Source organism: Tasmannia lanceolata, unplaced genomic scaffold (genome assembly GCF_043159265.1).
Source record: "Tasmannia lanceolata isolate RefF3 unplaced genomic scaffold, GAP_Taslan_0.1 ptg000113l, whole genome shotgun sequence".
Classification (NCBI taxonomy): domain Eukaryota; kingdom Viridiplantae; phylum Streptophyta; class Magnoliopsida; order Canellales; family Winteraceae; genus Tasmannia; species Tasmannia lanceolata.
In genome coordinates this window covers 110514-163552 of record NW_027518790.1, presented here as the reverse complement: position 1 = coordinate 163552, position 53039 = coordinate 110514, and the positions used below count along the sequence as shown (strand labels likewise).

Genomic DNA, 53039 nt, shown 5'->3' with positions numbered 1-53039 from the left:
TAAGCAATTTGCCAGGGAGATTCGGAGAAAGGAACTTCTTCACAGCCGGCAGCCGGCTGTTGCATGAGAGAGCAGTCACCTTTCATGAATTAAATGAATAAGACAAATTCTACTAATTGTGGCTGTTGTCTCGTGCAACAGCAGCTGCAAAAGTCGCTAGCAAATCCCTTTTTTTATTTAATGCTTTTACCTTAGACCAACTCCAACCCAATTCATTCTAACCGGACTCGATTGGCAAAATTGAGTTGGATTAGGATTGAGAGATTTAAAGGCTTCTTGGGTTAGGGCTGTGACCCTCCTTGACCAGAAGATTGGGTCGGGTGGGGTTGGTCCCTGGGTTGGACTAGGGTCCCAGTCCTAGTTACACCCTTAAATGATATCTGCACTCTCTTATTCTGATATTGGCATTCATCTAAGAAATCATTTTTGGGGCACAACCATTTTACTATGACAAAAATACCCCTACATTTATAAAAAAAATTATATAGCACACGGCTTTGGGCCATTTCTTTGCTTTGAGGTCCCTGTAAATTGCTTTCAAGCTGGATTCTCATGACCGTAGCTGAAAAGCTTTGAGAGATTTGAAGTCCAAATAGAAGATAATATAGTATTAAGAGATAATTTTTTTTAAAGATTCTAAACAGAATTAAATTACTAGATGACCGTCGTACTTTTCTTTTTCGTCCGTTGAGAGGCGGCTTTGTTTAGACTTTAAAAGAAGGAATAGAATATTTTGTTGGAGTATGTAGCTCTCAAATGTTTTTTAAATAGTATTTATATAGGGGCAATGATAAATTTGCACCCCAGTAGGATAATTCAAACGTCCGGTAGGATAATTCGCACCCCTTGATGTTTAAAAAGCGTTAAAGCCTTCCACATACCCTCCTATAAAGGGGTGCGAATTTATCATCGTCCTTTATTTATTCTTCTTTCCAGTTCCATAAATCCTTGTTTCAATAATGGCACTCTACTCTTTAACTGACCTTTTTTAATTCAAATATGATTTGAGGGCGGCCAGAAGAGCGTGCCGTGGCTGCGACTCCCTATGCTGCTAGCATCTAGAATTAAATGACGTCCCAACGACATAGCTACGAGGGTACGACATAGGTCTTAGGTGCCGCCCTGATATTTGATCCAAACGACATCCTCTTCTAGCGACCCTTTTTTAATTTGCTTATAACAGACTTTGGATCTAAGGAATTTTCATAGGAACTCATTTTGATATCTCAACATCAATTTTTTGTTTGTTTTTCATATGGAAAACTGCAAACCTATTGGACCAGAGCATTCATTTGATATTCATTTGATAGGACCTCACACACACACGTGAACACGAACGGTTAGATAGATTTTTCTCATAAACTCCACAAATCTATCCATTTTAACATCCACAAATCGAACGGTTAGGATGATCCTATGGAGCTGATTTTTTTAGCACACCGTATCTATGTCTGGCCTATCAAATGAATGCTTTGGATCATCCAAACAATATGGGCCCGCTGTGAGCTTGAGCTCATATAAGCTTATATGAACTAGAGTGCTCAAACACATGGGTCCCACATTTTTTGTGGTGATCCGAACCATTCATTTGTAAGGCCCCATCATAGATAAGGTGTCTATAAAAAATCAGGTCCATTGGATCATCGTAACCCCTCCAAACACAGTGGGCCCACATTGTTTGGGATGATCATATGGAGCTGATTTTTTGGGCACACCCTATCTATATGATGGCGTATCAAATGAATGCTTTGGATCATCCAAACAATGTGAGCCCACCGTGTTTTTGGCCGATGGAGTTGATAAGTTATCTACATGATTGTGTAGATAAAACCATCCTCATCTTTCTTTTCTATTTGAGAATCTCGTTTTCAATGGTCACCAATTTCACTAACGAGGATAGCTATGCTGGCGTTCTTAAGTGCGACGACGCACATATTCCCTTCTAGAAACTTATCCCCTTAGTGTTGTATTTGCAAAGGTGGATTATAGATAAGTCCTAAGCGTTTTGAATTTAGAGGAAAACTCAAGAGTTAGTAGTATCGTGGGATTCAAAAATGTTTTCCCAATCTCTATAACTGTGTGGAGTCTTGATGGGAGGCAGCACATTTTGATTCAGTTTCCATCAAAAGAGGGTCCCTAATATTAGAAGAAAATTGTGCTTGTGATTCCATCAATCGAGCCCAAAAGTCTTCTTCAGGTCAAAAGAACACTCTTTCTTGTTCGTGAACGTGCAAGGTTTGTAGTTTTGCCGGATGGTTCGAGGGAATTCACAATCTCAAATTCTAATCGCCATGGCCGAAGATAAGTTCTACTTTAATTATGTAGTAATTTACAGTTAACAATCAGTATAAGAGCCACCTTCGATTTGTGGCTATTGATCAAGAACAATCAACAGATTTTCGGTTTCAAATTCTAATTGATTACTTATCTATTTAATTTCTCCACACAATCAGAATACAGTTGATTAAATTTTGGAAAAGTAGATGATAATAAATTGATTAGAATGTTCCATGTCATAATCCTAGTACAAATCCATGAGTTTTGGCTTATGATTGATGAAAAACGCTATTAAATTTTATGAAAACTGATTTTCGGCAACTTTTGATGGCAGACCCATTTTCCGGCCTCCGCCAGGGTGTGGCCGTCTGATCGGTGACCGGCCGGTATGGTTGGATAGCCGGTCACCCTACGGACCCAACGCCACAGCTGGTGGTCTAAAATCCATCCAAAAGGTAGGCTTTTTGGAAAAACAAGTTGCAGAAATATTAATTGAAAAGGGAAGGAGACAAGTGCGTCACGGTTATGCCGCGTGAGTCTCGGTGATGCCGCTCCATGACGCGAAATTCGTTTTTGATAAAAAAAAAATTTTAGATGCGTCACGGTGACGCTGCGCACGATCAGTAGGGACACACAGTGTGCGTCTTCTTCTCATTTGGGGCGTTCCGGATTCAATGGCAATGGTTTCAGAACCATCAGAGACACATATTTTACTGTTCTTTGTATTCCAACTTTAAAAGGGCATTGGAAGTTGGGTTTTGGGTTTGAGTTTCACTCCCAAACTTCTATGGCACGTGTCCAGCAACTTAAGCTACAGTTTTGCACCAGTTGTGGACACATTGGATCTTCAGAGACACATATATATGCCTTCTGACAGTCATCTTGAGGGCAACGCTCTAGTAGGAGCTACTTGCCCAACTGCGATCGTAATTGGACTACAGATCTTGGTTGTAGTGGTACTCTCCGAGTTTTGTATGATTGGCCATCGGATCCCTACTACGATATCACTCATAACTCGCTTGACCATGAGAATTTTTAAAAAATTCGGGTTCCAAATTTATAGTGCATGGACATGAATATTTAATTTTGTGTAAAAGTATACACACTAGTATTGGTGCATGCACTCAAGTACATATACCGGAGTAGTGGTGTATGTGAGAGATTAATTAATTAATTAATGACTTAATCAATTTTGGATTAAGAAAGAGGGTTCGAATTCTAATTGGCAGAAGATAAGAGAAATTTTAGGAGCTAAGAGAAAATTGATGAGATTTATGAGAGTTATACGGAGGAGAGAATTTTAGTGAGAGAGAAATATTCTTTATGGACTCCATGATGCAAAAATCTGAAACAATTGTGTCCCACTGGTTTTGGCGTCAGGACACTTCTCTACCTTATATTACTGCAAAACAAAGTGGAAAAGGACAATTTATGAAAAATGCAATCTCTCCATGTTGTCTCATCTCTTCTGAGTCATTAGTTCTCCATCCCTTTCCAATCTTGGTGCTTACTTCGGCTTGGAGCCTAGAGAAGGAGAAGCATCGTAGATCCTCCACTGTAAAGCAGAAATATAGTTCTTTCAATCTTAATGTATAACTAAGATCTTGGGTGGGAAAAAGGAGAAGATTTAAGATATGATTTTTCACAAATTAGTTTATTTTTCGGTTGTGTTTGTGATCCCTCGTTTGAGTTTAGATTATTTCTAAAACTCTTGGTTATTCTTAAAAGTATTCTTGTTTTCAATTGGATCACAGATATTTTTTGATACGGTGATATGGATGATTCAATATTTTGTTTGGACATCACATTATCTATCTATTGGATTGTGCTATATGTAGAACATAGGGGGAGATTGTTGGGTATATGATATAACCCATGTATGTTATAATATAAGCCCAATAAGATAATGGACCGGTGTAGTGGGCCTACATGAGCTAGAGTCCATTAACCAATAATTAACCCTAGTGTATCTCTATATATAGGGGCTGGAGGCAACAAACTTGGTATTCCAACTAGATACCTTGGGTGTAATGCTTCAAGCACTCTTTGCTTGACCTAATTACCTCTAACAATCTACACCTCTGTAGATAGCTTATCAAGCAAGTCTCCAACGAGTAAGTCTACAACAAAGAAAGGTGTGCCTATCATGAGAATGTTTGCTGATATTTCTCTTAGCCTTGATTTTCAGCTCCATGTTGCAAAAAGATGCAACTGCATCATAACAAATTACCGATTCCATTGGGAGTTTTACCAATTTAATCGGGACAGTGTAATGCATCAGACAACTAGGATTCACAAAGTTTAATTTGCTTCGTCGCGACGTAGGTGAAACAGCCTCCAAAATTAAACATAATTTTGAGTCCAATAATTGGTTTTGGACTCACAACTGTTGTCATCATCTTAAAAGCTCATATTGGTCTACAAGATCAATGGTTTTAATTACACATGTCCTCGTGTGGAACCCTAAAAATGATTTGAAAGATCAATTGCCAGTACTTACTCTCAATGTCCTCGCTGAAGCACACTTGCCACCACAAACTTCAGATCGGCAATGCAAGGAGGTAGGGAGTCTTTTTACTAGTGTATTCTGCAATGAATGTGCTTTTATGGCGATCTTGGCTGCCCTAATCTGCAGAGGGATAGTTAAACAAAACACTAGCATGTTACAGACAAGCAAAACTCCACTTATTCAACAGTTCCAGTCGGTGATCGTATTTCTCCCAAGACAAAAGAAAAGATGAGTAATCTGTCTTTCCGGAGTTGCTGCCACACTAAAAGAAATAATCCTGTGATAGTTCGTGTTCCTGGTCAGAAATGTAATGAAAAAGTATTTCCCATTCTTTCTCCCTGCCAGCATCCCAATCACAGTGAGGTGAGCTATTCAATCACGGCATACATGCAACATGTATGGTTGCCGGGGTAATAAAGTACAAGTGAACCCCTTTTATCATCATTACTCCATCGCCGAGTTGTCAGGCTGGAGAAAAAAATTGGAGGGTGGTCTAGGGGCACCATCCCACGTTTCGGAACTCTAAGTCGCAATGACGAGTTGTATGGAAGGAGAGAGAATGGGAGGCTACTACCATTACCGAATTGTAAAAGCAGGAGAAAGAATGGTGAGCCGTTTCAATCAACAATCCATCGTCGAGTTGTAAGACAGGAGGGTGTCCCTAAACACAATGGAGTGGTAATAGTAGCCTTGGCAAGAGAAATCAGGGTAATAAAGCACGTCTCGACCTATGAAACAAAGGCAATCCACCCAAAAAAGAGGACTATTTAACAACGACAGCATGCAATTACATTACAAGAGCAAGATCCCAGAAGAAATTTAAAACACAAGAAGAAAAAGCAAAGTGATCTCTCTACAACCAGATGCTTGTCCCATGCCGCACAAAGAATCGGAGAATCAGCACCCTACTTATTACTTCAATCAAGAAAAAATAGTAAAAATATCCATTGCAATGCACCTAGCTGAATTGAGAAAGATATAGCTCAGAGAGATTTAAAGGTGGTAAGGGAAGGCATACCTGGCACCACAACTATATCTGGATGCTGCGCTGCCGGACTCTAGCCTTCTCTGCATCAATGATTGACTCTAATAGCTGAACTGCATCCTCGAGCTTCCCTTCAGCATTCACAACCACATAATCAAATTCTTTCATGTGCTTCACCTCCTCACGAGCTGTCGCAATCCTCACAAGAAGCATATCTGTAGTTTCTGTCTTACGGTCAACGAGTCTTTTCACAAGTGCTGCTTCACTCTCTGCAACCAGAAAGATAAAGATGGCAGAATCCCCGAGTATGGATCTTAGAGTGGCTGCCCCTTGTATGTCCACTCTCAGAACAATGTCGAACCCTTTAGACATGAAGTCACGGATCTGGAGATTCAAATAAAACCTAACCCATCAAGTTAATAAAATTGAAGTGAAACTGTCCTAATAATGATGCAAGGCTGTGTGTTCTGGTGAATGTATTTGCTTGAAAGGAAGGATGTAAGACTACCCCACCACATCGGACAACCCAAAAACCAATGCCCAATCCAATATGTACGAATAAGTTTGCCTCAGAGTATGTATGTGTATATTGTGTGATACAATGTAAAATCAAGTGATACACATTTTATATTTTACCACCCGACAGAAAAGTCGATATGTATCAGGCAATGCATTATTATTGTTTTATTTTATTTTGATAAAGTATCAGGCAGTACATATTGGTATCCGATTTTTTTCCCTTTTGCTGACCAAGTAATCGAAGAATTGTATTCCATATCAAGAGCATACAAAGCTATTACAAAAATTGCCCTTCAAGTAAGCTGTCCCCAACAGCCCTATCATATTGGTATCTGATGATACTAAATCCTTGCGAGAAAAGGGATGTCCATATAAGCATGCATGAACTTATATATTTTATGAAGTAACATGAACAGAACAGCAGAGACTTCACTCTACTCAAACCAATTTTGCATAAATTGAATTCCAGATTACCTACTCTAAGCCGGACATAACCAAGTTGAGTCGGAAGAGTCAATCTACAAGTTTTCAATCATCAAATTTTATTTCAAGAACATACTGACAAAAGATGATTCATAAACCATGGCCTACAACTAAGGCCCTGTTCGTTTCAGATTGTGACAAGCAATTGCGAGCCCCTGATATGATTATTGAGTATTGACTCAAAACCAAACAAACAGGGCCTAAGTGGGCTCACAATTGGCTGCCACGATCTGAAACGAACAGGGCCTAAGTGTCTGTATGTTATCTATTTATTATTTTGAATGAGAACAAGTGATTACATCAGAAAAGGAAGAGACAACAACATCCCCCAGAAATGGGCACTACGAAAGGTGCACTCTGTGATCAATGCTAAGCTCAGCACATTCGATTGCAAGTGAATCCACCATGTCATTAGTGCTTTTCAAGGTATGCCTAAGAAACAGCATCCCTATATACGTCCAACACTTCCAAGATGATCTTTTCTTAAGCATCACAGGCCCGAGCTAAATTTCAAATCCCAAGGAATTATGTTTTAGGAATCACCATCTTCCCACAACCTCCATGATAACTCCACCTTAAATATGTGAAGCTCAGTGAGAGAATTAATTCCACCTCATTTGAGCACCTTACTAGTGACTAGCCTGAACAACAATCTCTGACCAGATGCATTCCCTAAGTCATTATAGATGCCAATGAGCCCCAAATTGCTAGAACTCTTGCCAATGTTAAGGTTAAGGGTGGCATGAGGCGGTGGTATCCATCAAGTCAAAATCATATCCAAACTTCTAAGAGTTGAAGAGATGCTTCTCCAATTCCTAAAAAATATTCCCCACCAATAGGCCCAAAGATTCTTTTCCAGCAGGGGTCAAAAGTATAGTATTTAATCTACCTCAACTTGCCTAGACAAGACTACACTACCCTTGGAGATTCTTTTGTTTCTTTCATTCTATATATCTTTATATACCCCAGAGAACTGCAAAAAGGAGATCTCCAAAAGATCATTCAATTCTAGGCAATTGGTCCTTCCAACCACTTGAAAAAACCTAAGCCATCAGGCAAGAATGCTGAAGATACTCCAAAGAACTTTAAATTGGCCAAGCAAATCAAAGCCACAATCTAGAGTGAATAAAAGGGTGGTCCATCATCTCCTCTATTTTTGTTTATTTTTTATTTTTTGAAAAAGATAACTTTCATTGATTCCATAAAATTACAGAATCCATAATAGTGCAGGAGACGAGAAGTCTCCATCGCCAAATCTCCATTACATCAATGAGACACCTTAACAGGTACCGGGAATATTAATGATTACTTCCATCCCATCCTTCGCTACTCCTTCTTTAGCGAGCTTATCTGCCTCTCCATTAGACGTCTCCTCTATTTCTATACATGAGACACCAATTAGAAAGTACATGCTCCTAACTTTCAGCGTATCACAATGTTCCAACTCTACTAGTATCACCGTCCAAAGCAGGGCTTGAAGCATGGAGCTGACCAGGTAGCCTAGGGGGTGCATGCTGGTAAGTAAAGATAGACTTCACCAAGAAGCAACCTTGGGGCCTCTAGTCCAAAATCTCTTACCTTTCTCTCAAATGGGGAGACTTGACCCTCGTCCAAAGGATAAAAAAAGGTTTCAAAACTATCATTTAAACTTGGGAATGAAACATCTCTATGACTGCACAATTGCCCTACTTGACCCTCTCAAACTCAACAGACTTGACCCTCCGAAATGGAAGTTCTGAATGTGCTGAAGATTTGTGCCAGACCCTCTGAAGAGTCTCAAACTCATCATTTTTCAAAGCCTGACCCTCTGAAATGGAAGTTCTGAATGTGCTAACAATTCTCCATGGCCCAGCACTTAAAGGCCTAAAACCCAAAACCCATGGCCCAGCACTTGAACAGCCTGCCCTAGACCCACATTTCTATTTCTGTTCCCCCTCTATTAATTCTATCCTGAACCCGCACCGCATTTGGTCTGCTCGTCGCACACTACTAGCCACGAGTCAATCAATCCATCTATATATGATTGATGGTACGAAGCCTTTTTTCAAAGCCCGAAGGCGGATAAAGAGAGGTCTCCATCCACTTCAGGCGAATATTACCTTCTCACTTTTGATTTTATAGTTTTGTTACCCGGGGGCTAAGTGCCACTTCCGGACTCTGCTCTTTTATTCCCACATGCTCACGGCGATCCCTCGAGGCATGAAAACGAAAAAAAAAAATCCATTCCAATGGATCCAACCGGATCGGTATTTTCGAATCTCGAATACCCAAATCAATTCTTGAAACCCTGCAAGTAGATAATTGAAGAAGTTGGCCCCCATGATCATATGGTGAAAGGATAACACTCTCCCTCAGGTGGATAGCTAAATCGCGGACCTTCCTTTCCACTCTCGGTTCACCTCCACATTAATCCATATTTTAGGAATCAAGGAATTGAACCTAGTGATCTAAATCCTTATTGATTATCTCATCACAGTGAAAATTTTATTTTTTTCTTCTTCTTTTTTTCTATTTTATTTTAGTCTTTCGCGCGGCCAACCAAGGCCCCTTAACGTAGCGACGGGATCGGCATTCAAGGAAGTTGATTGGGAAAGCCAGAGCAGGGAAGTGAAATAGCTAAATTAGAAGTGAAGCCCTTGATTAGCAAAGAGCTCCCCCAACGATATATAAACCGTTCCGAAATCTAAGAAAAAGACAAGGCAAGCTCAACTATTACAAATCCATTCAATCTTCGCCTGCTAGTTCCTCTCCGCTTCCATAGCATGTAGCCATTGATCCCCTTTAGCCCAACCGGATCATGGTGATACTCCGAGGAAAGCTAAAGAAGAACAAGAGAGATGTCGGTATTTGAACAAAGGGCTTTTGCGCACATCTCATTCTTGTCTGTCATCATCTCTCTTCGGTCTCTGATTTTCGAATTCTCCCGATCTTCCAAATCATTCCCGCCGGTAGGCGGCAGAGGGCAGATGAATCAAACCTATCTCTTTCCGGGAGCTAGGCTTAGGTGCAAAACTCAAACAACCGGCTTTGCTATAGAAGCACGCACTTCTTCGTCCCTCCGCTAAAATAGGTTGGAATGTTTGTATGCCTAATCTATGCAGGGTGGATGCTCTATTCAGCAATACGGGATGCCCCTGAATAACTTCTTGAAGTATTTCCCATACAATTAGTTATTTTTCTCGAATTTTACTAAGATTGCAAAGGAAATTAAGTGAAGCACTCCAGATACAAAGTATGGAAAGGTGTCTATAACTTCCCCACCCGAACCTACCCACCAACCTAGAGTAGCTAGATGGGGAAGTAAAATCAATCCTTGAGATTGTTCCTTTTAATTGTAACCAAAGAGTGTTAAAAGGAGGGTGCTGGAAAAGGGGACTATTCGTTGGGAACTACTCCATCCAGGAAAGGAAGGAGGCAAGGAATCCAGAGCGAAGGACAAGGGTCAAGATAATTCTATACTCTTTCTTTCTTCAAGCCACGGCAAAAAAGAATGACTAATAGGTGGGCTCTATGAATGAAATTTCCCGGCCCCTCTCTACGCAATTCCAATTCCATTTTGTTTTTCCAAATCTCTCTATGTTGACGAAGGGACCGTTTGAGATTGAGAGGAAGATGAATTGGGTTTAGATAGAACGTCAATCCAGTTATTCTATATCCATCCTTAATTCCCAATTCTTTCTCAAAGGAGCGGGCTCAGGCTAAATCAATGGACATTAATGAACCATCATTGATGAACGTTGCACATGACACAGTAGACACCCCCATTGTGCTCCGCTTTAGTTAACAAATAAATTAAATTTTTTTTTCACTTATTTTAAGTATTTTCCAGTCCCATTCCTAATTTTCAGAGTTTTCTATGGATTTCATTTTCTATCAAAAATTGGGAGGAATGAATTTGACCGAGGTGCAGGGCCTGTTGTTACTGATTTCAAACATACAAGTGGGTCCGTCTAATTTCCAAGTAAAATTTCATTATGAGTCTCTACCCGAACCAGTGGGGCCTTTTAATGCTTTAAGGCTTGTTTGATAATAAAATAGAGTGCTATTCCAAAGGTTAAATCGAATTCTAGGAGTATCTACCTAACATGTCAACACTCTGATTTTTTTTTATGGGTCTACACCATGCGCCCAAAATGCCAGCACTCTATTCAGTGGACAAAGATTAAATTGAATTGAATTATTGTTTTCTTATAAGAAATACAAAGCAAGAAGGGGGGCTTAAGTTACTAACTACATCCGATCATCATGAGTGGACCCACTCAAGTTTTGAAAAGTTTACTTCCATGTAATCCGCTGCCAACAAGTAGGACCCGCTCTGATTTGCAAAGAAAGGAAAACAAATTTTATTCGAAGAGCACTCTGGCCGAGGAGTATGCTTATCAATTTTGTAGTAAAAATTCTAACACGAATAGGACCCACTTAGGGCGACAAAGGCCCACTTAATTGCAACAGATTATGACGAAAATGGGATATTGGAATGACCATATTATGTGCTTAAATGTGCTGATGTGGACGGAATGAGTGAATCCGAAAGAAAGGAGCTGAGGTGGCTGTTCGGACGGACATAAGGAGTCCGTATTTTCTCTTTTGGAAATGTAATCCGGTGGCTGATATGTTACTTGTTTCAGAGAGTTTAATTCTAGTTTTGGAGAGCCACCATACGTTCAACATGCCGTTGCTATTCTTTCATTGATTTGGGACATGCAGCACATAATTAAAGAATTGAAGCATATACACGTGGACAAATCCTATTCCAATCAGCTTTATGGTGGCATATTGCCATTCTATACAGCTCCTGGTTTAGAAACAAGGAAAAAAACAATTCAGATTTGAAGCAATGTATAATATGGCATAGATAGCGTATTTCCATTTTTAATGCTATTGTTTCTTTCTTTTTTAGAAAAGTTAGTAGGTGGTGTCATGAGAAAAGAAAGTCAGCCATTGAGTGAAAAAAGAAAGGAAAGAGTATTACCTCTCCCTATATAGATTTACATGCGATGGAAGAGAATGGTTGGCTCGGAGAGGGATAACCATATGGCAACTCTCCCAATTTTGCAATCTCGAGAATAGCTTTAATGAAAAAGTGGAAACATGGTTTCTTTAGTAACGAGGAAAATCACGGGTTTCATGTGGACCCACTCTTGTGCTTGCCATATGATTCGATTGCTAAAAATGCATATGTTATTTTAGAATTCCTCCACAAGACTTTCTAAGGTTCAAAATTACTCATTTTCATTTCTTTACACATTTTGGGATTGTTTCCATTCTCAAAAGTTTGTTGCTGAAGAGTGATTGATGCTAATTTCTCCATCTTACGTACTTTTTAGTAATAAGTATCCATTGAAATATTGCTCAAAATATAATATCAATCTTGGCCCTTGTATTGGAAGATCCTAAACTTAGCAACTCAAGCTAACCATCATCTATATAAACCCCACCAAGATCACTCGGTCAGGCATCATCCCTATACCCCATCAGCCCATGTCCCCACACCATATACCCATCACATATACACATCAGACCACTCTCCTTCAAGAAGAACTCTCTCTCTCTCTCTCTCTCTCTCTCTCTCCGCGAGGCTTTGAGAGAGCTCTTGGAACCGACATCATCTCTCTCTATTTGAGATTGAAATTATTTCTTTTCTTCAACTCTGCAAAACAGCAGCCTCTCTTAAGAAAAAAATCGTTGGTGCTTTCTCGCTTTCTCTAAATTCAAGTGGTTGCATCTTTCTCTTCTCGCTCAAGTGATTAAGTTCTTCCACTTCAAGTAGGTATTTTATTCAGTTCCTTGTTGCATGTTCAGGGCTTTTCGTTTCTATGGCGTAGTTTTCATTTTTTCTATTAGTCTAAATTGCATGCTCATGTCTCTGTTTCTAAATTTTTTAATTTTATTCCATGTTCTTGTTATGATGATCTAAATCAGTCCTGTAATAAAAGTTTAGATGAAAATTTGATTAATATGGTTTAAATTATGGGAACTTAGAATTCACTGTCTTAGGGGGGCTTCAAATTCTTTTTCAAATAACAATGATAAAAAAATTTAATCAACTTAAACATTAAGGGCCCGTTTGGATGCCGAGAAGATTTTGATTTGGAATTCTCACATTTGCAGCCCGTTTTGCATTGACATTTGGATCCCGATCAAATCCTTGAATTTCTAATTCAGCGACTGACAGTGAAAAAAATCTGATTTCCAAATAAGCTGTGGAAATAAGAAATTGGAAATCCACGGAACTGACAGTTTCCTTCATCCTCTTGGCTCCTCAACCTCTCCCATGCAGCAGGAATTACGCCCTTCCCTCTTTGTCTCCCTCAACATGAGCTGGCAGATCTATTCATTTTGTACTGAAAACTCAATTCCAAATCCAAATTCAAAATCTGAGGTATCCAAACGGGCCCTAACTTCCGAAAGACCACTTAAATTTGCAAAACCAATATACATCAGACCTTGGAATTTTTCCTCGTAACTCATTTTAATTCATTTTAGATTTTCACATACAAGAATCAATTCACACAAATACAACACCAACACTCCAATTTTGCAACCTACTTCGAATGATAATAACAGCCCTCTTCCAATTAAAATCTAAGACCCATCTTTTCCCATTGATAACCACAGCCCCACTTCAATTGATATTTGCAGCACCCACTTCCTAATTATATTCACAGCCCATGTTTAGCACAGCCCACTTCAATTGATATTTGCAGCCCCCACTTCCTGTTTGATAACCACATCCCACCTTCCTAATTGAAAATCATAGACCCACCATCCTATTTGGTAACAACAACCCTTCTTCAATTGGTAACCAACAAAGGGAAATGACTTGTTCACCCTTACTTTTTCCTCGGACCACCCTATTAGTGTCATTATGAATTTATGATTACTCTTTTCACACTATAAGGAGGGTAGCTCGGGAACAAAAGGGGCCGGTTATGTCACTTCTAAATAGAAGAAAATATAAAACAAGAATACATAAAGGGAAGTGATATCAGCACTCCCACCGTTTTTAATTGAACAAAATCAACTTGTCTTTACTTTTTTTAAATTGGCCTATGAGAACTTTTTGGAAAATGTAATGATTTTTGAATGCTAAAAGACAAGATGGGGGAGTGTACATAACAAAACAATGGGGGTGTAGGTATCAATTCCAACTAACCATGCTTCAAAAGACAAAAATGAAAAACTACGGCATAATAAGACAAACTTATAAGCTCCTTACACCCAACTTGATAGCTCCACTAGCCTAGTTTGATAATCACGGTTCACTAATATAACTCCTATATACTCTGTTCATTAATATAACTCGTACACACAATAATTCATATACACATAATTCACATGCACAGAGTCCACTTATATAAATCATACACACAGTTCACTTAAAAATCCTCTCAACACAACTTAAAATCCATAAACAAAAAGACAACAACTTGAAAACCAAATTAAGAAAAATCATTAAAAAAAGAAAAATTAATTAAAACGCTAATTAAAAGCCATTCATTTAAAAATACACTACAAGCCTCAAGTGAATCAAAACTTTCCAACTAATTAAACTTAAAATCTACCACACACATTAAATTTTCCAGATAATTAAAAACTTCAAGAAAATCAATAAAAGATTCAACAAACCCTAAAGAATTTGAAATTCCTAAGAGCTTTGGATTCGAACTCCTTTAGGAACCTTTATTCATTAGGCTAGTCAAACTTTTAGCTATAGGTCGCTAGCAAACCCTCAATCCCTCAGGTCAAGCCTAGTTGCACATAGAAGGCTAGGTCCCTTGCATTAGTTGCATCTAGAGATCCTAGATGGAACCCTTAAGCAAACAAAGTCAATCACCAATTCCAGTCCCAGACCCATAAGTTAGGCATTTAAGCATGTAGTTTAGGCACCTTAGGATGTTGAACTACGAGCGACTTGATCCCTTGCGGTTGGGGTACGTAGGCAGCTTGGGTGGCCTCCAAGTTCAGACGCACTCTATTCTTTTCTTTTTTTTTGTCCCCTCTTGTTCTATCTCATTGCTTGCTCTTTTGTATATACTGTCGATTGTTTTCTTTTGTGTAAATAAAATCAACAAAATAAAATACTAAGACTCACATCTAATTAGATCATTTAGGCTACATGTCCCTTAGATCACACATCTCAAATAATTTATCAATCCTTTTGGTTAAATGTAAATAAAGAAGACTCTTGGAAGTAAATACCGGTTTTACCGGGAAAAGGGTCCCTAACACCTTCCCTTCTCGTAATCAGGTAACGGACCTAACTCTCTGGTAACGTAGATTAGTTTACACTGTCATTTATGGGTCCTAGGTCCCTTACCTAGGTGGCGACTCTGGTCATTGTTCTTTTGCGTGAAATTTGGATTATTCCGTAGTCCCAAGTTCACGGAAAAGAAGGTTTACTCACAGAAATATCAAATCCAACACCACTTGTCCTGAGCTCGTGGGGATACCCTCCTGACACGGTACCACATACACGATCAATTCGACTCAAGGTCCGGCGCTAATAGAAGTTGCTTACATGTTTCTAGCAATTCACAGGGCATCATGAAATGATACAAGTCTTGGATAAGAATCTACAACGCACTAGAACACCCTTGTTGACGATCCTTTACTCCGGCAGCATCTAGGGTTCCTTGAACAATGTGATATCTCACACTGAGTAAATCTTAACCCTTCCTCCTCTTACTAAGACTACAGAATAGCAGAAACGTTTGAATAAGTTTGATTCTTTATCGGATCTTAAAAACCCACTTTACGAAGATCTCTTCCTTCTCTTTGGGATCGAACATCAATCACAATGATTCGATAGATGGCTCATTGGGATAGATATTAAGGATCCTTTTCGAAACTCTTTTGCTTTGAGCTTTTGACTTGTAAAAAAGATCCGGCCCCTCTTTTTATATCTTTCGAAATTTCTGCTCACTCTGCCTCGAAGAAAATAGTTTATTGCTAAGGAGAACCCCAAAGATTTGAGACCAAAAGCGGTTAGCAGTGACCATCGAATACGTCCAGAAAGGCATTTCAAGAATCGATATGATTCTATCTCTGTTCGTTCCGTTTGAAGAAAGGAAGGGCATAATGTGGAAATTAGGTGATCCAGATTCATCGCGACTATAAAAAAGCAAAAGAATTTCAATCTTTGAATCGAGGGTTCAAAATGTAAGACTTATCTGATCTTATCAATTGTTATGTTAGAGTCGAATTTATTTTATCGAATAAATCATGAATATGAATGTTTCTAGGACAGTATTAAAGATCTCATCGAAAACTTACAGCATAGGCTTTTATTGTCCCCCCTTTTTCATCCGTCCGTAAGACCTAGCTCCCATTCTTTATCACCAGATCGGCCCGTTCCGCCATAAGTACCTCCATATTCTGTTGAGTAGGATTTGACAATAGGTTTGAGTCAGTGATTCGAAGACTTCCTTTCCTTGATCTTGATTCACGAATAAATTCAAGAATTAGGATACCGGTTGATGAGCATGAACTATCCATGTGGCTGAGAGCCCTCACATCCCAGGCACAACGACGCAATTATCAGGGGCGCGCTCTAAATATCTCTCTCAATTCAAAGATCCAGGATTTGAAAAAAAGGATAAGATTGTGCAGTTATGAGAATGAACAAGAATGCTTGCCTAAAGTGTATGATCCTTTTTTAAAAGGACCATATCGTGGAATAATAAAAAAAGGTTGTCGTTAATTTCTTCATGCTCGTTCCAAGTTCGAATTACCATTTGTACAAATAAGAATCCCCTTCCTTACATGATTTCTTCTTCATATAGATAGATATAGGATCTATGGGGCAATTACTTGCGAGAGTGGAAAGAGATAAAGACAAGGGAAGGAAGCTAGCGATAGACTTTCCAATCGAACATGCTTCGGGCGGGCGAGATGGCTGGTGGTGTTGAATCCTTGCTTCTTCCTCGAGCCCTGTTATGATCGCGCACTCGACGATTACGTGTAGGGCATTGCTTGGTTCGGTAGCCCGTGGAGCGCATAAGGTTTTGATCCTTTTGTTCTGGGATGAATAGCCTCTCATCATATTACAGCGGGGACATTAGGGATATTGGCGGGACTATTCCATCTTAGTGTCCGCCCGCCCCAACCTTTATTGGTTTTTTTCTCGTTGTTGATACCAGCAAGACCTAGCCAGATGATGTCTGTTGGTTGGTAGTGAGAGGACTCTTAGTACCCGCACACCCAAAAGGGGGCGGTGACTCGTCTATGCTTTCCGAGGCGCTGCCTGTGACTCAGCATGGGTCATAAGACAATTCAGGGTTCATATTATTATTAAGAATAGGAAGGAATAATCGAATCAAGCTCATGGATTTACCTAGGTCGGATTGTGGCCCAATAGAAAGGAAGGATTTGTATCTTCGAAACCCATTGGAACGGGCAATGGACAAGGGAGGAATCGTCCAAAAAGTGGGTGGGGCACCCATTTGTTCTTTTTTTCAATAAATGGTTCAAATCATTTTATTGATATGAGTGTTCTACATTAGATAAACTGCCAACAATTCTATTCATTTTTAAACCATATCCATACTAACATAACTCCGTCCCTATATAAACACATACCCCCCTAGTTTTTTAAGGAAAAGAGCATCCCTCTCCGATCCTTTTCTTTATCTCATCTGCCCTCTCTCTCTCTCTCTCTCTCTCTCTCTCTCTCTCTCTCTCTCTCATCTGCCCCCCCCCCTCTCTCTTGCTCTTGGCTGGGCCCCCCTCTCTCCCTTCACTCCCTTTCTAACGGCCATAACCCGCTACCCCTCCCTCCCCTCTCTCCTTTTGACTTCCACTTATTGGATGACCACGACACGAGGCCCTAGCTATGCCGCTCCCAGATACTCTTCCCTCTTTTCTCCTACTCTCCTTAATTCACTTTCTCCCTCGATCCCCTTTTCTTTTCATCTCTTCCCTTCTCTTTCTCAACGCTTTCCCCTCTCCTCCAGAACCTTTTCCCCAATCAGCCCCTAATCACCCTTGTTACCCATCACCTTTGTATCCCGGTCCTAACACCTAATTGCCTTCTTTGTTGCCACCATTAGGGGTTCTGATTTGAGCCTTTATGTTTGACTTATTTTGGATCTATTATTTATGCCACATATACTTGTGATCTAGTTTCTTTTCTTAGTTAATTTATTATGGATCTGATGTATGGAACACTGCTTGTATTGATTATGCTTTCTATTGATGAATGAACTCAATAGCTTTGAACTTTTTATAAAAATTACTATGTTATATTTAATTTGTTTAGGAATGCATGTTTTGGCCTACTAGAATTAGAAACTTTAATATTGCTGCAAAGTTCAAGTTCCCAGAACTGACTTGTGAACCCTAGTTTTGCATCAATAATGAACCTTATCTTTCTCATCCATGGGTTGTTGCATGGCTTCGAATTAGTCAAATAAACCTTTGAGTTTATTAAAAAAATGCTAGAATAAAGACTTCCCTTACAACATATTTGAAGCTCCATCGAGTTTGATGATGCGAGACCATGGTTTTAAATTTCGGCCGAAACGTTTCGTTTCGGCCGAAATATTTCGGTTTCGGTGGAAAACGAAACGAAATTCACATTGAGTCTGAAAAGTACTAAACTTTGCCGAAACGTTTCGAAAATTTCGGTCGAAACGAAATTCGGTGAAATTTCGATCGAAACGAAATTCGGTGAAACGTTTCTGAAATTTCGGTGAAATTTTTACAAAATTTCGTCATAAATTTCGTACAGAAACCGAAACCGAAACCAAGATTTAAAACCTTGTGCGAGACTTACTGCTAGAAATAAGGGCCATGGAGGGCTTTCCAGAGTTATCTAGAAGAGGAGATATCTAGAACAAAAGCGAGGACTTCCGGGGTAAGAGTAGAGTTGATCTAGGCTATGATAAGTTATCATTTGTTAGCCATGCGTCGTATTCAAGATTCTTTTCCCATAAAATAGCTTTCTCTTCTCCTATGGTACAACTACCTCCTCCCTTTTGAACATATTCAGCAGGAGTAATAGTTATTCCATTTAGGAGAGATAGTATTCCCTGAGCACAGACAATAGGTGTAAGATCTGGATCTTCCATAGAAGAAAAGTATCATGGGAGAATTAGATTGTAACTAGGCGAGCAAGTGCTGGGCAAGGAGAAATGAGGAGAAGAGAGATCTAGATGCCATGAGAAAAGTGAAGGGGAGATGTGGAATAGGCTGAAAGATAGAAGAAGTATTATAATTTGTTCGAAAGTGACGATTGATGTGAGAAGGACAAGAATACTCGAAAGGTTGGACAGATGATGGCTGAAGGAAATTCTAGGGGCCCTGCCTTCCTATCTATTCATGAAAGTAATAGCCCATATAATCTCATGGGTGAAAACCCTTCCATCCTTTAGATTTGTATCCGCTTATGACCTTTGGGAAGGATGAAAAGAAGTCTACATGGATGTGGATAAGAAACAAAAGGTATTACAAGTATGGGAACCACCACCGATAGATTGTCTTAAGCTGAATTTTGATGGATCTAGCTGGGACAATCTGGGTCCTGCTGGAATTAGCGGGGTATTAAGAAAAGACAAAGGGGAAATAGTTTGGGCCTATGCGGGGCCTATTGGGGTGGCGGATGCAACGGAAGCCGAGGTTAGAGCGGCTCATCAAGGCATTCAGTTATTGGCCTCTAATGGTGTGTAGTGAATGAGTTGGTGGAAGGAGATTCATTAAATGTCATCAAAAGGTTGAAAGGAACCCAAAAACATCCTTGGAGATTTGACGGATTCTTTGATGAGATACTGGATTGTACAAGATCTATGTCAGTTTCCTTTAAACATGTGCGGCGTTCGGCAAATGAGGTGGCTGATAGCTTAGCAAGATTAGGGCTGTCGAGAGAGTCTTTAGCACTATTTGACTCCCTCCCACCGTGACTTTTTAGTTTTTTGTATTTTGTATTTGCATTGCTCCTTCATCCTTCTGTAATTTGACCATCTCGGTCTTCTTTAATCAATTTGGCTATCATCCAAAAAAAAATGAAGGCTGAAGGAGAGGATCGAGCAAGATGGTCGAATGGGAGGGATTTTGGTTTTTCTAAGAGGGGTAATGGGTACAAGGGGTTCTCTAAACTTGGATCTTTGTTTTTAATGGAGATGGATATGGAGAAGAGAGAATAAGGTTTGCAAAGTTTGGATAATGAAAGTTGAGTTCTGTGAAGATAAGGGATGGGTGGATAGGGTTTTTGAAGATATGTTTCGGGTTTTGGTAGAACAGAGAGTATTAGGAAATAAGATTAGAAATGAGGATAAGAGAAGTGGGGAGTTTAGGGTTTCAAAGTAGAGAAGGTTTTGTAGAGATTATGAAGAAAAAAGAAAATGGAAAGTTAGGGTTTCGAAGTGAAGATGTTGTAAATTTATTGGAATGAGAAAATATGCTCTTGAATCTTGATCGAAAGTAGGTCTAATACCATGTAAAAGCGACCTCAAACATAGAAACATTCAAAAGAGACGAGATGAGACGAGATGATAGTCATGGGATGTGATTGTATTCTCACTATCATGTAAGTGAATGTAAGGAGAAGAGATGACACACACACACACACACACACACACACACACACACACATACATATATTTGGTAGGAAAGCTGGGAATGAACCTTACGACCTCAAGGTTGAGAACCAAAGCCTCAACCAATTGAGCCACCGGCCCAACCCGGCATATCTATATGCCGGGTTATCTGAGCAGCTGCTGCTCAGATAAGCATTGGCGGGTGGCTCATGTCATGGGATGTGATTGTATTCTTACTATCATGTAAGTGAATGTAAGGAGAAGAGATGACACACACACACACACACACATACATATATTTGGTAGGAAAGCTGGGAATGAACCTTACGACCTCAAGGTTGAGAACCAAAGCCTCAACCAATTGAGCCACCGGCCCAACCCGGCATATCTATATGCCGGGTTATCTGAGCAGCTGCTGCTCAGATAAGCATTGGTGGGGGGGGGCACATTTTTTGAGGGATCCAAAGCATTCATTTGGAAGGCCCTTCCATGGATAGGGTGTGTACTAAAAATCAGATCAATAGGATCATCCTAAGCCAATCAAAGGTGGAGGGGAAAATGGACAGACACTGTGTGTCCATGTTTCTGCCCATTTTTTCCCTCCACAAATGCAGGGTTAGGATGATCCTATAGGGCTGATTTTTGGTACACACCCTATCCATGGAAGGGCCTTCCAAATGAATGCTTTGGACCCCCCCAAAAATGTGGGGTCACATGTGTTTGTGAGCTCCTGCTCAGATAAGCTTATCTGAGCAGGAGCTTACCCCTGCTCAGATAAGTTTTTTTTTGGAAAAGGTTTACCCCCTACAAAATCGAGCTTGCCGTTTATAATTCGAGTTTGCCGCCCGTTTAGAAATTTGATTTGCATCATTAATTAATTTGATTCTAAGGTTTGACTTTGCCGGCCCTACAAAATGCTTTTGCCGCCCACTAATTCCATTTCCCAATTTCCCTGCAAGCTAAATTAGTTTTAACAGTAAATTCGATGTAAGAGGCAAGAACACATCAAGCTACTGACATAGAGATACAAACTGGCTATAGTGAACCTCGAGCGACAGATCACCATGGCGTAATCGCATCCAGTCAGAATATGTGTTACAAATACGAGTGAGATGATGTGCTCCAGTTTGGTAGTAGTTGGTCCCATCAAGTTTGGCAGTAGTCAATTGTGGGTAAGAGTTGTCTACAAGTGCCAAGGTAGAAGACGAAGACGAAGGAGGGGCCGAGGGTGTGGTAGAAGCACGGATCTCAGTAGTCATGCCAATAGAGGGATCAACAATAACAGGAAGATCCATCAGGACAACAAATGTCAACAATAGAGAGACCAACACCAACGGCTACAACTAGTAGAACTGGAGACGACGAAGGATAAAACCAACTAATCAACAGAGGGACTCATAGGACGATCGCACGAGTGAAGAAGAGGTGCAAAGATGAGCCCATAGAGAAGCTGGAAGATGCGGGAGATGAAAACAAAGAAGACAAATTTAACACATGAAACTAAAGGAGAAAAATTGGGTTGTGTTTAGGGTTGTATTCTTCTCGTCTCGTCCCGTCTTCAGGAGACAAATTTAAAACATGAAACTCAGTTCGTCTCGTCTTCAGGAGACAAATTTAACACATGAAACTCAGTTCGTCTCGTCTTCAGGGTTGTGTTTTTGAAGTTCTAGGTTTTGGGTTTCTTCAAAGATGGGTGGTGGTGGAGGGTGGGTTTTGAAGGATTAGGGTTATAGTTAGGGTTAGGGTTAGGGTTAGGGTTAGGTGGGAGAGATGATAAGAGTGGTTTTCGGAGAGGAGGAGAAGATGGAGGCTACGGGGTTTCCCTAGGGATCAGATCCCTAAGGCTCTGATACCATGTTGTGAGAGAGAATAGAGAGAAAGAGAAAAGTGAGTTAGGGCTAGCTCCCCCTCACTATAGTATTTATATATTAAGAGATAGAAATAGATACAATGACTATAATGCCCCTACTGGGCTTATTCTAACACTCATAATTCATTAAAGGGAAAAATACATATACACCCCCTCACCTTTATGACATTGCCAACTACAACCTTGACTTTTAAAAGTCACCAACTACACCCCCTTAGGTTTCAATTTGTTCATCCACAGATCAAAGTGTTAGGATGATTCTGTGGAGTTGATTTTTCATTTTTTTTGGCACACCCTATCTATGTCAGGGCCCAATGGCCCATCAAATGAACGCTTTGGATCATCCAAACAATGTGGGCCCACTGTGTTTTTGGTAGTGTATGGATTCAGGTATGGGGTTTGGAGGGGGTATGGGGTCTTCATTAGCATTGATAGTGTTTCAAAAGAGGGGGTTTACCTTACACAAATAGAAACCTCAGGGGGTGCAGTTGGTGACTTTCAAAAGTCAGTGTTAGAGTTGAAAATGTCAGAAAGTTGAAGGGTTGTAACAGTATTTTTCCCTTCATCAAAACATCTTCAAAGGAGTTCCCATTTTTATATGATATGAAGCACTTTCTTCTAGGCACAAATACTGAAAACCTTTACTACGCACTTTCTACCAGTAAAACGCTTTTAAAACAGTCGTAACTCGTAAACAAACCAAAATCCTTTAATAACAAAAATAGTAACTGTCCAAAGGAACTAAAGCAAATCTCGCCAAAAATATAACTTTCTATCCTAAAGTTTATAACTATAAACAAATCATAATTCATCAAAAGTCTAACTCATATCAGAGGGAAATGGCATCAAGAACCATGTTGAGGATTTGCAATTGCCAGTATCAGAATTTCAATTGGCGGAAGACCTATAGAATTTGCAATCGCCCTGGGATGCATCTGGCTGCGTTGGGGAAAGGGGGTGCTCGTACACGAAAGAAAGAAAGGGGGAACTGGCATTGTACCCCTTGCCGGTACCTTAATTTTGAGTGGCAAAAGAATTGTCATTGGTGTCGCCGAAGTAGAACTCCTTCCAAGTGGGTTCCTCGCCCCTTATCCCGCCCCCCAGCCAGCCCGGTTTTGACCCAGTTGGACGATGACCCATGGCCCGATACGAGCACTATTACTCACCGGATTGGAGGATCCCCGAGATTGTGCATCACTGGTAAGGAAGTGGAGGTTCGGATGGAATCCCTAAAGTCCTGTTTGATTGGGAAAAGGAAGAACCCTATCGGAGCTTTAGAAGACCTTTGGCTCTGGGCAAAAACTTCTTAGAACATTCCATCGTAGCAATGCCCATGTATTCTGTCGGAAGACGAAGTTCTGTTTATGTTCGACTCTAAAATGCAGGCTCTCAAGGTTCTTTCTTCTAGTTCTGAATCTTTAGCACCCTATCTGAATTCGCTTTCACTATGGAAAAAGGAATTCGCTCAAGGGGACGAACCTATGTGGGTCAATCTCTACGGTATCCCGTTACATGCTTGGGCAATATCAACGGTGGAGGCTATAAGTGGTTTGCTTGGCAGAGTTCTAGAAACTAAGATGGAAGGTAATCATCAACACTGTATGAGCTTTCTTTCGGTCAAAGTCCTTGCTTTCCGAAGGCCCCTTTGTTGTCATCAGAATTTTAAACCATACCTATAGGATTGGTATCAAATTCCCTGAGCATCCTGGGTCTTTTGTTCCTTTGGCCCGGCGGGTGCCCTCCGGCAGTTTTAGGCCTTGATTATGGGGCTAGGTAGGAGGCCCGTAATTTTTCCCGCCCCTCTCTGATTTCAAATTTCAAATTCTTGATGGCGTGAGCCTGCATGGGCTTTGATTCTCTTGGGCCTCTTGGATTGATCCTTCATACCTTTTAGGGCTTTTGGGTGTGATTATTAGTTTCCGAGGGTAGTATCGTCTTTTACTTTGGTAGGCATGTCCTTTCCTTTTTGGTTCGATTTCCCGAGGAGGGGTTAATTGGTCTTCTTGATGTTTATTGGGTAAAGTTGTGTAGTTGCCTCTAGGTTTTCTTTGCCTTCATTCTTTCTTTGCTTCTCGCTGGAGTATTTCGTGGTTGCTTCTTTTCTGTCTTCTGGTCTTGTATCGTATTTGGATTATGTTCTTTTAGCTTATCTCTAGGAATGGATAGTCATGACCCCTCTTCTAGTTTCCCGATGGTTTATGAAGGTAGAAGAGCACGTCTGTCTTCAGAGGTGAGAATTTTGGAAGATATTTTAAGGAGGATGGAGGAGGCGAATTATGATGAAGAAAAGGCTGCCTTAATGGATCCTTGGCCCAAGGAGGTAGCTGATGACCTACTCCGAAAGCAATGGGATATTTTCAGACAGGAAGCCCAGGAATGCCCATTCACCCTAAACCGGCTCACAGGGTCAACAGAGATTAGGGAAACCCGATCGCCTCTCTTTGCACATCCGTTTTTCAAATTTCTTCTGGCAGAAGAAAAAGATATGAGGCTTAACTAGGAAGCCAATAAAATTATTGACATTCCCCAGTCGTCTGGAGCAAGTTCCAGAGGAACTTCTTGTAGAAATGCCGGATTTTATGATTCAGCACGTCTTGGACAATCTTGAGAAGTGTGCGACTTAAGGTTTCAGGGGGGAAGACTGGTTCCGACGAATCACAATTTTTTGGTATATGTAGAAGGTCAGCCGAACGGTTTCTTGTAATACAATAGGTAGCTAAAAGAAAGCAGGGGCAATTAAATTGGTGGTTACTTCTAAAGAGATTTGGGTGTGTTTCTTTTTGCAGATTGGACGTTTTTGGAAGGCATAGTTGAAGGTTGCAGGAAAACTTGATAAGCAAGAAAGTTCAGATGTTGGAGTTTTGTCAGATGTTGGAGTTTGTATACAATCTTTTATGTTTTTGCTTTGGGTTCCAGACATAGGCTCCTGGATTATCATACTATGTAATTTCTAGTCGGACTGCTGGTCCCCATGTATATTTCATGGTATGAATATAATATTCACTTTTCAAAAAAAATAAACAAATCATAATTCAACACTCTTATTCAACTTAAACCTCCTCAATTTAAAAATAAAAAGTATAGAAGGTTCAAACAATCCCAATTTTTCACAACATATGCAAATTCTAAAACCCAACGAAATATCCCAAAAATTCAAATAAAGATCAATAAAATCATGAAAGTTTCATTCTTCAAAGGTCACCGTTCTCCAATTTATTGGTTTGAAGAACTTGTGGATTTGTGTGTGTGTGTGTGTGTCTATATATATATATATATATATATATATAGAGAGAGAGAGAGAGAGAGAGAGAGAGAGAGAAAACTGTTGGTGAGCTTAAGCGCACCAAACCTATGGTGCGCTTAAAGCTCCCCAATCACATGGGGGCCCACTTTGTTAGGTGATCCAAAGCATTCATTTTAAAGGCCTTATGATAGATAGGGGGTGTACCAAAAATCAGCTCCATAGGATCATCCTAACCCCTTCATTTGTGGAGGACAAAAATGGGCAGATTTGTGTCTGTCCATTGTTGTCCTCCACAAATGGAGGGGTTAGGATGATCCTATGGAGCTGATTTTTGGTACACCCCCTATCCATGTAAGGGACTTTAAAATGAATGCTTTGGATCACCTAACAAAGTGGGCCCCCATGTGATTGGGGCGCTTAAGCTCACCAAAAGTTTGGTGAGCTTAAGCGCACCAACAGTTTCCTCATATATATATAATTTCTACATATTGTTCTTTTGTAAGGACGGTTTTCTAGGATATGAATGACTGAAATCCACGTGTCTTTATGCTGCATAGGTTTCGATATGAGCATGTTGGAATTTGTTAATCCACCATCTTGATAATGGCATCTCTATGTGTCGCTTTGCAAGTAATCAAAAGTCAAAACATTGGCAAAACAAAGAAAAGACAACAAAGAAAAGAGCTATTGTGGACTATTCAAGAAATTTCATGTCTCAAATCCATATCTCTGTTTCAAACCTCCATCAAAATTTCAATGCATTATAAGATTTCTCAAAACTCAAATTTATATGCACAAAATCTTTCTTGTAAGATTACTGTGAGATAGTTGGTTTACAGGAAAAACAATATTGTGTGCGTAGGTGAAATCGAGGGTGCCTAACAGACCTCTCAGTGAAGAAAAATGATAACATTGCATGTTGAGACTGAAATGTTAAAAACATGAGTAACATGCATCAGAAGACATAAAAAACCGATTGACTGATGTAGGCTTTTCTATTGTTGATGGCCTTTTAACTTACTTCTATAATAGAGATGGATACTACGTATCAGTAATACTGGTACCGTTCTAATCTATGATCTTAATAGAGCATTTGTTATTTATGAAAAAACAATAAAAAGGACAAGTGTTGCAAGAACCCAATACTGTTACTCATGCTTTTGCAAAGTAACAAGATCATGCTTTTAGAACTTCCTGTCTTAAAACATCATAGAGGCCAACGATAGACAATAACTCCCCCCCGAACACAGCTTACAACTTTCATCGTACTGTTCTCTCCAAAGAGAAACCCTTCTCAAAATCTCAAAAGGTGCTGAGTTGGAATCCCATTCTAAGGATTCTTGTGGTTCCGGAGGATCCAGCTACAGGAGAACAAGGAACGGAGAGCTCTCCCCCTTTTTCCGCCCGAGTCTTTGGTCTTAAGAATGCTGGTTTTAAGAATGAGTGATTGCCCTTCCCTTACTTATCACGCCCTCAAAAGGCCATGGGAAGCTTCGTCTAAAACTTCAGATAGGGAATTGGCATCGGAAGTATCTTTCTACATTATAGACGCCGATGAGATACTACATTATAGACGCCGATACATCGAGTCTTTGGGTTTCCGAAATAGTATAATGTAAAAAGAACTGCTTCAAAAAGGAAGATTTATCCTTCTTCACATAGAGTGAGTTGTCTCTCAGCACTTGGAAGACGGTTCATAAGTGGTCTACATGTTCTTCCAATGTGTTGCTATAGACCACTATGTCATCAAGATAGACCACCACAAAGACGAAATAATCTCAATTTGACGACAAATCCGGTCACTTCCTTCGTTGGTTCTCCGTTCGGTTTGGCGGGGAGACTAGTGCGAGCTCGAGACTACAATAATAGAAGAACTAGCTCGTGTCCCCTGGTTGAGGGGACATTCTCCCTTGGCCCTCACTTCGTTCGTTCAGTAAACGAAGTTCAAAATTCTATCGTTTCCCTCTTTGACTGGATTTGGGTATATTTTTTTGGGTGTGGGATATGGGATTTTTTTTTTTTTTGGGAAAGATCATATGGGATATGTTAAGAACAGAAGTTAAAGAGCAAACTCATTTCAAATATACTGAGAATTGAATACCTGCTGCTTCGGAATCCCCTTGTAATCTCCATACACAAGAGCATATTCAAGAAGTTCATTCCTCTCAACCATTGAGAGAAACTGCTCTTTTGTAACGAAATAGTAATCCTTTCCATCCACTTCACCTGGTCTTTTTGCACGGCTTGTCGCTGTGACAACAAAGTGAATTCCACTCCGAACTTCTATTAGTCTCTGCAAAACCAACGATGACTGAGAATTAACGATCTTCAGCAACCTTCGTCATACTCAATGCCTTCAACCTAAAGAGAGCGTCTAAAATTCCTCTGGCAGAGGAGACTCTGAGATGTAATAAATAGAAATCAGGAGATGATTACTTTGGCAACCACACTATACTGGCACAACAAACCATCAAAAATCATTTCAATCAAATTTCTGATGAGGTTAAGAAAGGTTTTATGGGCATAATGCAGAGCTTGAGGAAACACTTTACAGTAAGGAATTTTTAAATTAAAATGATATAGTCATCTATTACTTTAGTCATTTAGATCAAATACTTGTAATTGAGCCAGAATCGGCTTTTGAATTATTCAGTTTCACTCGACCAACACTCATTTATTCCTACAAAACCGGTCATGCCAATTTTTTTAAAATCTGGGTTTGGGATCGTTACTTTAAGGCAGAATTTCAATTGCAACAATTAAAAGGGTGGCCCACTGCACAAGGCTCCCGCCATTGCGGGGTTTGGGGAGGGCTAGATGTACGAAGCCTTACCCCTGCTTTGCAGAAAGGCTGTCTCCGTCACTCGAACCCGTGACCACCAGGTCACAATGGAGCAACCTTAGCACATATGGTAGAACTTTAACACTGAAAAATAAAATTTAGGGTCGTTGCAAAACAAACATATTGAGCAAATATAAATGTAAACTATCACTACATGAAACCATTAAAAAACTCAGCAAGTTGGTTAGCATTGAGGAATACCATAAATACCAATCTTGATGCATGTGAGATGCATAAATAGGTAGCTTGCAGTTAAGTACAGTCTACATGCAAAACGAACCACAGAGAAAACAAAGTTTCAAGTCCAAAAGGATTTTTAAATTTCAACCACCAAAAAGATAAATGCCCAAACATTCAAGAACAATAACGGCTGAAAAAACAAAATGCATAGAGAAGTAATACCTTGATGACAGCATCTTTGCCCACACCGCTAGGTCCACTGATGACAATGATTTGAGGGTTTGGAGGAGGTGAGAAGGGCTCTGGACTAAATGATGACCCTAATGCTGCCTCAAGCCCTCTTAACAGTTCAGCCTACCAGGAGAGCCCATGTGAGTTCAATTCATGAATTGAGGATCCAAAAAGTTCTGAAGTGTACAAAGTGAATAACAAGAACCATTCAAAAAAAAGTGAATAACAAAATAGTATAAAATTGTCAACTTGTTTGACAAATTCAAAAAATCTGTGGAACATTGTAGAATTTTTCTGAAAAACTCACCTGCATGTTCGGTAGAGTTTGTCATTGTGCTTAAGTCTCACTTTGTAAGTTATACAAAACTAAAACTCTGTAGAAAGGAAATAGTACATAATTTTTTTATTAAGATGTTGAACTTGTACAACTCAACTCAACTCAACTAAGCCTTTGTCCCAAACTAGTTGGAGTCGGCTAAGATGTTGAACTTGTACTGAATAATAAATTTTGAAATTTGTACCAGATTCTGCGAATCTTTATTTTTCGATGTTTTTATGAATTCTTTATTTGTAATGAATATTTGCTTGGAGTGAAATTTTTCCGTAGCCTTTCTATATTATTACTATTATTTTTAATTGCAATCAAAATATTTTAAATTGATTTTCTGTTATTTTGCTACTTGACATTTTATAACTTGAGAACAGATAATATTCTTGCTACCTTAATTTTTTGCTGAATATAAAATATCTGCGAATTTGATGTTTCTTTGTAGTCAAGAATCAATTCAAATACGATTGGTAATCTTTACAGTGGGAACCTTAGTTATTAATTCCGTTCCGTTCCGTTCCGGCCAAAACGGACCGGAATTCCGGTTCCCGACCAGATTCCGGAACGAAATGGTATATTTTCCGTTTCAGTCCAGATTCCGGTCGGTTCCAGTCGTTCCAGCCGGAATTCAGGCGGAAACCGGAACTCCGGTCGAAATGGGCAGAATGCCCTGTTCCGGCCGGAACGGTCTGGAAAGGCGTAAAATTTTCAAAAAAAATCAAAAATATTACTAAAATGCCATTAAGGCCGTTGGAGAGTGTATTTTACAAATTTGCCCTCGTTTTATGACCTTTTTATAGTTGTTGGGAGGGCATTTTTGTCTTTTTCCAAAAAAAATCCAAAAAATTACAGAAATTCATTTATGGCTGTTGGGGAGTGTAGTTTACACATTTGCCCTCATTTTGTGACCGTTTTATAGTTGTTAGGAGGGCATTTTTCATCTTTTTGCAAAAAAAATTGAAAAAAAAATTACAAAATTACAAAAATGCCATTATAGCTGTTGGGGACTTTTTTTACACTTCTACCCTCATTTTATGACCGTTTTATAGCTGTTGGGAGGGCATTTTGCATCATTTTTCACCCAAAAAGCTATAAATAGCCCTCTAGCCATTGTTTTTTCACAACTCATTTCCTCTACAAATCTTCTCCTACAACTACAACTCTTTTATCTCCTACACTACATACAACTACATCTACTTCTCCTACAATTACAAAGATCATCTCAAAGGCTTTTATTATTCCAATTCCAACCAATTCCACTACAAGCTCAAGAAGATCAAAAATGCCATTATAGCTGTTGGGGACTTTTTTTACACTTCTACCCTCGTTTTATGACCTTTTTATAGCTGTTGGGAGGGCATTTTGCATCTTTAATCAACTAATACCTAATGAACTTACGCAGGACACCATCACCAGTCAGATTGAGAACTATCAGGAGTCCACGGGCATGTTTGCAATGAAGATGGCAATCCGCAACCTAGGCAGATTGGGACTAGGTATATTGGTTTGTTCATTTAATTAAGTATATTTTATTTAAAATTTTCACAAGTAAATGCTTAACTATTATTGTTTACTTTACAGTTCCATAGTGGAACCAGTTTGGAAATGACGTCCCGGACTTACAGAGTTTCGCCGTCAGAATTCTCAGCCAAACCTGTAGTGCTACAGGATGTGAAAGGAACTGGAGCACTTTCGAGCACATCCACTCAGCAAAAAGAAACAGGTTGGAGCACTAGAGGTTGAATGACTTGGTATTTGTCCATTACAACCTCAAGTTTCGAGAAAGGTATGCTACTTAATTGAATTGGAATTAATTTTCTCATATTTCATCACGTGCCTTTAAATTTTAAGTATTACTTACTAATTTATGTTGGACATTCTTTTCAGGGACTTAAACATAAGATCTTCTACCCCTAGCGACCCACTGAGTATAGATCACCTAGATGTTATGATGGATTGAGTTGCGGAAGATGAAGATGTCATTCCGACACCAGACGACATTGGATGGTAAAATATTGAAGCGCTTTCTAGAGTTGATGCGGCCGACGACGAGGACGAGGACGCAAACCTTGAGGACACTCCTCCAAGAGGTGGTGGTGACGGCGATGATGAGGGCTACCAGTCGGTTGAGTTGAGTATGATGATCCTCAACCAGATTCACCACCATTTTGATTTAGATTTAGCGATGATATGAGATGTGATTGGCACTATGTATTTGGCTTTTATTCTTCTATGTTCTACTTTTTTATGTCTTAGTTGTATTAAACTTTGGTTTTTAAGTAATAAAGATGTCTTTTAGTTCATTTAACTGTTTCTTATATTTTTCTAACAATTTCTAATTTTTTGGGATTTTTTTCATATTTTTAACTATTTTTTTCGACCGGAACGGAAAGTTTCGACTAGAACGCCGAACGAAACGGCCGAAACACCTGAACGGAATGCTTCAGGTGGGAATTCCAAAACGGAACGGCGACCGGAACGGAATTTATAACTAAGGTGGGAACATAAATAAAATAAATTTCCAATTCTAAAATCGGATTTAACAGTTTAGTATTTAGTATATGTAATGGCAATTAGTTGAGATTTACTACCATATATACACATAATTGAATACTTCAGTAGACTATCTTGTAAACAATCCCATAACAATGTTATCTCTTAACTTGTCCGAAGTGAAAAATTGCAAGCAAAATGATGTAAACTTTTAATGGTGAATAAATCTGTGAATTTGCCGCAGGTGAGTTCCAATATGATTAAGGTTATCAATAGCTTAGCAATGGAGATATTTATTTCAAAATGCCCTTACAAGTGTTTAAACTTTAAACGGGTGTGGCTTCAGACTCCAAACAAAAACTCTTTTTCCTAATAGGTAAGCAGGGGTTAGAAAAGACCCCTACCAGTGTATTAATATAAAAAGATATTACAATCAAGAGCACAAAGCACCACCCCTATCCCTACAGACCATAACTAAAAGGAAGATGTGTGTGTGTGTGTGTGTGTGGGGGGTGGGGTGGGGGGGGGGGGGGGGGGGGGGAGGGGGAGACAAATGGGTTCCCAATGATCCAATATATGTTGTGGATGCAGCTCAAAACTCAATGGGTGTGTGCTGAGCTACATAGTGGGTGTAAGCCCAAGGGTTAATCATTCACCTTACCTTCTTGTTTTGATGCTAGCAAAGTAAATTGATTAGCATTTATGAACTGATGTGTTGCTTTGTGGTGTTGTGTTGTATACAGGATTTTCATGTTATAATCGCCATTACACAACTCTTCACAACACATGACTTGTGGATCAAGGATCAAAGGAACCAAGAGCTTGTACCTACGTTGGAGTCATCCTCATTTTAAGATGCTCAAGTAAAGTAGCTCAACATGAAGATCCCACAAGTTCCTAAGCAAGTGTCAAGAAAGAGCTTGGAGTTGAACATGCCATGGTGACACCTCATGTACCTCAACATGCATTGAAGATTGGAGGACAAGTCACTAGAGCCAAGACAAGGACAAGATGTTCACTCAAGCCGAAGAAGTCCAAGAAAGTGCAAAGGAGCCAAGACATTCCAAGAAGACTCAAGGTTCTTATTTTTAGAATGTATTTGGAGTCCTCTTGATTTTATGTTTAAATGCACTTTCAAAAGGTTTTCAAATGGTTTTCATACTTAACGTTTTACATCTTTGAAAACCATATACACACCCTAAAATGTGTTTTGAAAACCTTGGACTTAAGCCCAAAGACCATAGCCCAAAAGCCCCTGGATTTTAAATTTAAAAATGGAATTTCACTCAGGGCCGGTCCACCGGGCTAGTCCGGGCGACCGCGGGATGGAACCTGGAAATCCAGGCCATCTCGAATGTTATCGGGCCAGTCGACCGGGTCAATCCGGGCGATCGCGGATGCGCTTCTGTTTCTACAGAAGCAATCCAATTTGGTCTAGGGCGGGTGACCGCCGTGGGTCGGTCGACCGGGATAGGTTTTATGAGCCAAATTTTTGAGAAAGCAATTAGCCCTCGCCGGGCGACCGCCATGTGGCCGGTCGACCACGACGGTAAGAAATTTGAAAATAGAATAGGGCGCCCGATAGGGGTGGGCGACCGTCGTAGCCTGGTCGATCGCCGCAGTCGAGCAAAGTAGCCGTTGGGCGTTTTCTGCTTGGCTTTTTCAATCCATTTATTTACAGTTTTACCCCAAACGGTCATATTTTCAAATACACTATATATACATAATTAAAACCTATCTCTACAAGCTTTGAATATTTGAGAAAAATCAAATCCCATTTCTCTTTGAGCTTCAACATTTTTATTTCAAAAGCTAAAAACTTCTTTGATCTTCTATTTCTACATGTTATCAAGAGGCACTCCATAGGGCTTTTCTTTTGCTATTTCTTGGGAGTGATTGTGAGCTATTAATGTTGTAATCCGCCTATTAAGAGGCATTGAGAGTTTTTCATTTTCTTTGTTCTTCGTTGAGGGTCTTCTCTTCGGCCCGGTAAGAATTGTGAAGAAGAGGGTCTTCTCTTCGGCCCGTGAACAAAGGTGAAGACGAGGGTCTCATCTTCGGCCCAAGAAAGGTGAAGACGGCATATGAGGGTTTGTCCCCTCGCCGAAGGCTTCGTGCAGATGGGCTTCGCTTTGGCCCTTGAGAATGGAAAAGCTTATTGTAATGGCTTCGTGCAGATGGGCTTCGCTTTGGCCCTTGAGAATGGAAAAGCTTATTGTAATAGCTTCGAGATTAGGCTTGAAATCTCACCATAGTGGAGTACCCAAGAAGCCAAACTTGGAAGAGTGGAGTAGGTCAAGTTGTGACCGAACCACTATAAATCTTGGTGCCCTCATTGTGGTGTGCCTTGTGTCCTCTATCTCTTTCCTTCTCTCTCTTGCACGTGTGGTGATTGGTAATCTCTAACCTTACTTATGCTTATGTTTTAATTGAACAAGGGTTAGTAAATGCACTTGAGTTAAATGTTATAAACCCTAATTGCATTATGATATCCATTTGAACAAGGGTTAGTAAATGTGCATGATTAGAATATCTAAACCTTAGCTTCTATTGATAAATCTTTTTGAACAAGGGTTAGATTAATTAGGGGTTAATTAGAAGATTAATTTTTAATCTTTCATTAATTAAGTATAAAATTTCTAATTAGCCAATTCACCCCCCTCTTGGATTGTCACATCTGTATTTCAGTGGGCTTGTTTGAGGGGTGCATATTGGCATCTTTGGACTTTGGGCATGTCTTTGGTAAGGAGCACGGGGTTATTTCTTCTTTGGAACTTCTGTCATGGCTCACCTTTGGAGTCATTGAGATCCGTCAATAATTTGACTTTTGAGGCATCTTTGATATGAGATCTATCCACTTCTCTCCCCTGGGTTCTCCACTCAAAACCTGATGGGGAAGTCTTCTCCAAAATTTCAGGGTCTTTTTTGTCATGGATTGCCTCTTCTATGGTAGGCTTTCCTTATTCAGTTTTTTCCAGATCCGTAAAACTGTTCCCTAGAGAACATTTCGATGAGAAACTATAGGGCCAAGGGCGAAGGCACATATAGCGTGTGTGTGGTTTGAGGGGAGGGGAGAGGCTGGGGGGGTTCCATCCCCCCTCCCCAACGACATGCAAAATCCCTTTTATTAGAACTTTAGAACTCATTGATCCCCCACGCTATATGTGCCCTACTCTTTCCTCAAAGCATTCAACGTATTTGACATAAAAAGATAAAAAGGACATACTGAATTTGGATTATGCAAAAAATTCTAGGATTTGTGGACACGAACAGGGAGTGTCGGACACGGCAAACCCCCAAAATTTAGAAATGGGGACACAGCTAAAATACAAAGTATATATAATCATGATTGTAGATACGGATTTGTGGGTCACGTTTCGACACGGATATGAGTTGTCTGGCATATGAACATCTAAAAATCTAGAAATAGTGACACGTACATACATATATATTACTTATTAGAATCATAATTTGTAACAATATAAATATGGTATTCATTTAACAAACTAAAAGTGTCCAAAGGAGTGTCGACACGTGTGGACACGCGTGTCGTGTCGGACACAGCAGGACAGTGTCGGCAATAAATTCAAAGTGTCGGCAAAAATTACTGTTAACTTACCAACTTCTCTAAAAGCTTAAGCTGTTGGAGAAAGGCGTTATTTATCTTTTATACTTTAACACTCCCCCACACGTGTGGCCCACTTGGCAAACACGTGGCACATGTGGTCCCACTTTGGGCCGACCATCGCATGTGGATTTTTGCTATCCGGGAGGTTTGAACTCGAGACCTTTGGCTCTGATACCATGTTAACTTACCAACTTCTCTAAAGGCTTAAGCTGTTGGAGAAAGGCGTTATTTATCTTTTATACTTTAACAATTACGTTAACCAAAATGCACTCTGTCGGGACTTGGGAGTAGGCATTATATGGAATATTCCATATATACTATGGAATGATGGCGCCTAAAGAGAGGCTTGTACGTCGAGCAAGTGATGAAGGATTAGCGGATACACTGATGTAAGGGTGAGCATTAATCGGTTAAAACCGAATTAACCAACCGAACCGAATTCAGTCGGTCCATTCGATTCAGCTCCGCAATGGATCGGTTCGGTTTCGGTTTTATAAATTCAGAAATTTGGTTTTCGGTTTCGGTTGTAGAAGAAAAATAAAACGGTTTAACCGAAAACCGAAATTCATTTGGTCAATTTTGAACTTAGCACTTTCACAACAACTGTCGTGGTCAAATAAAATGGTTTTTGGATCCTTTTAAAATCATTTGGCCAATTTTGATAGCGGCACCCAAAGTAGAGTCGTGGGTAACAGTAACACAGCCTCAACCTCTTTTGTTTTGACATGGGTTGGCAATACTATTAAGTGGGAGTGGGGTTTCAAGTGGGGCCTTAAAGTCAAAAGACTTCTCCTACTCCCACGTATCTGTTTGCCTTTTCAAAAAATGAGATACGTGTACATTGCGAAGGCCTTTTAAATAAAATTTGGGTGGGTGCCTTTATCAAATTAAGGAGATTTTTATCCTTATCCTTATCCAATTCGTCTTCAACCTTGCGATAAACTTGGGATAAATCTGGCTTTGAATATCCACGACCGAAACGGTCTCCGGAAAGATAGTGGTGGATGCTTATCAGAATTATCATCCGATACATCCCGGAATAATCCATGGTCCTGTTGGGAGTAAAACCGAACCAAAACCAAAACCGAAAAACCGAAATCTGATGATTTTCAGTGAATTCGGTTTTCGGTTTCGGTTCGGTTCGGTTGCACTCATAATCGGTTCGGTTTCTTTTCCAAAATTGAGGTAACCGAAATTGGTTCGGTTCCTACTATTCGGTCGGTTAGGTTCGGTTTAAACCGAATAACCACCCCTACACTGATGTTCCATGTAGACTTTCTAAGGACCTACTTCGTTGCCGATATTAGAGCTAAAAGTCTCCATAGAATTGGAATTTTCATAGTTGGAAAGATCTTGTGTATAGGCAAGGTTTTAAATTTCAGTTTCGGCCACCACCGAAACTGAAATATTTTGGTTTCGGCTGAAATAATGTAAGAATATGTTAATGATTTCGTTTTTTTTTTTTTTAATTTCGACCGAAATGAATCCTATCAAAAATTTCTCTATTCGCAATAAGAATTTTAAATCTAAATACTAGTGATCCGGCTATCGTCCGACAATAGATACATTGGTTAGACAATAGATACAGCTTATACATCAAGTAACGATATATAGTCGTCTATTAGGGGCTGTTTGGATCCAGGGAAAACATTTTCTCGGAAAAACCCTCAGTAAATTTTCCAATGTTTGGTAGCTTTGGTTACCTTGTTTTACATGGTACATATTTTTTAGAATAAAATGTTTTTCCTTCGATTTTATTAAAAATTACAAACCTACTAGACCATGGATTTTTTATAACTTTTTTCCTTAGATTTTCATTTAATATAATTTAATTTTGCTTCCTCGATAAAAAGTCTAGGGTTCTTTTTGGAAATTTAGCTTTCAGTAAAAACATAAAATGATTAAATGACTTGTTTAACATTAGTGGAGCTTTTGTGTAAATTGGTCCGACAATAGATACAACTTATACGTCAAGTTAGGTATATAGTCGTCTATTAGGGTCATGGTCCCCAATGACCAATGCAGGCAAAGTATTTAGTCCGGCCCCCCAAGTGTAAATTTCTGTCTCCGTCCCTGTAAAGGGCCCTTTTCCGTTATGTTCCCCTTCTGCCCACCCCCACCCCCCCACCCCATGCTTCCCACCCCCACCCCAACCCCCACCCACGCCCCACCCCATCCCGTCTTCTTTGCTTCAATTGAGGGGCCTTCATTCCATTCTCGGTTTCCTTTGGTGTTCTTTCTGATTTTTGTGGCAATTATCTTCTGAGTGGCTAGAAAAAGACTACACGACCTTGGTTTCCCAGTCATAGTCTATCCTTTGGTGAATAATCCTGTCTGCGGTGCGAATTGGGATTGAGTCAGGAAGTTTCATTCCGGTTTCAACTTCCACGCATACCCTAGCGTAGTTTAACCTTGGTGCTTTAGCTGTTTGTGTGTCTAGGTAAAGCAGCTTTCCGATAACATTGGCTAGCTTGCTCAGTCATTTAGGAGTCCAACACTTGAGGTGAAGATGATGCAGGACAATATGTAATTTGGGGAAAATCCTACGACTAACTCCAGGCTCTGATACCAAGTTGATGCAGGAAAATACCTAATTTAGGAAAAATCCTATACTCCTAGTGGGATTAAGACTTTAGGACAATTTAGGACTTACGCGGAAAACTAAAAGAACACTTAACAACTTACCTAGGGCCGAATTAACGCCTAATTAATCTATGAGCAGCAGCAATAATGAGACTTAAATAGCATAATTAATTATAAAGATTATAATTAAACATGAACTAAACCTTATACAAATCAATCAAAGCGATAAGGACTTGTTAGATGAATTGATAATAGAAAGATTAGTTCGAAATTAGGCCTACGCATGCAACCAATTAAAAGAATTAAAAACTAATGTAATTACCAATGAAATAGATGTCACACAAGCATGAAAATAATAATACCCAATGAAGAAAAACCAAAAAAATGTCCAGCAACAGTCCAGTTTTGGGTTGTACGGGTATTTTGGTAATTTGGCAGATCTGGAATTTTAGTTTAATACTGCTGTCCAAATCTTAGGTTAAGGTTTAGAAGGTAAAAGACAGGTTAATCTAGGGTTTAGGCTAGGGTTCATTAAAACTAATTTTAGGGCTTGAAAATGGGTGAAAATTGCAATAAGGCTAAAAAGGGGTTTAAAGTTAGGGTTCTTGGGTGTTTAGGCTGAGGTTTAATCATAAAAATAATCCCTCAAAATCTCATAACAAGATCTTGGAGAACAAGGGAGATTTATGGATTTTGGGTTTTCTAGTTTTAGGGTTCAAGAACAAAGAAAATATAAAATCTGATTTACTAACCTTGTTTGTGTTGATTTGATTGAAGAAATAGAGGATAATAGATGAGAGGAGAGGAAAGAAGAATGGCTCCAAGCCACCAAGAGGAGAAGAGAAGAAGAAGTCCAAGCCACAATAGCTCTCACAAAAAATTCTCAATTATATTCAATATTCCAAAGTCTCTTATATTGCTTTCATAAAATGTATTTATAAGAAAAGAAACCCTAGAAGATAATCTAAAGTTAAAAACAAATCTCAACCATTCATCTAATCTAAAGCAAAGCTAAATAAAGATAAAAACTTACCTAAAATAGTAATTCCGTAATAGACCTATACCACTTCCTAAAAACACTCCTTCCCACGATTCTTTCTTCGCTTGTAAACTTTGAATCCTCCTCCTTCGTTGATGTCCCCATCAGAAGACTTTCGAAGACGAATCCAGACTGGAACTATCGAGAGCTTTAATCTTTCCATGAAGATATTGGATGTCCATCTTCTGAGAATGAGGGCTCTATCACCATAAATATGGTTGTTACTTTCTAGGATCTGTGTACAGTCCTCTGGATTTCGCAAAATTGAAGAGAAAGAAGCCTCCTTCAATAGCGTAGATCTGGAAAACGCCTTTAAGCCTCTATTTACGGGAGAGGGATTCTTTTAGGGAGATATAATAAGGTCTTCTTCCCAAAAAGTACACAAAAAGGTTGTTAGCCCATTTGTTTTCGGCTTCTCTGACTCTTCCTCTTCAAAGGATACAATTTTATTTCCTTCTTCATCTTCAGAGGGGGGCAAGAATTCAGCTGGACTTTGGGTACTTGGCTTGTGGGGACAGCGAACAGCGAGCTCCAAATTCGTGGCAGGCTTTCCTTCTCTGTATGTTCTTCTCTTTCCTTCTCAGGAGTTCTGTCAGTGAAGGAACCTTCTCCATTTGTTGGGACACGAGCAGGAGTTTTGGGAGTAACTTCCTCTGCCTCTAAGTTTGTACACAAGTTCATACAAAAGTTCGTACGAAGTTCGCAAACAAGTTCGCACACAAGTTCGTGCACAAGTCCGCACGACGTTGGTACACAAGTTCATACAAAAGTTTGTACGAAGTTAGAACTAGTGTACGAACTTGTGTACAAACTTGTGCGTGAACTTGGAGTTTTGGATAAATGAATATGTGACTGTGCTGGTAGGCAAGAATGAGAGAGATGATAAACAGAATGAAACAAAAATTAGAACATGAAACAGAACAGCAAATAACCTAACAGTAAGTTAGACGCTAGTTACTGTGATCTGTGATCTACAACTGACTCTAAGATCTCTTTGCCTCCTCCAATCCCATCACACCTCCACTGAGATTGGTCAAGAGATCCATCCACTTCGCCTCACATTTCTTAACAACACGGATCACCCCGTGACGGTGGTGCATCTTAGCACGCATTTGGACACGGATGAGCTTCAAGCATTCGTTCAAAGCTCTGCAAATGCCGGTTTTTCCCCCTTTCTCGGAGATTTGATGAACGGATTTGGGAATAACCAGATGGATATGATGAAGATGAAAAGAAGTCTCTAAGGTTCGCCATCTAAAATTGTCACATCTTTCTTCGGTCTTTGTTTTAAACAAAAAAAACTCTTTACAACCTAAGCTATTTTACTTTCTTCCATTTTCAACTTTAAAAAATAAAATTAGGTCTCAAATTTATTCCCGTTTACTAAACAATTTATAGCCGCTTAACAAACTAAGAATTGAGTAAACCACGAAGAATCAAGACAATAGATCACTCCCAAAAAAAAAAGCTCAAGAAAGTGTAAAACCCTTATAAACAAGAAAAAGAATATTAAATGGGAATTACAGGGGGAAGTTGAGCTGACCTTATCTGCATTGTGAGGGAGCAAGAGAATGTGGTGAGATTTATTGGAATCGCCTTGTTTTAATGGGAAAGCCGAAGCCATAAAAGAGGATCCAAAACTTTTCCGCCAATTTGGACCCGAAAATCTCACGGGAATTGCGAGATTGTGGGAGATTAGTCTGGGGAAGGGAAAGGGAAGATGTGTGGTAGAAAAAGAAGTGAAGATCCTTCGGAAAAACATGGAGGATGAGGAGGTCTGACGAATCAGAAGAACCCTTCCCATATTTTTGCCATTAAAGCACCCGCTCTTGGAGCAGCTCTCACCTCACCTCAGAAAGAACTCAAGAAGAGAGGATGTGAAATTACTCAAGAATCCTCAGGACACAAACTTACCTTTCATATGCGTTTGGTTCGCCGGAATCGGAATCGGAATCGGAATCAGGAATCGGTATCTGAAATGGTGGTATTGTTTTTTCTCTGAATCAGAGAAAAAACGGTGTTAGCTTTTTATCAATTTTTACTTCCAAGTCCAATATTAGGTTATAAGACCTCATCCCTCTCAAGCGTTCAAAAGAAAGCTATCTTTTTCCTCTCCTCTTTTCTTGTGCTCTGTTCTTTTACTTTCTTTTCCCCTAGTTTTCCGTGGAAATATGAGTTTTTTTCCGCGGAAACCTTGCTTTTGGGTGTTCTTTAACTTTCCCTGGAAAGTTTTTAATCTTACGTGTAAAATAGGAAAAAATACGTGGAAAAACACTTTCCTCGACTTTACTCGAGCCTCATTTCCGAGCCCTAATATCGGAAAGTCATCTTTCCCCTCGAGTTTGCCCGATACAACGTCTTCACTCGCTAGGGTTTTGAGGGGAAAAAAAGCGACGTCTTCTTCTGAACCTTCATCGTCGTCCCCCCCCTCTCAACCTTCATCGTCTCCACGGCTCCAGCATTCATCGTCTCCACCAACATGTACTCTCTCTCTCTCTCTCTCACTTTTTTCCACTGTTTCTCGTTATTTCAAAAAGGTCTTGAAAACTATTCTTAGCTTGAAATATGAGTGAGATACCAGAAGTCATTCACACTAATCTAAGATTCTGGCCTTATTTCAAGGTAACAATAGTTCAAGATATGTCATGGGAAACAACTATGTTCAAGATACTGACTGATATATTTTAACGTGTCTATGCTAGGATTGCATTGGTGCAATAGACGGAACTCATATTCCTGCTAAAGTGAGAGCCGAATATAAACCTCGGTTTAATAATCGAAAATGTTATCCTTCTCAAAATGTATTGGCAGTCTGTGACTTCGATTTAAAATTCAATTACATTTTGGCTGGGTGGGAAGGATCGGCATCCGACTCAAGGATATTCGGAAATGCAACATCACGACCTAATGGGCTTCCTTGCCTTCCGTGTATCATTTACCTTTCCTTCTACTTTATGTCGGTTATGAATTGACAATGGCGATACTGAGACAATACTTTCTTCGTTGTAGGGAAGTTTTATCTTGGCGATGGTGGCTATCCTTTACTTCGTAGTTTTATAACACCGCACCGAGGCATAGCGTATCATTTAAATGAAATAAAGGGTCGAAGACCACGAACGCCAGAGGAACTCTTTAATCACAGACATTCATCTTTCCGGAATGTAGTGGAACGTGCATTCAGCGTCCTCAAGAAGCGCTTTAGAATTTTAAACGAGAAACCGATGTACCCATACGAAAAACAGATTGATTTTGTTCTAGCTTGCTGTTGTGTCCACAATTTCATTCGGAGGGAGATGGCAGATGATGATCTTCTTGATGACGTCGATCTAGAGTTACGAGTAGTGGTCCCGCCTGAGGAAGAAGAGCATGTCCCATATGTTCCACTTAGTAGGGCCGATGATGCACGGGAGGGGACTATGATTAGAAATGAATTGACCACGACTATGTGGAATGACTTTCAACATTGATTTATATTTAAGGTGTTTGGTTTTGTTGGTTGTTTATGGCTTGACCTCATATGTATCGCCTTATGGCTTGTTTGTAGCTTGTTTTTAAAAGACAATAAACTCGTATTGTATGGTCTCATATTATGTATGGTCTCATGAGTTTCTCGTTATTGTATGGTCTCATGAGTTTCTCGCTATTGTATAGTCTCATATTTTTAAATAATTGTATCTCATGAGTTTCAATTCATATAGGATGGCCGCAAAGTCACGTGGGTAGGAACCATTACTGGAATACTGAGATGGATAAGGTGTTGGTGGATGCGTTATTGGAACAAGTATCGGAAGGGCATAAGATACCCAATGGCTTTAAAGATGTCACATACACGGCGGCAAGCAGAGCAATGAATAGTTGATATGGGAAAGATATGACGAAAGAGCATATCAAAAATCGAGTGAAGACCCTAAAAAAGAAATGCGTGGCCGTCAACACTATAATAAACACAAGTGGATGTGGTTGGAATGACGTCAACAAGAAGATCGAAGTGACAGAAGATGTCTACAATGCTTGGGTCGCTGTGAGTACAAAGTAATATCTTTGTTTCATTTGTTAATTACTCTGGGTCGTAATATTTATAACTATTTTTCCGAATTTGTTGTAGGTTCACCATGAACATAAGAAATATTTTGCAGAGAAACATGTGTTGATAGATGATTTTCGCCACATTTTTGGCGAAGACTAAGCCACGGGTGGGTGGAGTAGGGATGACGTTGCCCCTAGTCAGGAGATGCAGAGTTCAGCACCGCATATAGATGATTTGGGGGTTGACGATACTCCTAAGACTGAAACAATTCCAGAGTCTCCTATGGTGGGTGAGAGCAATAGGGGAGCTGGGCCTAGAACGTCATCTCCGGTCAGAGATTTTGCAAGAAACGATGAAGGTCAGAGGGGGACGAAGCGTAGTGCAGCAAAATACATGAATTTGATGGAAGGGTTTACTTCAACTTTGGATAAGGTTGCAGATGCAATCAAGGATCTATCGAAGGAACCTTTTGACAATGCCGAGCTTTATGACGCTGTTTTTGGGTTACAGGGATTCAAGGAGGAAATCTTGGCGAGAGCTTATAAGTACCTCAACCATAACCCTACGGAGGTTCATGCTTTTATGAAGTACACCGTGGAAAGGAGGGAGCGCTACTTGTGGAGGAAGATGGAAAACCTTGAATTCTGAGTGGTTGTGGATGTGGATGTGGATGTGGACGTACATAAACATGTGATTGTTGGATGGTTCTGGATGTGGACTTCATTTGGACATGATCTTTTTTTTGGTTGGCTTGTCTGTTCTTTTTGGTGAACATGTTTATATACTATTTTTGTTAGTTGGCTTGGACTTATAGATGTAAGGACTTGGCTTGGTCTTTTTGTTATGCGATATTACGGTCTGCTTCTTATGTGGTATTGTTTTTTATTATACGTTGCAAGCCCCATTCCATGTCGTGTTTGGGGCTTCTTTTTATTTGTTACATACTATTATTGCTTTTGAATCTTTCACTTTGTATGTTATTGTAGAATATGTGAAATCTAGATATCGACAGGACTTTGTTAGCCAGCATGGCAAATCAAATAACATAAGGGAATAGGGTGAGGGATGGATTCAACAATGTGGCATTTACTAATACCATCCTCCATATCAACAATGCTCATAATTTGAACATGGACATATCCCATACTAAGAAAAGGTTCAAAACCTTGAAGAAGAACTACAAGAAAGTGAAGACACTCTTAGAACAATGTTGGTTTTTTTGAGATTCAACAACTAAGAGGGTTTCTATTTCCAATGAACTGGGCACAACACTTGTTACAGTATGTGTGTTTATGTACTATTTTATGTTATGTTTTCGTATGAAATGACGATTCTTACATCTGTACTTCAATATTCTTCCATGCAGGAAAATCCTTAAGTGATGGGTATTTTGACAGGGTGAAATGATTTGTTCGTGGAATCCCCGGTTGTTTTTGGGGATGATTATGCAACTGGGCAGTGGGCTCGTTAAGTAGGATTTATTGGCATACATATGTAGATTTTATGTCAAGTCTATGTTAGTTGCCTGATTTATATCTTAGCAATTCTATCTTGGCAACTCTATATTTGTGACAATTTGATTGGCATTGTTATTGTTCAACTCTATCCTGGCAACTCTATATTTGTGACAATTTTATGTCAAGTCTATGTTGGTTGCCTGTTATATCTTGGCAACTCTATATTTGTGACAATTTGATTGGCATTGTTATTGTTCAACTTCTGTTTGTCATGGTTTTCTTATGTTGATTAACTTCAAAGGGTTGGACCCACTTATTTTAGACTAGATTCTATGTTGGCATCATTCTGCATGTCAATTTGCCACAGTTTCTATTTAACAGGTTTCTATTGAGTTTCCCTGCAACGAAACACATATTTTTGTACTTTCTGTTAGTTTCTGTGAGGTTTCTGTACAACGAAACGCTCATCTGACAGGTTTTCTGTCAGGTTTCTTTTCCTTCACTTTCCTCCTTTCTACCACATCAGTTTCCTTCCCTTCACTTCCCTTTCCTTTCCTTTCCCGATGAGAGAACTGAGCATTAGTTTCCCTGCAAATCAAACCAAGTAACCATCTCTCTCTCTCTCTCTCTCTCTCTCTCTCTCTCTCTCTCTCTCTCTCCCAACCCTCACTCTGTTTCTGGGTGTGCAAAACCCATATATGGGTCTCTCCCTCCCTCCCTCCCTCCCTCCCTATCTCCCTGTATCTGGGTGATCAAAACCCTCTGTCTCTCTCATTCTGTTTATGGTGTTCAAAACCCACACATGGGTTTCTATGTCCCGGTCTCTCTAACTAATTCGGTTGAAATCCAAATATGGGACTCTGTGTGTGTGTGGGGGGGGGGGGGGTAACAAGTGAAATCAAGGCATTAGAGTAGTTGTGGACTTTCCCCATTTATTTTTTTATTAGCTTCTTATCAAACACTTAATTGAAAGCACTATTTAGAAGTTGCTTCAAATGATCACACATAAAGAGCGTGAGGGATTACAGGCTTACAGCTGAAACCTCTCTCTCTCTCTCTCTCTCTCTCTCTCTCTCTCTCTCTCTCTCTCTCTCTCTCTCTCCGATTATGGTTGAAAATTTGATTCCATTCCGGTGTTTGTCTAGACAGTACCAAACACTAGAATGGGAATCATGATTGATTCCCTAGATAAATTCCAACGCTTACACAAAGACTAGAATTGGAATTATTATCCGTTTGCGGGGGGTGGGGGGGGGGGATGGAATTGGATTGGAATGTGATACCGATACCGATTCCTGATTGGGCTGATGGTAGCATTTTAGCGCATGAGTCTCTACTTTTGTATGATACGAATTCTCAAGCCTTAAGAAGAAAAATAACAAAGAAAGATGGGTAAAATGCCTAAATTCGAGAGAAGGCGAGACTCTCCTATTTCGGTTCAAAAGAAAGTTCTTTCTCCCGTTCCCGGTCATCAAATGGCTATTATTTAATATTAAAATACCGAAAATCTAGCATACATACCGCAACAAAAGTTATTTAGAAAAGAAAGATAATTATTTAAAAAGATGAGATAAGGGAAAGGGAGGAGAGATTTTCAGGATCCTAACATTGTATCCCTCACAGAAGTTTCCTAAGGGGGATCATATTCGAGAAATACTAGATTCACAGGCGCCCTTGCAAAATAGGGGCAAAGGGCGCCCCCATTGGTCAAATACTATTAAAGATGGTAAATACTCAAAGGCAATCCAGAGTATTTTCCAAGGGCGTACTTTGCCCCTTATTTGCCACTTACGGTAAATACTCTAGGGTAATCCATTAATGGTATTTAACGAATGGGGCCGCCCTTTGCCCCTTATTTTGCAAGGGCGCCTATGAATGTTAGTTTTTTCAAAATTTTGCATGTAAGTTTTTTTTGTTTTTTTCTAAATTTCCTTGTATTTTGTTATTTTTTATTCGTTAGTTGTTAATTTTTACTAAAATTTCCATACGTTTTGTTAGTTTTTACTGAATTTTCCATCCATTTTGTTAGTTTTTACTAAATTGTCCATGTATATTGTTAGTCTTTACTATAATTTGCATGTATTTTATTAGTTTTTTTCATTTTTAAATTTTACTGAATTTTCCACATTTTGTTTGTTGTTACTAAAATTTCCATGCATATTGTTTGCTTTTACTAAATTTTGCATGTATTTTTTGTTAGTTTTTATCATTGTTTTAAATTTCGACCGAAATCCGAAGACCGACACCGAAATCACCCAAAACCGAAACGATCATTTATTTCGGCCGAAATTTCGAAATTTCGGTTTTTCCAAAATTTGACCCAAAAAATCTGTTAATTTAATGTTTCACCGAAATTGAAACCGAAATTTAATATTGAATAAAATATTGAATTTGGGTTTTGTACCAGATTTCGACCTAAATTTCAAAATTTCGGTCGAAATTTTGAAATTTCAGGGTCCGAAACCGGTACCGAAACCGAAATTTTAAACCTTGGTTTTTATATCTAGTTAACTATTTGTAAATTTTCTATGTATTTTGTCAGTTTTTACTTAAGGTTCTTGAATTTTGGTTGGGTTTACTAAAATTTTCATGCATTTTGTTTGCTTTTACTTAATTTTCTTTTAATTTTTTATTTTTTATTCATATCTGATTTGTTATTTTTAAATTTTCTATGCATTTTTTCAGTTTTTACTTAAGTTTCATGAATTTTGGTTGGTTTTACTAAACTTATGCTTTCAGTCAATTTTCCATGTAGGTTTTTATTTGTATTTCAATAGTTTTACACTCTCTTACTAAGGGCACATTTGGGTACCAGGAATTTGTTTTGATGATAAATCGCCAATCTCCCAATTGAGATAAGGGTGAAGTTGCTAAAAATCAGGAAAGGAAATCCAGGAATGGGGTGTCTAGGGCGATGAGATGGGGCTAAAAATCTGGAAATGAAAAACTCTACTCAAAATCCGATTTACCTTTTCATGACGTTTCCTGATTTTTAGTAGCATCTCATCACGAAGGCCACTGTTTTTGGATTTTCGTTTCCATATTTTTAACTAAGTTCACCCTCATCTCCACTTGGAGACTATTGATTTATCATGAAAACAAATTCCTGGCGGCTAGACATGGCCTAAATTTTCATGCATTTTGCTAACACTAAAATTTAGTAAAAAACTAACAATATGCATGGAAATTTTAGTAACAATAAACAAAATGTTTGTGTTTTTAGTGACTAACTCACCAACTACCAAAATCTGATTTTCCTTTTCACGATTTTAGCCGTACCTCATCACAGAAGCCACTATTTCTGGATTTTGTTTCCAGGTTTTTAGCTAACTTCATCCTCATCTCCACTTGGAGACTACCGATTTATCATGAAAATAAATTCCTGGCAGCCAGACATGGCCTAAATTTTCATGCATTTTGTTAACACTGTGGGGCCGTTTGGATACGGGTATTTTTTAATCCATATTTTTAGTTTGAAAATAGTGTAAAAGAGGGTTCGTGAGCTGGCGGTTGTATGCTGTCATGGCAGCGTTTCTTGGATTTTTAGTAAGAAAAAACCAAGTTTTTTTATATTTAAAACCTGGTTTTTTCTTAATTAAAATCCAAGAAACGCTGCCAGGACAGCATACAGCAGCCAGATCACGAACCCTCTTTTACACTGTTTTCAAACTAAAAACCTGCATTCTAAAATCCGCGTATCCAAACAGCCCCTAAATTTTGGTAAAAACTAACAATATGCATGGAAATTTTAGTAACAACAAACAAAATGTGTTTTTTTGAGTGACAAACTACCCAATTGCCAAGAAAAACTCTACTCAAAATCCGATTTACCTTTCCCAATTTTTAGCCAATCCCATTGCAGAAGCCACTGTTTCTGGATTTCGTTGCCAGATTTTTAGCTAACTTCACCGTCATCTCCACTTGGAGACTACTGATTTATCATGAAAACAAATTCCTGGCCGCCAAACATGACCTAAATTTTCATGCATTTTGTTAACACTACATTTTGGAAAAAACTAACAATATGAGTGGAAATTTTAGTAACAAGTACCAGTGTTTTTTTTAATGGCTCTAGTTCAAACACGGGGTTCTTGTTATTCAGTAACAGATTACCTTTTGCATGGGGCCTAAAGAGAAGTGTTGCTAAATGATTGGAGGGAATATTTTTTTTCTATATGGCTCCCTTCAAATTTATAGCAGCTACATTTATCTCTTATTCATTTGGGATATGGCACATTAAATCAGTTGTTCTGGTACTTTAAAAAAAAAAATTGTCTTTTTAGTGATTAACGCACCAACTGCGAAGAAATTTAACGTTCAATTGTTTTTCTTTTTTTATTTATTTTTGTCTCATTTTCACTTTAATTTTCAAAATTGCAGCTGCTTATGAAGGGCCATATGTGTAAGGTTTGCTTTATTTTTTCTAAATTAGGCTGTTCGGTTGGAGTTTGTTTTCTTGGGCATGTTATTTCTTGTAGAATATTCTAATATCTTGAATGTACTTTGAACTGTAGGAGATCTTTAATTTAAAGCATTTTAGTGGCTCGCTTCTTTTTTGTGCGGGAAACTTGTTTTGTGATACTCTTGTTTTAGTGCTCTCTTTGCTCTATGATACTCACTTTTGTAACTATATTTTATGCATTTAGCATTTTAGTGTACTCTTTTTTTTTTTTGCGGGTGTAGACACCCCATTTTGACCGTGCCCTAAACCTTCCAATTTTGTGTAAAACCCCATCAAATGATTGAATTAGGGTCCCAAAATTCACCCTAAGCTGGGTTAGGGTCCCAGCTAGGTCCCTGCAAAATTTCGTCGAAATCCGAGCACGTTTGCCTAGCGAACGAGCCGAGAGAGGACCATAGTGTAAACCAGAAAGGGGGGTGAGTTTATCCTGAGAGGAGGCGAATTTATCCTGGAACGGTGTCGATCCGAATCCGAAAATGACACGATTCGGTCATGCGCCCATCAACGTTTCTCGCAACCGCGCGCCCATCATTTTTTGGAGTGCCGATATCAGTCCCCCTTTCAGCCTATAAATACCAAACTAAGGTTTATTTTCAAAAAAAGGGAGAAAATGAGAGTTTTCCCCAAATTCGTTTGAGAGAGAGAGAAAGAGAGAGAAAGGGAGAGAGAAAGTAGATCTGCAAATTAGAACCCTGTTTTTCACTCTTCCGATCATCTTCTCCGGCGGATTCCGACCGGATTCTAATAACCTCCGATCTGATTTCAGAGAAAAAAGAGATACAGAAAGAAAGCTAGGGTTCCTTTTCCCTTTCTTCCAATCATCTTCCCCGGCGACCTCGCCGGAGCTCCAGTCGGTCGATTTCAACTTGCTATCTTGCTCTTTTACTTACCTCTAACCCTAGAGCTTGCTGTTATACTTTAGATTTGGGGTGTTCTTCCACCGAAATTCTATTTTGCTTCAAGAAACCCTAACCTTTGATTTTCTCCTTCGATCATCACCTCCGATCAATTCACCGAAGCTCCGGCTTGTATGCTCCTTTCATTTTCTTCCTTATATCTCATTGTTGCCTCTCCATCCTCAACCTCAAACCCTAGGTCAAGCAATTTCCTTTTCAATTCAAGATCTACCTGTTAGAAACCCTATCCTCTGTTTTTTTACATTTGAAATTTAACTGATTTCTTCAAGAGAAACTATAGATCTAAGCAAATTACAGTGTCGATTAGTTCGTTTGTGGTTAGGATAAATAGATCGGAAAGAGTAATCAACGAAGGAGGAGGTCCTCACATCAAGATGGATTCTTAGAGGATAAACTTATAATTTCACACTTATTTGCAGCAAGGAGGTAAATTTATTACTTATATTTTTCTTTAATTGTACATTTAATGTGTGTATATGATTCGTGATTGTTCTCTATTTTTTTTTTATGTTATCTGAATGTCACTTATCTTAATTTTCTTCTATTGAATTGACATTTTTTGCCATGAATTGAGAAGGATGCATAAAAAAAAACAGAGATGAAAGTGACATTTTAGTTAAAATTATATTTTAGCTCCACCTCATGCTTGTTGTTAAATGACAAATTTAAAGATTCAAATGATTTTGTAGTCGAGTAGATTTGTGTTTGAGTCATGTTTCTATATTTATTCCTTGTGTCTCCCAAATCTTAGGTCATTATGGCTTCCATATCTCCACCTATGTTTCTACTTTGCAGTACATGAATTTTGGCCCAATGTCCATTAATCAATTTGTGTTTATCTTGTTTAATCATTTAACTCATTTATGAATCATACCCATTTTTTTATGCCTTTTGTGAGATGATGCTAGCACAGCCATGGCTGGGCATATGCATTTTGTGAGATGATGCCAGCACAGCCATGGCTGGGCATATGCCTATATTTTAACACATTTCTGTTATTGGGAAATGATATTAGTTCAGCCGTTCTTGATAATAATAGGCCTTTTATAAATCTTGTTTTTGGCAGCCACTTCTTCATTTTTTATAATGGGAGCCTTCACCCATTTGATAATGGCAGCCTTCACACTCACATCTTTTGTAATGGCAGCCCTCTTTTCAGTTTGACCATGGCAGTCTTCACATCCTTGATAATGTGCAGCCCTCACTTTGTTTTGATTTGTGTAGCTCTTTTCGCTTTGACATGCACAAGCCCTCATACCCTTTGACAATGGCTACCCTGCACATACTGTTTTCAGTCTTGAGTTTATGTATATGAAAGGGGTTTTTGGATACGACAGTTAAGAGCTTCTGGTAATCACAATATAATGTTTAGAAACTGTGTGAGCTAACCAAAGATCATGAATCTATTTGTAGACCTTTTGGGTTGAACCTTATGAGTACTTACATTTCATATATTTTCTTATATTATTGGTAGTGCATTTTTTTTTTACTGTCATTTACTTCACATAAAGCACTGTCTTCTGTTTTGTTGAGTTGTATATGGCATGTGTGTATTAAAACCTCAATGAAAATTTAGTCTTTCACCTCAAATTCAACTTACAGATTTGTGTTGTACCAATTCCTTGAAAAACACCCAACTTGTAATGTCGGAAATGAGTCATCTTGAATTTTCTATTTGTAACTTGCTCTTAGCAAAGTGAGTGTTTTCACATTTACTAGGAGTGTTGGGATTTTAGGCCTATAATACTACACAACACTTCATTACCAAGAGCGTCCTTTGAAGAGAAACTCTGAAACTCTCATAGGTCCAGTAGAGTCACTTACGTCTTATCTGCATAAAGTCATATCTATGATCTTAGAATTACACCTTCGGATTACACCCAAGTGATTGACAATATGATGTTTCACTCTTTGTTTTGCTATGTTATATGAGAAATTAAGCATGAGTTCTATTGGAATAGTGTTCAATTGTAAAATTTTATTTTTTTGATTGTTTATCTTTTTGTCCTGGAAGTTGAATTGATAAAGATTTGCTGAGTGGATCGAAGATAACTGCTAGTTAACGATTTCCATGATTTTAGTTAAGGTCCACGCAGCCCATTATGGTGGCTTATGTTCTGAAAATTACATTCAGAGTTTAAAGTTTGAATTTTACTAGACCAATATGTGACAATTTAGAGTATTTGGATCATTTCCTTGACTCAAATTTCCACGTCTCATTTGTAAATAATAATAGAAGATGTTTCCTTTTCATCTCCTGAAAAAAAAAATAGTATCAATATAATGATGCATTGATCATTTGTACCTCTATCTGTTGTTCCTTACCTAAATTCTATGTTCTTTGTTTTAGGTTCTTGGATAATTCTTTGGTTATAAAGTTTTGGTCACAAAAGAGATGATTCATTACTTTAAGAATATTATACTTCATTGCGAGGGCGATGAAGGCGTTAGCCCAAGCTAGGGGACTTGCACAGTTTGGATAGCACTCCCCTCTTCATTTAGTAGACTTACTCAGTGTTTAGAAACCCTTATAATTTGTAGTGCCGCCGAAGAAATGAAAGTCTTGCTGGCTTTCAGAGGTTTTGTCCTTTATGAAGTCACTGTCATGACCAAATCGCCTTTTTCAGGTTTTTGATTCGGCGGACCGCATGCCTTAATTTTTGCCTGGACTGTCTGCCCTTGCAGATTTTCCATCCAGAAGGCTTAGCACCCTAATTTTTGCCTAAGCCGCCCTTTCGGGTTTTCAGCTTAGCGGGCGAAATGACCCTAACTTTTTCCTAGACCGCCCTTGCGGGTTTTCAGTCTAACGGGTCTAAGACTCCATCATTTTTTCTTTTCTTTCTGTTTCTCTACAAACCTGGGCTTAAGTACACCAGAAGGACTTTTAGGTAGGCTTGGGTTCAAACAGGTTACACATTGGTAAGTTTTCATGTATTTGACCGAATTTGGCCTTCCAGATTGCCTACGTATCCCCAAAGAAATGGGAATCAGGTCTGCGTAGTTCGCCCTTTTGGGGTTTCAAAGATTGTTTGTTTTGTTCTTTCTTTCATCTTTTTAAGGATTTGACCGAACCTGAATTGATCAGGCTACCTACGTACCCTGTAAAGAGGGATCAGGTCATGACGTAGTTCAGGTTCAATATCTTTTATGACGCAAGTCATAAAAGATGCCCCTGGTTTGAGTTTATCAAAGAATGAAGATTTTCTTTTTTTATGCTCAAATTGTTTGCAAAGGGTTTTTGATTTTGAGGTTGTTGGCTTTTAAGCTCTGATCGACCAAAGACGGCCTCCTGGTGTATCTAAGCATAGTACTTCTTTAGTTGGTCCAGATTTGTAGGTTCTGTTAATTTTTCTCCATTTTCATTGAGGAGTCTAACGGCTTTTCCAGGCAGGACTTCATCAACAATGTAAGGACCAGACCAGTTTGGTTT

The 53039-nt window shown here is 39.1% G+C and overlaps 1 protein-coding gene across 4 annotated transcripts; it reads right to left on the bottom strand.

Moving 5' to 3' along the window:
- Nucleotides 1-3612: 3612 nt before the first annotated feature.
- LOC143865839 (guanylate kinase 2, chloroplastic/mitochondrial-like) lies at nt 3613-40643 on the bottom strand. 4 transcript variants are annotated; one of them, XM_077375942.1, is made up of 5 exons: nt 40290-40643; nt 28667-28798; nt 27524-27715; nt 5805-6155; nt 3613-3832 (listed from the first exon to the last, which is right to left on the bottom strand). In XM_077375942.1, the coding sequence occupies exons 1-4, from the start codon at nt 40548-40550 to the stop codon at nt 5817-5819; spliced, it is 924 nt and encodes a 307-aa protein (XP_077232057.1). In that variant the 5' UTR covers nt 40551-40643; the 3' UTR covers nt 3613-3832; nt 5805-5816. The 4 variants fall into 4 exon arrangements, with proteins under 4 accessions (XP_077232057.1, XP_077232056.1, XP_077232058.1 ...); XM_077375941.1 differs by lacking the exon at nt 3613-3832 and adding an exon at nt 4602-4906; XM_077375943.1 differs by lacking the exon at nt 3613-3832 and adding an exon at nt 4931-5514.
- Nucleotides 40644-53039: the final 12396 nt, after the last annotated feature.

What these genes read in the sequence shown, in the direction of transcription:
- LOC143865839 (XM_077375942.1), bottom strand. Translation starts at nt 40,550, where the DNA reads ATGGGAAGGGTTCTTCTGATTCGTCAGACCTCCTCATCCTCCATGTTT. An exon ending in TCCCTCACAATGCAGATAAG is followed by an intron (nt 28,799 to 40,289) that starts GTCAGCTCAACT and finishes CTCTCCTGGTAG; the next exon opens with GCTGAACTGTTAAGAGGGCT. An exon ending in AGGGGATTCCGAAGCAGCAG is followed by an intron (nt 6,156 to 27,523) that starts GTATTCAATTCT and finishes TTGAATCTCCAG; the next exon opens with ATCCGTGACTTCATGTCTAA.